The sequence below is a fragment of the Mus musculus genome, chromosome 19, assembly GCF_000001635.26.
Source record: "Mus musculus strain C57BL/6J chromosome 19, GRCm38.p6 C57BL/6J".
Taxonomy (NCBI): Eukaryota; Metazoa; Chordata; class Mammalia; order Rodentia; family Muridae; genus Mus; species Mus musculus.
The window spans coordinates 15,573,372-15,645,460 of record NC_000085.6 but is presented as its reverse complement, the minus strand read 5'-3'; the positions used below and the strand labels follow the sequence as shown (position 1 = coordinate 15,645,460).

Sequence of the window (72,089 nt, the reverse complement as noted above, 5' to 3'; positions counted from 1 at the left end):
AGCACAGTACTCAGCTACCTTCTACACATTTGGTATCACCCCCCCCCCAACCCCTGATGAAACTGCAGATGATTTGAAAAGATGATCAATCTTTAAAGTACCCGAGATGCTCTGGGGCAGCGTCTCATGACTCAGTACAGGACACTTGTCAAGAAATCCCAGCCTGGTCCCTGACAGTGTCACAACCGTAGGGAGCAGAAAGCTGGAAAGCACAGGCAGGTTCACTGCTGCCTGCTTTTCAGAATTTTCCCCATCAAACAAAGCGTGTGTGGGCCTAATGAGTCTTGAAAATAATTTGTAGCTCTGACAACCTCTTTTTATGGCAGGCATGTGTTGAACATGAAGTCATAGCCGTCAGGTCTTCAGTGGGAGGGAATGAGGAGGAGACAGCTCTCTCTTGGCAGAGGTGGGGCGGAGAGCTGTGTGCTCCTAAGACAGCTTGCCCAAGGTCATTCAGCAAGTTGGCAAATGGCACCTCCTCCTTCCCAGGCCAGCTTGTCAAAGTCCTGCACACCCATCTCCCGCTGCGGGAGGCAGAGTGTGCTGGAGTCTGTCTTCTTGCTGGGGCTGCAGGGAATGTGGGCTCAGCAGTCTGGTTTGCAGAGGCTCAGAATCCAGTGGCAGGCATTTGTTGCAGGTATGTGCTGAGTGGTCTTATATCACCCTCTGCATTTGGAGCATTCAGCATATAGCCACACAATTAATTCATTAAAAAAAATGAAAAAAAAAAACCACTTGCAGGTCACCTTTAAAACAAAGGAAGAAGCAATTTTGAATTTAGCAATTTTTCATTTTTGACATCTAGTACCACCTCAAGCTCTGCAGTTACAAATAGTGCTGTTGGGGAACGGGCTCTTTTATACACATCTGAAGAGAGAAGGGCTATACATTATGAATGGAACAAGAATAGAAGAATTGGCTGTGTGGTGCAAGATATTCTGAGTACATTAATCAGCCCATCTCTTTAAGAACGAGAATCATTTTTAAAAGGGAGTATGAAATAGAAGGCAAACAATCGGTGCAGTGCAACTCTGGTTGATGCACAGTGGACATATAAGGGCAAAGGGAAGACAAGAAGATACCCAGAACAAGGCGTTTAAGAGGTTGTTCCTTGGGATACAGTAAGGCAAGGAAAGGAGAGAGTTTGGAAGAAGCACCAAGATGGCATTGGATCCTATGTGTAGTCCCGCAGTGCTTGGCATATTGACAGGCTTATTTCACGTACAGAAAGTAGGTGCCCTGCCCTGTGTCATCCCAGCCATGACTCACATTCTAAGAGGAAGAGAGGCACCTATTCAATTAGCTCCATTTGGATTTGCTAAGCAGAAGCAAATATGAATGCTTACCATGTATGGCAAGCATTGCAAAAAGAAGGGGTGGTATCCTGAGAAGTTCTGTTATTGTGTGATATCATCGACTGAACTTTACACCTGAAGAGGACTATGACTTCCCTAACTGAGCTTAGAATGAATGGATTTTCAGTGTATGTGTGTCTTGTCTTTGATCAAAGTATTGCTATGTGGTTCTAGACTGTAATAAAAAACACTGTTAGTGATAGCTTAACTAAGTTGAGGTTTTCCTTGCATACAGCAAGTCTAGATAGTCTAGGAATCTACCATGAGTTTAATGCCTCAGTGACATGGATCTTGCAACTCTAATTCTTTTGGGACTCTCCCTCTGCATTTCAAGATGGCAGCTAGAGATCCAGGAATAACTTTCATTTTAAGGGTGAAGAGGAAATAACAAGGATTATTCATTAAGGAAGAAGCAAAACACCGGGCAGTGGTGGCGCACACCTTTAATCCCAGCACTTGGGAGGCAGAGGCAGGCAGATTTCTGAGTTCAAGGCCAGCCTGGTCTACAGAGTGAGTTCCAGGACAGCCAAAGTTACACAGAGAAACCCTGTCTCAAAAAGCAAACATACACCAAACAACAACAACAACAACAAAACAAAAAAAAAGGAACAAGCAAAACAATATAAAACAAAACAAAACAACAATAACAAAAAAGCAAACTCTTTCTCTAAGTTTAAAGAACCAATTCTATTGCTGTCCTATAGACCAAAGCAGTCAAATGCTACCTCTTGCCCAGCCACAAGAGAAGTAATGCAGTTGAGAAGGTAGCATTTCTGGTCTCTCTGCTCATTTGTCAGCCTTGATTCCTATACCAGGAGCCAGTAGCTAAGTCACCCATGGGCTCATTGGCTCTGCCAGCAGTGGATAAACCAAAAGAAGCAGGAGAGAAAGAGCAGGCGAGGCTGTCTGTCCCTGCTCTGTCCCTAAATGGAGGCAGGGGGTGGCTTTTTGAGTATTGTCTAGGTTGCTGGCTATTGGCTGTTAGCTGCTAGCCCCCATAGGTACTTCAGTGCTCTGTTGGCTTTCTCTATGTTCTTTGGGGATCCTGATTGATCTTGGCATAGGAGTTCTTTTAACCACCAGCATTCTCTGCTCCAGATACCCAATTCTCTGAAAATGAGAGATGCTAGGTGGGCTTAAAGTGGGTCAGATAGCTGCCTGCCTTTAAAGCATATCTAATACTTGTATAGTTGTGTCAACTAGGGCAAATTCTTGGGACTTTAAAGTAGAAGTCTTCAAGAATGTTGGATACTTGCTTAAAGTTGTGCTTTAATATCACTTGAATCTTATAAAACAGAGAAATACATTCTGATGTTTATCTTCCATCTGAGGATAGGAAATTCATGCAAGGTTGCACAGAAATTAATGGGACTGGAGTTTGGGCTGAGTTTCTGCCACTGCTCAATGAGCAGGAAGTTTGCTGACACTGAGAAGTATCTTTGGCCTGCATGTTGCCTGTTTCTTGTATTCATGCATTTGTCTTTCATCACTCCAGACCTTTGATTCCATGAGGGTTTAAGTCTCTAGGCCATAATTTTGCCCAGGACTTTACATCTTGATTCTTAGTCCTTATCTATAGAAGTTGTCTTGAGATCATTGGCTCTGGAGTTGATCTTTGGTAGAACACAGCTTTGTTTTCTTGTGGGCTTTTTAAAAATACTTAGACAGTTTTCCGTGGTATTTGTTTTAGGGAATAGGAACAACCCTCTGTCTAGTCTATAGTTTCCATCCCCTCTTTTTGCTTTTTTGCTCTCTAGTTGCCCTAGTCCTGCAGGGCAAGAATGACCCCACATGCAGATGGGAACAGCTAGCTCTTTAATGAGCATTGGGGGTGAACTTGGAGCTCATTGGTAATAACAGGCGAGTTGGGGGGGGGTGAGTTTCTTGGTCCATTTCTTGCTGATGTTAAAATAATATGGGTGTACTATGGCAGGGAGGCAGCCCCTACAGCCTGCAGTGGTGTGGTCTCCCTATGAAGCATAAAACACTTCAGCTGAGGGCACTATGACCTTCTTACTTTGTCCTGAAGTTCTTTCCCTTCTGTGCTGTGGCCTGCTCACAGGTTTGTTGTAGAGATCATTTCTCCTCTCCTATCCCCAACACCAACCAGCCTTTTGGCATAGACTTCTGTTCTGATGTAGCCCAGAATTGTTAGTTTGAGACTGGAACTCTAAGGTAGAATTGAGGTTGTCCCCAGTCTTAAACTAAAGGCTAGGAGAATGCCATCAGGGCATGAGCATATTCGGTGCACCATTGATTTCATTAGTTGCTTCATTCTTTAATACTTGACCTTGCTTGGCATATGGGGCTTGTGTGTTACTTAAATATTAGTATACCAGACAAGCATAGTTTCGTAATATGTAGACCTAGAAGGAGTTGATAAATGTATCCTCCTTTGCCTTCCTATTTTTAGGATGTAGTCAGGATCTTGGGAGTCATCACTGTACCCAACATGGGCACAATGCAGTGAAGACATACACACATGGTCAACAATGATGGCTCTTCCTAAGACCCAGAAAGCTGGTTTTCTTGTGCTAGCATTGATCCCTTGAATTCACACTAGATCATAAGTTTTTTTAAAAATTGGTAAGGGCTTGCTGCACATAGCTTTGTATCAATTAGACATCTGGGGCAAGTGATAGCTGGGAAATATGGCTCAGCAAAGGGCCATAGAGAGTTGCTGCTGGATGTGGAGAGGGTTGAGAATTGTGTAGGAGAGGAATGTAGAGCTGAAAAGAATTCTAAGTCTCCTTTCTATCCCCCGAATCTCAGAGGCTGTCAAGGGATAGCTGTTCATCCATATATAAGGATTGAAAGCAATATTGCTAAAGTCTGAAAGAATAAGGTGACATCTACAAGGTCAAGCAAATTCAGAAGCTGACATTTGGGTCATAACTAATATGGGTCAGAGAATAAAGCATTATGTTGACTCCAAAGGCATTTTCTTTTAGAAATGGGCAGAGAGGCTGAGCAACCAGGCATGGCCAGTGTGACTTGACACAAACTGCACAGAAAATCATCTAGTATTCTTGTCATGTCTGGTACAACCACTGTCTCTAGGCTCAGGCTCCACCTAGGGCAGAAGAGGGCCTCCTTCTGGTTGCCTTTGGATTAAGATGTAGAACTCTCAGCTCCTCACCCAACATCACGTTCTGTGCCCTCCCTCTTCTGTGTTATCATTGATTTTTTTTTTTCGAGTCTGATGGAGATTGTGGTGGTTTAAATATGCTTGGCCCTGGGAAGTGACACTGTTAGGAGGTGTGGCTTTATTGGAGGAGGTATAGCATTGTTGGAGGAAGTATGTCACTGTGGGAGTGGGCTTTGGAGGTCTCCTTCTATGTTCAGGTTCCACCCAGGGAAGAAAAGGGTCTCCTTCTGGCTGCCTTTGGATCAAAATGTAGAACTCTCAGCTCCTCCTCCAACATTATGTCTGCCTGAATGCTGCCATGCTTTCTGCCACAATGATAATGGACTGAACCTCTAAAACTGTAAGCCAGCCTCATCTAAATGTTTATCTTTGTAAGAGTTGCCTTGGTAATGGTGTCTCTTCACAAAAAATAAAACCCAAACTAAGACAGATATGGAGAAGAATTCAGATATGAGCTAAGCCAGTGTTCATTGGTGGGCAACTTCCAGAGTCATAAATAATAATAAACACCATGTGTAAATAGGTGGTGGTCCTCTGAACTGGCAAAATGGAAGCTAAATGTATAGAAGAATGGCCCATTACAAGCTCTGCCTTATCAAAATGGTTGCCTTGGGGTAGAAGGAATGAACTGGATCCCCTCTCTAATTATTCTAAGTCTTTATGAGTAAAACATGACTCACATCAGGGGGCCTGTTGCTGAATGAACCTTTATCCCTCTTTATTCTCCCTGATGTCTAATCCTGGATTAAATCCCAAATTGATAAAATGCCTTTTGCTAGCCACATTAGTGCAGTAAGCACAGACCGGCCTGCAGTCAGGACATGCTTTCATTCTTTTGGAAAAACAAACAGGAAATGGTGATGGAAACCTCTTGGAAACTGAAGGGGGAAACAGAAATAAATAAAAATAATAAAACTATTACTGCAGGCGATCTGTGAACTGGGGGAAAAAAACCAAAAGACCCATGATTTTGATTCATACCTTCGGAGAGGGCTTCCTTAATGACTGTTCTTTGGTGTCCCCAAAGCTGTGCTCATTTATCAGTCTGTGGGTTAATCCAAACCTATCAGGATGAAAATTCAAGGAGGATGAAGGTTAAGTGACAGGCATTCTATCCTGGAAACGATGGAGTTGATGGATATCTAGAAAACGTGCCTTAGGGGCAGAGAGGGTAAGATCTTTCTGGAGACACCTAAGAGGGTCAGATGTGGGAGGGGAAGTCTGGTCAGTGGTGTTCACACATCCAGCATGGATCCACAGAGCCACCATTAGTTCTAAGTCAGCCACAAATTCTGAACTGCATTTCTCCTATATGTTAATCCTGATGAATTTGAGGAGGTAAGCGTATCACAGCAGCATACATAGGCATTAATCACAGAAACGCCATTTTTAAGCGTATTAGTTACTAGGAAGCTGTCTGTAGCAGGAATGTCTGGGCAGTTCTTCCTCCTAGCCCAGGTGCTTCTTGGATAATCTGGTTAATCTTACTGTATAGTACAATGGCTGGCAAGTAGCAGGGGCTTGTTAGATACTTATTTAAGTAAAATTGAACTGTAAGTTGATTGGATGTTTTGGGCATATTCTACAATGATTGAGCCTCGTCTGATGGAATAGCCACCTCTGGCTACTAAACTTGTTACAGTGGCTAAGAGCTTGGTTTAGGATCAAAATTGGAATGACCTCAAGCTCTTCCTTTGACTCCATCTGCTTTAAGTATAAAGTGAAGGTACCAATGCCATGGAGTTGTTAGAAGATTAACTGGGCAGAGGGAAGCTGAAGAGAGATCTTAGTCAGTAAAGTGCTTGCTCTGCAAGCTTAAGGACCCGAGTTACATTTCTTTAATCCTGGTTAAAAAAAATGTTGTGCAAGGTTGTAGATATTTGTAATACCAGCACCAAGAAAGTGTAGAGATGGATCTCTGGATTCAATGGTCAGCCAGACTACCCTAATTGATGAGTTTCAAACCAAGTGGGAGACCTTGTCTCAAATAAACAAGGGTGGTGTATGTGAGGAATGGTGTGGAAAGCTGACTTCTGGCTCCCACATGCATGTACCCACATATACATCCCCCAACATGAAACACACACACACACACACACACACGCGCAGGGCTTTATATTTATTTTCTTAGAAGAGAGAAAATGTTATTCTGAGAGAAATGACTTGTTTTGATGATGTTTTCAGAATCAAATGTGTAAAATTATGAGTGTCTAGAGAAACATGATAAATGATTTGGCATGACACCACTACTACTGTGTCATCTCTTCCAAAACAGAATCTGCTCCAGAAAACATACTAAGACCCATATGAAAAAGTGATACAAATTTTTGATATTTACAATGTACATGAACATCAGTCATGTAGTGTGACTGATCCCTCAGTAGTGCAGGTAAAAATTACCATCCTCTTGTGCTTCAGTAAAGGGTAGTGATGGGACAGTATGCGAGGTTTACGTGGTGAGTTCTTTCTTCGCCTTTCTTTGAATTAAATCATAGATTGGCCTCTGGGTTGGTGCATGCCATTTTAGTGGATTATTTCCTGTTTCCCCTCTTATTAAAAAATGTTTCACCCAAGTTGAAGATTGGATCCTTAGCGAGGATGACACCTCTTTGGCATTAAAAACATGGACGCCAAGTCTTTCATTGGCAGACTTTTCCATGTTTTAGTGAGTGGAGTGCTATTTTGATCTTGCAATCTGTCTTGTCAGTGGAAGGTTGACAAAGAGTCCTTTGGAAGAGGACCACCTATGCTGTGGTTGAGCAAGATACTGTGGTGATGGGTTGGTGGAGTTGAAAGAGTTACTCCGTTATGCAACCCCACAGGTTCTGAGAGATGAAGCTCTTCTGTGGGTTTAGTTGTTTCTATAGCATGTCCTGTTACTTAAGAGAGGGAGTATGGCATCTCATTGGTCTTGTAATGGAATGCTGCCAGAGATACCAGGGCATGCCCCCTTCTTCCTTCCTCAGCCTACCCTGGTGATAGGAGGCCCCTGTAGACTTTGCTGGCAGAGTAACATGGGTTGATAAGGTACTCTATCTACTCTGTGACCTGGCACTCTCCCTTCGATGTCCTGCATGACACATGGCAGTAAAGTGTATTTTTGATGTGCTCTCTTTCCTTCTAAACTTGTCACGAGACTCCTTCCTGTATATATGATTTCCCTGTATTCTCACACCCCTAGAAGATCACTTCAGAATGTTCATGTTTAACTTACTTAGAGAGATAAACAAATACTGTGATAATGACAACAAACAAATGGTAAGAACTGCAGAGACTTAAAAACAAGATTCAATTAAGGGGAACCAGACATCAGGCCCAGCTGCCTTGAGTAATTTTGAAGCATAACTTGAAATGTTGAAGATGTTTTGAAGGGAGCCTTAAACGGAGAAGCAAACAACCCCTGTCATTACCATGACAGCTGTGAGCTTGGTCAGTGGCATCTTCTTAAGGTTACTTGGTGATACAGCCTCACTCAGTTATGCAAAGAGAAAGAGTCACGTGACCCAAGAGAGCTAACAAGAGAATTCCTAAAACATCAAGAATAAACAAATGTATTAGCCTTTGCTTACCATCTTGCAACTCACTGATAGGCTGTGTGGTTGTGAGACTCAACAACTTGTGCTTTTGTGTAATATCCAATTTCCCATATCCAGATACCTGTGGGACAGGGTGGGTGGGATTTCCTGAGGGCATGGTGGAGGTGGAGGAACTAGAATGTTAACCAAGTCCCCTACAAGGCGGTAGTTAGAGACACTGCCCCCCACCCATGCTCTCTAAAATTTGATCTGTACTTTTAATTCACCTCAAATAGCCTGCTGTAAGAAGTGATGTAATTAATGATTAGTACTCATTTTGTATGTTCTATATGTAAGAGTTGTGAGGGAGCCCTCTGCTCATACACTGTGTTCTAGAGACACAGCTGCTTACACAGGACAGTGTCACATGGAGTTTCATGTGGATACTTGCCATAGTTGAGCCCACTGCAGCAGCAATAGGAGGTAACTACATAACCATTGCAGTTTCTAGTTTGACTACCGTTAATTTGGTGCAGTTAGGATTTTAATGCAACTTTATATTTGTTTGTTTCTCTCAGCTGTTGATGGTGCCTTGTGTGATCTGTATTTGTGTGCATACATTTTATAAACATTAACTTTTCATAGAAGAGCATGCATACCTATGGTATTATTAAGATAAAAAGACTTTTATTCTTGAACTATATTTTCTTTACCTTTTTTGATATTTTGAAGCTATATGGTTTGCTTTTCAAATTGTTGAAAACCTCTCAAATAAAAAAATCTCCATACAAGTAGACCCTCCTTTCATTCGTGTTACATATATATATATCTTTTATACATTACATAAAGATAATTTTATATAATATTTTAGCACAGTTTCTTTTTGTATGGCATTATGGTGCACAATAAGGTTTGACTTTTGGAGTATTTTGGATTTCAGATTAGGAATGTTCAAACTACATTATTTTATATATTTTCTATTTGTAGAGAAATTTCATTTTCAAAATAGAAGTAACAGGCTATTTAAATTGAGGAAGCACCCCATCTAGGTAGTATGACTATGAACTCATTTAAATTGGGTCACTTTGGAGAATAGACTTGCTATTATTATGGTATCACAAGAGACAGAACATACTTTTGTCTCAGGGCAGTTAGGATATATGTTTTTATGAATACAGGGCCACAATATAGAGATTAGGTTGGCATTAGTCTTTGGGAAATAACTAAAGATCATCAGACTGTAACATTCCCACTTATTAAATTTAGGAAAATGAGAGTCAATTTTACCTCTTATTTGCCTAAACCAATAAATAACTCGGGGTGTATATTTTTTCTACTGTAAGATTTCCCTTTTTATTTTATTTAATTATTTATTTTTTAATTACGTATTTTCCTCAATTACATTTCCAATGCTATCCCAAAAGTCTCCCACACCGCCCCCCCCCCCCACTCCCCTACCCACCCATTCCCATTTTTTGGCCCTGGCGTTCCCCTGTACTGGGGCATATAAAGTTTGCCTGTCCAGTGGGCCTCTCTTTCCAGTGATGGCTGACTAGGCCATCTTTTGATACATATGCAGCTAGAGTCAAGAGCTCCGGGGTACTGGTTAGTTCATAATGTTGCACCTACAGGGTTGCAGAACTCTTTAGCTCCTTGTATACTTTCTCTAGCTCCTCCATTGGGGGCCCTGTGATCCATCCAATAGTTGGCTCTGAGCATCCACTTCTGTGTTTGCTAGGCCCTGGCCTAGTCTCACAAGAGACAGCTATGTCACGGTCCTTGCAACAAACGCTTGCTAGTGTATGCAATGGTGTCATCGTTTGGAGGCTAATTATGGGATGGATCCCTGGATATGGCAGTCTCTTGGTGGTCCATCCTTTTGTCTCAGCTCCAAACTTTGTCTCTGTAACTCCTTCCATGGGTGATTGTTTCCAATTCTAAGAAGGGGCAAAGTGTCCACACTTTGGTCTTCGTTTTTCTTCAATTTCATGTGTTTTGCAAATTGTACCTTATATCTCACTATACTAAGTTTCTGGACTAATATCCACTTATCAGTGAGTACATATTATTTGAGTTCTTTTGTGATTGTGTTACCTCACTCAGGATGATGCCCTCCAGGTCCAACCATTTGCATAGGAATTTCATAAATTCATTCTTTTTAATAGCTGAGTAGTACTCCATTGTGTAAATGTACCACATTTTTTGTATCCATTCCTCTGTTGAGGGACATCTGGGTTCTTTCCAGCTTCTGGCTATTATAAATAAGGCTGCTATGAACATAGTGGAGCATGTGTCTTTCTTACCGGTTGGGACAACTTCTGGATATATGCCCAGGAGAGGTATTGCAGGATCCTCCGGTAGTACTATGTCCAATTTTCAGAGGAACCGCCAGACTGATTTCCAGAGTGGTTGTACAAGCTTGCAATCCCACCAACAATGGAGGAGTGTTTCTCTTTCTCCACATCCTCGCCAGCATCTGCTGTCACCTGAATTTTTGATCTTAGCCATTCCGACTGGTGTGAGATGGAATCAGGTCCTCACATCTGCAGGATTTATTGGTTATTTTCTCCATTGTTGTGATGAATGACTGATAAAAGTAACTGAATGGAAGAAGCTTTATTTTGGCTCACAGTTTGAGAGAATACAGTCTATTATGACAAAGAAGTGACCACCGGAGCAGGAAGCTGTGCTTACAGTAGAAAAAGACACATGTTTGTATTCAGTTCCCTTCTTCTCTTTTATATGTACTGGGATCCTAGGCCATTGGATGGTGCTGCCTACATTTAGGATTGGTATTTCCACCGTCAATAACCTGATCTAGAAAATTCCTTTCAGAAATGTGCTCGGTGACTAGTCTCCAAGATGATTCTAGTTCCTGCTAAGTTGACAATCAATTTTAGCCATCACATATGGCAAGAGCTAACTCCCCAGTTATGAAAAGTAACTTTACTTCTTAATTGACAGAGAGTAAATATCTTTTCCCCCTATCCTCTGGACTTCTTCAGTTGATTTTACTTTTACTAAGAAATTTACTCTCCCAATGAAGAAGATTGGAAATTGAGGTAACTCCTTCAATGGTATGCAGACCTCGTGGAGTCTGGGGTCTGACTTCCATAGGCATAGGGCTTGTACTCAGATTTTCTAGAGTAATATTGTTTACTTTCTAAAAACGACAGTAGCTGATTTCTGTAGAGGTGGGAACCTATGGTATTCTTTCTCTGTCTGGCCATCCATCCAGTTGTTCACTGATGAATGCAGTTATGAACTCTCTCCCTTTAGCCTTTGAGAACAATGCAGTATGGTCACGAAGGGCCAACCCTGCCCCACTTTCTGGAGAATGCTGATCCAAAGTCATCAGCACATGATGACCTTCCACAGTTCAGGAAAATGTCCCTTGGTTAGGCTGATACCCAATCTGTGCAATTCACTTAATAAAGAAGTAGCAATCTTCCCTGGATGCTGAATGGGTTCAGTTTGACCCCTGTATCTTGAACCTTGGTTGCTTTCATTATTTCGAATGAAGACAGTGTGGTTGACTGCACACAATTGCTGAGCGCCTTACAAATTGGGAGACATATGGCCTCTGAAAATCATGGAAGGGCCGTTCAGGATGACAGATAATCTTCTGTTGGCTACTCTTGTCCCAGAGCAATTTGATAGTGCTGACTTTTTGCACACCTGGAAATACTTCTCATCTAAACTTCTACCTCAAGTAACCCTGAGCTCTGTGCTGAACCTCAAAGACCGGTAGGGCTTCATCTCCAAGGGTCCCCAATTTCAAAGAAGCTGTCCTCTTGGAAAGAGGGAAGGAATTCTATTACTTTCTTTTTAGACTTCCTAACAGCTCACAGCAGCAGGGAACATTCAAACTTAGACATAAATAATTCAGCAGCACTTTCTTTGAGTTTCGTAAGCAATATTGGTTTCTTTTCCTTTCTTGCCACCGCTCCCTTGTCCTTTACTGGGAGGAATAACCTTCCTCTTGCACTGCCATCAACCTGGGCAGTAGCATATTTGGGGCAACAGCAAAGAGAAATTGGTGATAACCTCAGTGGCTACAACCTTACGTGGCCCTCAAAGGCGCTTATAAGATTCCCTTTCCATTTTTATGCCATATGTCACGGGGTTTGATTTTTTTTTCCTATTTTAAAAAATTTTAATGCTTTATTACATTGTGTTACCGGGGCCATTTCTTCCCCAAAGAGAAGTGTGATTGCAATAAAGGTCTGACATGTTTTTTATGAAGGCTCTTCGCTGCAAGGGCCAGGCCTTACTGTGAGAGCGCTGCCAATTTTCCCTTGTGGCATTTGTAACATAGTTCCCAAATATATTCCCTCTCACCCCTTGAATTGCCTTTTATAGTTAATGGATTAATGAAATAGAAATAATTATGAAAATGTGGGCTTAAGCACCAAGAGGAAGAGAAGAACCTGCCTCAATTTCATCAATCTGCAACGAACTCTTTCCTTTTATAGATTGCCTGTCAACTAAAAATTCATTTAGAATGCTGCATGACTCAGAAAGATTTTGCACTTCTTTAAAAGGAAGACACGTTTTTCTCAGAAGATAAAGCTTTATTTCTGGGTATTTTTTGGTTTTATAGGTACCAGAACTGTTTCCTCTTGCCCCGCTCTCCCCTCCTCTTTCTTGGTCTCCAGTCCTCTCCTCTTCTCTCCCTCCCCTCTCTGGATGCTTTTCTTTTTCTTTTCCTCTTTTTCTTTCCTTTCTGTGTTGAAGATTGAACCTAGGGCCTCACACATTACAAGACAAATTTCCTATCACTGAAGTGTATCTCTATACCTGTTTTTTTCTCTTCCTTTCTTCCATCTTCCTATGATTTCTGTGATTATTAATGGGTGACTCTGTGGTAGAAATTCCAGTAGAGAAAACTGGGTTGAGACAAAGATAAGAAGACCATCCATGACCATTACAATGTTTTTTCAGAAGACAAATCAAACAGCAGTGTGGTTGTAACAAGTGTGACAATAGAAACCATGCAGAGTACTGAGGGAACTCAGAGGAGGGATGGCAGAGGCGGGGGTGGATTTTCTCTTGGGTAGGGGAGTTAGTTTTCACTGAGAAGGGGCCATGCGGGCTGGGTTTTGATGTAAGAGTAGGAGTTATTGGCATTAGAGCTTAGAGGGAGGGAGGAATGACCAAGAGATTTACAGGAATGTTGCTGAGGAAGAAATACTTAAATTTAAAGATGAACGGATGTCGGTATTTCCTCAAAAAGGAAGAGCCAAGACAAAGGTACATTTTATTCGTCAATTTAGCTCACTACGGTGAAATACATGGCAGCATTTATTTATTTAAAAAAAAGTTTCATATTGGTGGGCAGTTTGGGATTTTCTTGTCCATGACCAATTGGGTGGGAAGGCAGTTCATTTGTGGTGCAAGTTTGTGATCGAGTAAATCACCTGCCTCACGGCCAGGAAGCTGCAGAGAAGAAAAGGACGCAGCCAGGCTTCCTTTGAGGATATCTTTCCAAGGGGGCTTCTTTTGAAGATTCTATCGTCATTCAACATCCAGGCCTTCAGCACATGAGCTTTAGGGAGATATTCAACACCTAACTATAAGCCACGTGTTTCTGAGCTGAAGTGGTCACCAACGGCTATTATTAGTCATTGCTGGTGTTATAACATCATTGCTGATGCTAATTATGCTACAATTATACACACTTCAAGTAAGAGGAAACCGAGGCTGAAAGAAGCCAACTCAGAGCCTCGCAGCTACTGAATGGCAGAGTCAGGATTCCACACTTTGATGGACCTGTCTCAAAAGCACTTCAGTGGGAAGCCAGGCCCTAGAAGAAAAAGAAGTGTCCTTTAAAAGCCAGCTACTGTATTAGGAGACAAACCAACCCCAAACCCCACTGGCACAGAACTCTAAAGGCCCACTGGTTCTCAGGAAACTCAAAGGTAGCATTGCTGACTCTCAGCCTTGTGTGGGCTCCAGTCATGGTCCTCCTACTCATTCGTGCATACAAGGAAAGGATGGCAGAAAAGTATGCTGAGCCACGCTGTCTCAGAGCAGCCTTTTTGTCTTGAGTAGGTTACAGCCTTCAGACCTCAGTTCCTTAAGTCAAACCCCATTGGCTTGGCTTCATGCACATGTTTCATGGGCTGTAGCTCTGCCTTATGGCCCAGGCAGTTCTAGGCTGGAGAGCTCTCACAGCATCATCTTACAGCGCTGGCTTTTGAGCACAGGGGCTGGTGCTGCAGAGTTGGGCAGAGCTGTGCAATTGCTTTGGCCTTTAGGGTTGCACATCAGTCCTGCTGCCATCTGAGCATACAACACAGGTGGTGTGACCAATTCCTAGGGATGAGGGATGGCGTGTGTGAGGAACGCCTTCTCAGGGGCATGGGAATGCAGATACTTCAGTATATCATCTCCAAGTCCAAATTCTAGACAGCAGCACAGCTGCCACTCTGCCACTATTTGCTTTTCTAGCATTGTTACAGTTGTAACTAAGCAGATGTATCTTTTAAAATGGAAAGATGCAATCTTTAGTTTTTCAGCTATACTGGTTACATTTCAAGACCCTGGTAGCTACTTGTGTCTAGTGGCTACCGTTGTGGAAAGGGCTGAGATGAAGCATTTTCATCACTGTACAAAACCATATTGAACAATAATGTCTAGAGCAGGGGCAAGCAAACTTTTCTATAAAGGCCAAATAGCCAGTATGTTAGAGTTAGCAGCACATATGGACTTAACTGTGCTGTTACAGAGTAAAGGCAATCGCAGATAATATGAAAGCTAATCAGCATGGTGGTTTTCCAATAAAAGTTTATTAAAATCTAAGTAGGCAGCAGAGAGATATAGTTCACAGCTATCTCTATCTCTATCTCTATCTCTATCTCTATCTCTATCTCTATCTCTATATCTATACCTATACCTATACCATCTATATCATCTATATCATCTATATCATCTATATCATCTATATCTATATCTAAATTTCCCGACCCCAAAGACATATTTTTCATTTCCTGTTGTTCTGGTTATTACCTCTGGTTTATAATATGTCTCAAGATTTCAGTTAATGATGGTAAGAACACAGAGTAACAGCACAAAAGCAAAGTGCCCCCACACAAGGAAGAGCCTATGGAATTCTAAGACAGATTTGGAACCATGATGTATCAGATATTTTTTCAAATGGACTGAACTTCATTCATGTTAAATGGTTAGAGGAAATTTTTGAGTATCAAAAATAGCTTTCTGACCTCGGCACCATATTTCAGTTAGTTTCAATGATATATTGAGAACTTAAGGCAGTTTTTAGCCTACAAAGATAATCCATGTATTCACTAGATGAATCAGTGTATTAACAATCATCGTCATCATTGTCATCACCATCACCATCACCATCACCCTCATCATCATCTCATCTGTATCAAATTCTCAGACGGAGCAGGACATTTTTGTGTTGCCAGATAACTGTGGGGCAGGGCCTAGAAGGAATGCTAACAAATACTGTGTTGATTTTATATCCACACAAAATAACTTGCCTCCTATTAAATACGAAAATCACCCACATCAATAGCAGATGAAAACAATGTAAATTTCTAGAACATAATGTAGGATAATAATTTCTGGCTTTGGAGAGCTAACAGGGAAAGATTGCTGAACCTGGCCTTATTGAGTATAAAAGTTTCTCTCTATAAAATAATCTTACCTAGTGAGTGAGAAACGGGTGTTCAGGAAAACTATTTGGACTTCCGGTAATAGACCAGCTCACAAAATAAATTCCACAAATCAATATAGAAAAGTGAGGTTAATATAGCAATTCTTCCCAAAAGACATTTAAAGGGCAAGAAAGACTCCAGAAGTTTCTTAATCTCATCAATACTTAAGGAAATGTAAGTCTGAATATTTTGTATTTATTATTTTTATTATTATTTTTATTCAATAAGTATAAATTATAGTACACACATGAAACATTTGACTTTAAAGTTGAGAGTTCCTCCGTGTTACTTTTTAAAATTAATCTGTTTAAATGTATTCACTTTATATCATGTTTTCAGTCCCCCTCCCTCCTTCCCTCCCTCTCTCCTTTCCTCCAAGTTCCACCCTTACAGAATCAAGGTCAATGTATGTGCAAAACAAGTGTAGGAGAATCTGGCCTTAAAAGGAACTAGGCAGTGATAGTTTGCCTCTTTTGAACCCCGTTTGTGATGCTGGTCCCACGTAATAAATAGCACAGCCTAGTGACAACACTATAGTTGTGTCAGTGTGTGATACACTCATGGTGACAGAACCTGTTGACATCTTTCTCAGACTAAGCCCCTATCGTTAAGCCAAACATGACTCTATTTGAAGCCAAGTCACAAACCACGAGGAAGGTTATATTTAGATATTAACAGTAAGGAAAGTTGCTAAGGATGTGGAATGACTGGGATTAAAAAAAATTCTTAGTATAAAATGAAATAAGTTTTATTTTTGTATATATATATATAATTATAGTTGGTTATTATTTGTGCCCCCCCCATCTCTATTGTACCACCCTTGTTTATAACAGTTCATCCACCTGCTTTCCTGAGGATGGCAGGGAGGCAAACTGTCAGTCACTCTGAAGATGTTGGTAACGTCTACTGCACATACCCACTTTCTGAACCTGTCCATTTGCCTCTAGAAATACATGTGACAAGAATGTATACATATGACTATAAGTTTGTACAAGAAAGTATACGTATGATTGTTCTCAGCAACAGTTATTTTTGGCAGTGAAAAACTGAGAGAACCAAACTGTTCTCCAAAGGTGGAATAAATATGCTTTAATTATTCTCATTTAGTGCACATGGGTTGAATAAGTCAAAGGCCATACTGTTCTCCATGGAGTCAGAGGACAACTTGGGAAAGTTGGTTCTCTCTTTCCACCGTGTGGGTCCTGGCGGTTGAACTCAGATTGCTAGGCTTGGAATCAAGTGTCTTTACCTGCTGTGGTATCATGCTGGCCCCTGCAACCCTGTTTTTTTTTTTTTTTTTTTTTTTTTTTTTTACTTGAATGGTAACTCAATAAATGTGTCCAATTTCTTAAAATTAGTCAACTATGCATTTTCGATTTAAGTACTCTAAGAAAATATATACATGTTAATTCCCCAAGAAGAGACAAGTAGACAGCTGAGCGAGTGTGTGGAGTCCTCTGTATCAGTGCTGTCCTCACTGAACGACTGCTACCTTACTCAGTTTATATGATTGTTAGACGTGGATCTGAGTTCTTGAGAACATGCTCTGATTTGATGACTGTAGTAGTGGGTCTTACTTGTGTGCTGATAAGGCCTGGACAGAGCAGGCCAGGGGTATCAGAATGGCAGAATGGCAGAAGGGCAGAATGCTTCATTTAGGGCTAGTCTTTGAGAAGTCCAAGCCTTTGGTAGGGGCTACGGTTTGAAAGGTGTCCCCTCTATGACTATGTTTAAGTGTCACGTGTTACATCATTTCAACAAGTTGGCCTTGCTTGAGTAAACAGTCCCACTCAACATCATGCAAACAATCATAATTAAATGCAGTGGCATAACACCCCCCCCATACACACAGACACTCACAGACACACACACACAAACACACAGACACACACACACACAGAGACACACACACAGACACACACACACTGCAAGTAGGAAGGAGATTTTTTTTGGAAGAGGCGATCTAGTAGGAGGAGAAGGGACATAAGGATAATGAGGAGTTGTGATTAAAGCACAGTATACATGGATGGAATCATGAAAGAATAAATTTGAAAAGTAGTGGAGATGTTTAAGAGTGGTTATATCATGAGGGCCCCACCCACATGGAGGGGATTGCTGTTCTAATTAAATATGGAGTTTTGTTCTCTTTCTCTCTTGACCTTCATCCTCCTCCCCTTCTTCTTCCTCCCCTTCCTTTTCCTTCTCCCCTCTTCTCCTATCTCTTCTTATCCTTCCTTCTTCTCCCCTTCCTTCCTTCCTTCCTTCCTTCCTTCCTTCCTTCCTTCCTTCCTTCCTTCCTCCCTCCCTCCCTTCGTTCCTCCCTCCCTCCCTCCCTCCCTCCCTCCCTCCCTCCCTCCCTCCCTCCCTTCCTCCCTTCCTTCCTTCTTTCTTCCTCTCCTTCCATTTCCCTCCCTGCCTTCTGTATTTTCTTGCCTTCTGCCAGGTGATAACTCAAGAAGTATTTCTCCTAATACAGGCACTGTGATATTGCTCCCCCCATTTTTGAATTATAAAGCAATAAATTTATGCTCACTATACATTGCCTGCTCCAAGCTTCTGGGCTGATACACTTGTGATCTCCCAGGTAGTGAGAGGGGCAGAATCATTATGCTCTATTGTTCTCATTTAAAAGCTGTTTATCAGTTAAACAGTGGGTGCTATTTAACAAGGGAAAGAGAGCTTGCTGGAAAACTTGCTGTGAAATGGAAGAAAGATGTAAGAGTCTTAACAAGCTTAGCCTTATTAAAAAAAAGTGTAAGGAGGGCTAGATATTGCTAACTGGTGCCAGCCTTTAAAGAATCATAAGAAACTCTGGGTCTACAGGACGATCTGAAAAATTCTACATAATCAACTGTACTTAAGTATGAGCAAACTTCCTTTGGAAAACGACTGCAGAGAGAAGAGATCTAAGTGCTCAGAATAGATGTGTTGATGATGGAGAATGGCTGAGTTTGAGAAGGACATAAAAGCTGTTGTTCCATCAGTGGCTTTCCAAAATGAGCCCTTCAAAGCCAGTGTTGGGCTGATGGTCTCTCCTGGGGGCTGATACTCTCTTCTGCATGACACCTTGCCTCACCTCCATTTAGTCCTTCACCTTTGTTTCCAGAATGGAGTCACTAACGACCCACTCTGGTATAGGTCTAGAGTGTCAATTGGTCCAAGGAAGCTGTGTCCAGAGAGAGGTTTATCTTGGATCTCCTTCCCTATCCTACCACATTGTCTTCTACCAACGAGCTGATTTGCCTAGTTGCACTAAGGACAGATGACTAGTCAGGCAAGTTTTTTTCTTGAAATTATTCTTTATTAGCCTGCTTTTGCCTTCCTTCATTATCTAAGTTTAGAAATGAATTGCCAGCAGGCTTGATATAATCTTCAAATGAAGCAATTATTGAACACCAGAACTCCCAGCAAGAAACTCAAGGCGATTTTTGCCTCATTACAGAGAACGTTGAATGACTTCCTCTCTCTGTCAGCTGAAGCCACTGCTGTTCCTTGAATGATTTCTATAGCAGTTCCTCTGGGACCAGCTTCCTTGGACCCAACTGGCCCTCTAGACCTTTGTTTAAGTCCAAGCTCCTAGAAATCCTCACAGTGCCTATGTTTGTAAATATGATTTGCATATGGGTCTAGTGAGCTGTTTTGCATGTTGGCTTTTTTGTAAACATTTCATTTGAAGGTATCTAGTCCTTCATAACATACATCATTTGAAGTGTAACGTGAGACCTGTAAAGGGGATTCTTGAGTTCTAGGTGAACACAAAAAGCATTCATTTAAAATTTGTGTATTTGTATCTTGGGGTTACAAGCATAGGTTTTTTTTTCCCCTCTTTTCTCTTCTCTTCTCTTCTCTTCTCTTCTCTTCTCTTCTCTTCTCTTCTCTTCTCTTCTCTTCTCTTCTCTTCTCTTCTCTTTCTGTCTCTCTCTCTTTCTTCCTTCCTTCCTTTCCTTTCCCTTTCTTTCTTTCTTTCTTTCTTTCTTTCTTTCTTTCTTTCTTTCTTTCTTTCTTTCTTTCTTTCTCTCTTTCTTTCTTTCTTTCTTTCTCCCCTCTTGAATGCTAGGTGTGAAAGCTATAGAGGCGTGGGGAGCATGGCTTAGGTGTTTCTTGAAGGCTTCCTTAGAGATGAAATTCTTTTCTGGTAGCATGGATGGTCAGTTGGTGTCAGCTTACTAGCAAGGGCTGCCTTGTAAATGCTCATGAATGTAAGGAATGTTTTGTTAAGCAGAGTTGTAGCTAAATATTAAATTATGTCAACCAAGTTAAAAACTGCTTTGTGGTGCTGGGATTGAACCCAGATCATATACTGTAATTACTTAGGCATTTAGCCTGTTTTGAATATTTGAGTTTTGAGTAGGGACCTACCAAGTGGTTTGTGCTGGCCTCATACTTATAGGCTAGGAAGGAGTTGAACTTTGACCCACCTGCCTCAGCCTCCCAAGTAAATGAGACCATAGCTGTGTGCTGCTGTGACTGTCTAAGATAGAATGAACTCTAGCAAAAACAAAGTCAACACATTTCCATAAACTCCCTGTAGTTATTTTATCACATTTTGTAATTGTTTTTGCCCTTGAGATACATTTATTGTATCTATGTAGTAAGCAATACAAAGTCCAGACCTCTTCTCAACTTTCCAAGAAGAATGCTGCCATCAGCAGTGGTGCGTGAGGGTGCTCAAGTTAGATAAATCACAGCATTATCAACTGGAGCCTGACTTTATTTTTTGCTGACTTTCTAGACTGACGGCAGTGATGGAGAAAATGTTAACCATGCAGATTAAATTTAAGAATGTGTTACATATGTAGGTATTACACTGGACAAAACACAAAAACTGGAGGCTTGGGAGATGGGTGGGATTAAGAGTGTGCTGTGCTCTGCTCTTGCATAGGACCTATTTTGATCTAAGCACCCATGCTGGGTGGCTTGAAACTGCTTGTAAATTGTATCTTCAGGAAAATTCAACACTCTGGTCTCCAATGACACCAGCACATACCTCCACACACACACACACACACACCCACACACACACCCACACACCCTTAAAAGTAAAATATATTCCCCCCCAAACCCACCCAAATTATGGACTCATATTGCATTCGACAGAAGATGTTCAAAACTGTTCCGGTATCCTGTCATTTCACTTTCAACTTATTTTTATCGGAAAGATATTAGCCAACATTCATGGTAGTGCAAATATAGGCTTGCTATAGTTATGAGTCAGGCCGAAATCAAGTATTCTCTGACAATTAATTGGTCATGTAGATATTTGTGATAAAAGAGTTTAATTTCTTGTATTACTTGTTAATTGAAACAAATGATAGAGGGCGGATCCATATCCAGCCGGGCCAGACTGCAACAATATGAGACCTCATGATGATAGTTAGATGGCATGCCATTAAAAACATGATTTTTTTCTCAAATTTCCTATTTCTTATTTTTGGGCTGTGGCTGAGACATTGGGGAATGAAACTGTAGATAAGGAAGGACCTCCATGTGAAATTTTATCCAAAGAGTTCACCTCGTCAGGGCACCACTGTCCTCAGGACTCCCTTCTTAGAGGAGAAGGGGAGGGGGAGGGGGAGAGGATCTATTTGAGAGTGTACTGGGAGGAGAGGTGGGGGCTGATATTGGGATGTAAAGTGAATAAATAAATATTTTAGAAAAGGAAACATCCCCAGGAAGAACCCAGCTTTAGCAATGCAAGACATGGTTGGTTTCCTCATTTGAAATACGGAAAGACTTCTCACTTTGTACAAGATGTACTGGAACCACAGGACTAGAGCTAAGAGGTATAGTTAAGATCTCTCTATGGTGGGTGCTGGTTGAGAAATAATCTTTGTAGCCTATTTGCTCTGGTTTTACTAATACCATATGGTCAGGTTTGATCCAGTAACTCTGCTAATTGCTTTACATTAAGAATTTGCTCCTTTAGTTCACTCTGGAATTTATCTTTTAAGTTTTATTTATAGCTTAATAGAGAACATTGTTCCACAGTGATCATATTGTTAAAACCAAAAAAAACTATGACATTTTTTTCTTATTAATTTAAAGCATAACAATATGGCCACTGTGTGGGGCTTCTATATCCAGTGTTTTGTTATATTTCTATGAAATTATATTAGACTTTCTATAATAATTTAAGTGGTCTGTATATTTGAGGACTCTTAGTCACCACTCACATCAAAGTGTTAAGCATCAGTAGGCATTATAATTTTAATATTGAGCCTCTACAGACTAAATGAAAATGAGTAGGTTCAATATTAATTAGCAAGGAACTTCAAACTATAATAGTTTGAAATTCAAAAATTTTGAACAGGAATACTGAATGAATTTTATAGCATCCTTATCAGGCTGTTAATCTTTTTTGTTGAAGTTTGAATTTGTGAACAATCTTGATGGCTCTTATGATAAGTGAGCTCATAATTCTTCAAGTTTATGAAATAGTTTAGGTGGAGAGGGCTTGGTGAGAGACCTAATGTTAATTGTACCATCTGGAAAGATGAGCAGTGAGGAGCCCAGGATGTGTCTGCCTTGCTCATTGCTTTTGCTTTCTTACGAAATTGAATCTGAAGTTTAGTAGATGAGGCTCGTCCAGACTGCTCGTGAATCCTTAGCACGCTTTGCTAGGGAAGCAGTGCTGGCAGGGTCATGTACTATGTGTTGTGAACTTAACTACCACTGGGTAACTTGAGCCGATGGAGATTGGTACCTTAGAACAGTATGCAGAAGCATGACACGCTGAATCTATGCCATACAAATAAGGAACCATTAGGACAAGCACAAGAATGTGTGAAGAAGCAAACAAAAAAGGGAAAAATTCTGGACTGGGTGGGGATGGGGGAGTGAGGCTGGGAATATAGTTCAGTTGGTAGAATTCTTGCCTATCTAGCACAAAGTCCTGGTATTGATCCTCAGAACCTCATAGACCAGGTATGGTGGCACACATATGAAATCCAGTGTGAAGGAGGTAGAGATAGGAGGACCAGGAACTCAAGGTCATGCTAGGCTATATGACAACCTGCCTCTAAGTAAATAAATACTTAAAAAATTAAGGGCTTAGTAGGAACAGAGATGAGGACTGCTCCCAGAATCCAAGACAATGCCTTTTTAAGGTTTCCCACTGGCAGACAATCTTATAGCATCTTACACAGTATTGGTTCAAATTGTATGTTCAGAGTTAGCCTCAAAAGACCAATGGGAAAGTTTTCCCTGGCTACAATGGGTCATTTTCTGCTAAGGAAAATAAGGAAGTAGTGCTTGTAAAGAGACAAAATATTACAGTAGCATTAAAGGGCCATGAAAGGAAAGCTTTTTATTTCTGGTCAAGAGAAATGGAATCTCTGGCCTGGATGGGAACCTAACTTTCCAGTTGGACTGGCCAATCACCTGGTTAAGGGACTCAGCAAGGTGGGTTCACCTAAGGCTATGTGAAAGATGGGAGGAGTAGTTTGCCTTTTTAATGAGAATACTTCTCCTTCCTGGAAATCCTGACCCCTCTTCAGAGGCTTACAGAGATGCAGCCACGCAGATCTTTCGGTTTTCTGAATTAGAAAAGGGTAACTTTTCCTTTCCCTCTTTTTTTTTTTTTTTTTTTTTTTTTGTTTAAAATTTTTAAAAATTTTTAAATTTTTTATTGGATTTTTCTTTATTTACATTTCAAATGTTTTCCCCTTTCTAGCTCTCCCTTCAGAGACCCCCTATCCCATTCTCCCCCACCCCACCTCTATGAGGGTGCTCCCCCACCCACCTTCTTCCTGCCCTGGCATTCCCCTACACAGGGGCATTGAACACCCTCAGGACCAAGGGCCTCTCCTCCCACTGATGTCTACCTTTACCTCTTTCTATCTCTTTCTAAGCACTCTTTCTCTGACACTCTGGGTTTCCTAACTCTTTCTCTCAAGTCCTCCTGCCCTTGACTTTTGCCATATGGCTGTCTGTTTGCTCGAACCTCCATGACTAACTCAAAAGGGCATGGGTTTCTCTCTTTGTCTTCTCTATCATCCTCCTCCAGGTAGCTATCAAAATTTATAGCTTGGCAGCTCTGGAGATTTCCATACACATCAATAAAATTGTCCTTGAACTTTCTTCTGAATTCTTCCTTAATTTCTCGTTGGGGGGTGGGAGGAGCCCAGTTTCCCCAATAACATATGGTAATGCTTCAAAATTCCCAGCAACAAAAGATTGCCTGAAAGGCTTGGCACAACACTGTCATGGCAATTCTGGATCTCTCAGTTGTGAACTGGGTGGTTTTTCCATTCACTTCTGTGATTGTCAACCCCACCCCTGTCTTCTCTATACTACTTAATGGGATCCTTTTTGCTTATAACCCTACCACATAGTCAGCTTTGTTAAAACCATGACTAGAACTAGGTTAGACAGTCCATAAACATCATTATAGGACTGAAAAATGAAGGAACAGAAACCTTGGCTCATGCTACATCATTTAAAGAAAATGAAACAGGGGGCTAGAAAGAGTTCAGTGTGTAAGACACTTTCTGTTCTTCTAGAAGACCCCAGCTTGGTATCTAGCATCCACATCAGGCCGCTAACAACAGACTTTACTTCCAGTGTCAGGGGATACACCTCCCTCTGCAGGCATCTGTGGGCACCTACATTCATATAGCATACATTCATGTACATACACACATTAATAAAAATTAATTGAAACGTAAAATGAAAATGAAATTAGAAGTTTTACAGGATTGTCAGTCCCGGGTCCAAATCCACATGAGTATAACATCATGTAAAAGCTGACCTTGTTGATGGAAGAAGCTGTTTGTCTATTTGTCTATCTCTTTATATACTAAGAAACCTGAAAGGACACTCAGGAACGGCTGTTCATGGATGTTCCTTTTGTAAGTCACCAACAATACGTTAAGCATGCCTTTAGGCTGGCTTTCTTTTTTTTCCTTTGCATGCATTATTGCAGTTTTTAATACTACTAATGACTTTGAAATGGGACATTGACTCAGAATTAGTGACAATCAAGCGTTAATGGTCCTTGGCTCTGTGGCCTGTCAGCAACTCATCCCATCTGACATTAGTCCTAGACAATAAGCCGGATCAGGCTTCCTCAGGATGTGACCATTCAGAAAAGATTCCCTATTGTCACAGGGAACCTCTCCATCATCTTTTTTTTTTTTTAATTGCTTTCCCTGTTTCTACGTCTTGGCTTGTGCTTTTGATTAGAGAGAGTGATCTACACTAGGTTTTATGGGGAGGTAAATGAGAGAAAGAAGAAGTGAAAGAGAAACAGAGGAAAATAATATTCAACCCTATACCATGGTACATAATAAAATATTCAACCCTATACCATGCCACATAATAAAATATTCAACCTTATACCATGCCCCAAAATAAAAATCAAAGAACATAACTGCCATAAATGACCCAAGAAATGATCCAATTAAACCTATTTCTATTTTTAAAATGAAGAAACAGGACGAAGGAGGCAAAGTAACTTTCACACAATTTATAAAGGAAAAGGATACTCATGTGACACTTGGGTTCTCTAAGCATCCCTGAATCGGTCCCGTCCCTGGGCTTCCCAGAGTAGCCTCATCTTGGTGAATCAATTTACAAATCCAAACCAGAAAAAACCAAAACCATGAGAATGATACCCATTCAAAATCTTATTAGACCAAAAATTAGGAGCCCACTTTGTACTTCTTGATCTATGATGCTCCAGGGACCTGGTTCTTCCAAAGACAAGAAGCAAACAGGCCAAACCCAAAATACAGAAATCCAGTCCTCTCAACTGGAAGTAGGATTGAGATGAATGGAGAGGTGTTGTTTCTGGGAAGTAGTTTGTGAACCCAGTTGTGTTCCTTTGAACCAGGGTGTTGGGAGAAGGCAGTGATGGGGTGTTTACTTCCTTCTTGGAGATGGCTGTGTGTGTCCTTTCATTGACTTGCATATGACAATTTATACTGTGTTGTTCCTGCGTAACTGTGTCCCCTGCTGCATTCCTGTCTCTTGCCTACTACTTTCCTCTGCGTCTCAGTGTCTGGATTACGTCTGGCCTGCTTTGCCCAGGTTTTCTTGTCTACTAAACAGCTTGCTGGACCTAGCTCCTGTTGGTGTGAAAGATCCATTCTTAAATGTTGAGAAACATTGTGAAGTGGTTGTGGATAGCACTTACCACCAACATTAATAATTTGTAAACCTTATAGTTAATGAAATCACATTAAAAAGCAAACAATATGTATCTAAAGCTCATTTTCTAAGTATTTACTTTTGGGGCTATTTGGTCTTTATTTACACTGCAGAAACAACTAGATCAGTGTCTCTCCACTTCCTAACGCTGAGACCCTTCAATACAGTTCCTTATAGTGTGGTGACCCCCAGCCATAAAATTATTTCATTGCTACTTCATGACTGTAATTTTGCTATGTTGTGAACTGTAATGTAAATATCTGTGTTTTCTGAGGACCTTAGGTTGTTTGACTCACCCCACCCCCCAAAGGGGTTATGACACTAGAGAACCTCTGTACTAGATAATTGTGGACATCTCTTTCTGTTTTCAGACTGATGTAAATTGTAGCAATTGACCACATGGAAATTGGCAAATGTTGAAAGCAATCCCCCCTCCCCCGCCCTCCTTCCCGCCCTCCTTCCCTCCCTCTCTTCCACATGCCAATGAGTTGCTTACTTCCAGTGAGCAATTCTCTCCATTAAAAAAGAAAATGCTGTCAGCACTGCAATGGGGGCCAGTGGGATTGCCCAGTCAGTAAGAGTAAGGGTGCCTGCTCCTAAGCTGATAAATGCAGTTCCATTTGCAGGACTCACATGGCTACCAGAAACTGTCCCGCCGTCAAAACACGCATGCGCGCATGCGCACGCACCCCTCCTGACACATTCGCACCTCATCCCTATATAAATACATAATCAGTTCAAAGAAGCACTTGGACAGATTCCTTTCTATTGTCTGAACCTTGTCTGACACATGTAGAAAATTATTTAAATAAATGTTTTCTTTTTTTGTTTTCAGTATCATTTTCCACATTCAACCTTACACACAACGATGAAGCAATAATAGAAATAGAAGTCCCTCTCTTTATTTCGGAAAATAACTAAAGAGCCCCGAAGATTAAGTGCTTGTGGAAGTTCTCGTAGTGTGTTGTTGAAAAGCAACACGTGCTTTTCCAGGTGATGCCAGGATCCGTGAGATTCATGTTAATATTTCTAACCCGACAGAGAATCCACCGGACTTACTGAGGTCGCCCAGGACATCTTTGAGGTCTGAGTTCCGAGTTGATGATTCATGTACTGCCTTTGATTCGATTTTCACTATGTTTTTTTTTTTTTTCTTTCCCCTCATGGTGCCATGGTGGCTAAATGATATCTATAATTGGAAATTTGCTAAGAAAAAAATTGCATAGTTTTAAAATAGTGAATTGATTTTCTGAAAGCCAAATTCACAGTCTAAAAAAAAAAACCAACAAAAAACAAAAAGAAAAAAACACCCCCCCCAAAAAAAACCCCAAAACCCCAGGGTCTAGGCTGCTATGACAGGGCTCCACTGATGAAGGCCCTTTAGCTTACCACTTTGTGTGTTAATCAAAGTCCACACGGCTGTGGGATACAGAAGGAAGCTGATGCTCGGAAAGACGACTTTCTTCCTTTCCTTATGTGCTTGTATAACACAGAGAAAATGGATTTCATTTGGAGAAACAGTGAATATTTCATATTTTCCCTCATGGGGAAGCATCAATTTCGAAAGTGTGCTGAGATGGCTTAGAATGTAAACATTGCTCGTATAGTTTCCTATCTTATAAGTTTCCTTTTGTACTCTGCTATTAAAACATTATGAGAGAATACTGATCCAATTTGCCTACATGGATACATTTACATTGATGTATGATAATTAATTATAAGTTAACGTATGCACTCACAAAATATTTTAAGGTAGTATAATGATGTCTGAATTGATATCCGTGCACAGCCCCTCATTAACATTACCAAAAGTCAGATGTGAGGAGACAGGAACATACTTTGCAATAGTATGCCAGCAATCCAAGCAGGCTAAGAGTGCAATACTCATCTGTGACCACAAGATGCCGCTCAAGCCGTTGTGAGTTAGGTCTTTTGTTACCAGCAGAGTGACATTTCCATTTATTTTTACATGCTCGCAATTATATATTAAAACTCATGGTGGGTGGGTTGAAGGAGAGGAGACCCTGACTCTTTTCAGCCTGTGTGAGGAAAATTGATGAATAATTTCCTTAGGTTTTCACAAACCAAGGCTGAGAATTCAGATACCATAAAATTGTTGTACCCTCAGTTTCTGGGTTGCTGTGTCTACATGTCCACACTGGCCCTGCCTGCCACACAGTCTTTTACATATAGTCAGTCAGCTGTACCATCTGCCCCAGAACCAAGTAATTTCCTGCCTACCCTCACTAGCAACATATGCAACACACTGTTTCTCTAATATACAAAATGTCAAAAGATTGCTCTAAGGTGCAAACAAGTCATCAGATGTCTATGTTTCCACGGCAATTAAATAGTCACAACATGGCAGTCCAGAGAGAAAGCTTCCAGAAGTCACCGTGTGCAAAGGCAGTCACTGGCTCTGGGTGACGTTATTTATCGCTCTAGTCCCTGTCTGTGGCAAGAAAACGAAGTCCATGAGGTAAAGACTGGAGATGCTGCAGTCTCTTGCTTTCCTATCAAATTTGCCCTACATTTAAATTTAGACCTTGTAGTTTTTGACATCAAATGGAGGGAAGATTTTTCTTACCTTCTCTCTGATGTCTAATCAACCCTATGGCTGACTGTAAGGCAGGGTGGCCTGTGATTCAAAATATTTACTGGGAAGTGGTAGGGCCAAAATCAGACAGGAAGCAGGTGTGTTAAATCCTCCAGGAAAATAACTTCTCCCTTTTCTCAAATTAATTTGGCAACAACAGAGCTGATTTGACCCTTAGGTGGCATGGTTTCTGGACCATCGAGGAATACTCTTTTGCATATTAAAAACAGTCTCCTTTTAGTGTAAGCTGCTTAGTGACCTTTGGTCTCAGTGGGCTAAGCAGAGGGTTTCAGGATGGGGAGCTTGGAGATCAGTGGAGGCAAACAGGAGAACCTGGGTGGTGGTGGACACAGAGAAAATCAGCAGTAGAAATGGGGAGGGGAGGAGGACGTATCTACAAGGGGCAGCGTGGAGCTTGTTCTAGGAGAAGCCCCGCAGAATGTACCGTTTTGCCTGTGAATACTCCTTCAGGCTGGATCGGATTGGTGGTGTGAGCGGTTAGCTAAGGCAATTCAAAAGTGAATGGAAGGATGTATTCTTTATTCTTGTTTTCATATTAGTCCCTGCTCCATACATCCTTGGCCAATATATCACCCTTTTTTCCTGAATTCTCATCCCCTCATTCGTCCTTGCAAATGTCCTGTTCAACTGCTCTCCATTTTTATACGTAGTAGATGCCAGGTACTCTGGATTTGAGGATGAAAAACATTTCAAAAGCTTTTCAGATAACCATGGAACTATTATTCAGAAAAAAACATCCTTTTCTTTAAAATGTTAGCCTGTATAGTGGAAATTTTAAATGTTTCTATGTTTAGTATAAATAATATTAGAAAGCATTAATGTTTTAAACCTGTGATTCTCATAGTTCCAGGAACTACCCAAGGATTTGGCCAGCATCTAGTTCAGTGGGTCCAAGGTGGGCCTAGACGCTATGCTTTTCTCACTTGAGGAATACTGACCTGCTGGGACCACTTTGACGGACAGGGCTTTATCCTATGCTATTGTATGGCATGGTTCTAACAGGAAAAGAGAAAGTGCTTACTGTGACAGGGGTCTCTAATAGTTTAGGAGAGGTGTTGAGACATGTCACTGTGAGACTCTGGGCAGGGACTCTGTTGCTGAGGCACCGTTTCCTGTTTCCCGCCGTCTGATTGGCAGTCTTCAGGAGCACACATGGTGTCCAGGGCACCAGGATGCAGGTTTCCTCCTAAGAGAGGAATCAATCCTGGCCTGCATCACTGTTTTGAAACATCACAACTGAAATGGCTTTTATGTTGCTAAAAGAAGAAGAGGAGGAAGAAGAAAAAAGGCACAGCTTTTGAAGGGGAAAAATAGTTTTCCGATAACCCCCATTAACTACAGGGGTCATTGTGGCAGAATGAATGGGGTTAGAAATCTGCTAAAAGCTGCAGTATATGGTACGCGGTGACTGACAAGCCTTTTGCTGAGTAGTTACAAATGGGACTAATGGTTTAAACTTGTTAGTCATTGTCAGAGCTCTGATCCTCGAGTCAGCCATGGAAGCTATGGCAGAAATCGATAAGGCGCCACTTTCCGCAGTGAACTGCTCGACCATATAGATTGCCTGAAGGGAAATGCTGAGTTCCCTCCCAGGCTGTCAGATGAAAGCGGGCAGCTAAATCTCCAGGAAGATTGACCACATTGCTCGGGGCAATTAGGCCTTTCACCACTTTGAGCAGCCGATTATAAAGGCATGGGGAAGGGGGCAGAGGCCAGAAGCCATCTTGGAGCCTTCTGAGCTGGTGGGGCATTTCTTCCCTCCTGGGTTAAGACTTACATGTTTGGGGTTGCCGCTGGCCTGGCCCCTCCTCTTTCCCTGTATTTCCTTCAGCAGCTGCAATGGGAGGCCAGGCAGCCGTAGCCCTTGGTTGCTGATGGACTGTACCGGCAGCTGAACTCCATCAGTCCTCCGTGCACAGCCCAGGCTTCCCATTGGGCTCAGTTCAAAAACAATCAGGTCCCATTGTTCAGAGCCTTTTTGGGCAGAGCCTTGCGAGGGTGCCAAAATCATCAGGCAAAAAAAGAAAAGTGCTTGTTCTCGAAACAATGACAGACAAGCTGCAGATTGGCAGCAGGCTGTGAGGGGCCAAGTGGCCCTGCAGGGCTGGGCTCTGACAGGAGCCCGTGTCTCACGTACAGAAGGCCTCCCAGTTCCCTGCAGTCCAGATGTACCAGAGGAGAGGAGCCTTGGGAGATGGCGAAGCTTGGCTTTTCTGTTTCAAGGCAGGGTGGAGTGGCTCAGGCCTTGCTTATAGAGTTTCTGGCTTCCTGCTTCATCTGCTCAAATCTCACCGGTGAATGCCGATGGTTTCTATTGTCCCCAAGGCTGAGCATCAACCTCTCCTACCTAAAATTAGCCACAGATTGACTTCTTTAATTTTTCTCTCCTTTTCTTGCCCCACCTGGCGCCTTTTCTGCTACCTTTAAGTTGCATCATGAACCCTGGCTTTCTAGGTATTGTTTAGCTGGCAAGGCAAGATGCTGTAGAATTGCCCCTAATTATTGCTTTTGGGGAGGGCTGTCCATCCTAGTTTCAGACCACTCACTGTCCTGATCAGTGCAGCTACTGATGCAGAGTGTTGAAAAGTTTGTCTTACAAAGTTTGCTTGGCAGCTGGTGACAGGAAGAAGGGTTTACATGTTAAAGATACGGATGTCAGAACAAAACACTGATTGGTGTTCCTTAGGAAACAAAGGGTGGTTGTGGGATGCCATAGCGGTGGTCTTTTCCATGGAAGGGATGACGGAGGGGATTGCTGCCATTTTCTGCGACAGGGGAAGAAGAGCTCTGGTCTCATGGGCAGTTCTAATGGGTTATTTCTTGGCTCATCTTCAGTTCACTATACAGCCATGGGATGTCATCCATTATTAAGGAAGCTTCATGTCACTCATTCCCAGGATGGATTGGCCACCTAATGACATCAAAGGGAGTTGTAAAATGTAGACCAGCAGAAGTAAGCCCTCATGTGCTTTGAGTTCAGGGGTGAAGGTACATCCACTGAGGTAACATATGCACTACTTGTGGGATGGCATGTCACCATGTTCAGGTAAAAGCATAAGGGACGACCCCTCTGCCACTTCACTCCATTTTGCTGTGAACCTAAAACTGCTCTAAAAAGTAAATTCTAGCTGGGCATTGTAGCACACATGACATTTGAACACCCGGGCACCCAGAAAGTAGAGGCAAGAAGATGAGGACATCAAGGCCAGCCTTGGCTACACAGTGATTTCAGAGTCATTCTCAAGCTACATAAAATCCTGTCTTGCCCCAACCCCAAACAAAAGGTGTCTCTGTGTGCGCGTGCGCGAGTAAAGCTCTACTTAAAAAGACAGGAAATACCCATCTGAACGACAACAAGAACATCAGCAACAAACCATCAAACCAAATAGAGCAAAATGCAAGGGGGGTGGATATAAAGCACACCCAGACCATAATTAGGCACACAAGCCGAGTGGAAGGAAGCAACTGATTTGACTGGAGTATCCTCCCATGATGTGAATGAACCTGACCTCCAACTTCTTTTACTGTGTTAAATGAGAATTATTTTGCAAACTAAGAACACTTTTTTAGGTGTCTGGTGAATTCCTTTAGACATATAACTGACCACAGGGAATTATCTAGAACTTACGGAATTTTGAGAAAAACTCAGGAAGACAATTGCTTTAATAATTAGCCTCTCAGCTGGCGTTTTAAAGACAGCTCTACTGATGACACAGCATAGGATTCTAGTACTGAGCCTTCACTCTACCCTACATGCTTTTGAGCTCTATATATTTGCCCCTTTTCCTTTCCTGCAATATGGAGATGGAATTTCTTTACTCCCAAGCCTCAAGTGTCTGTGGTCAGCAGAGCAAATGTCTGTCCTATGGTCTGCATCTTAATTCCTGCATCTGAGACTATGCTATGCTTCGTGACCGAAGGGACTTTGTAGCTAGAAGGATGATGGTAAAACACAGAGGTTCGTCTGGATTATCCAAGTGAGAGAAGAGGTATGGGAAATAGCTCTAAGTGTTTTTTTCTTTGAGTTTGCTTGCAAAAGTAGAGAATGTTACTAGATAAGCTTAGAAGAAAGGGTTTCCCAGAATTAAAAGGAACCATGGTGATTGATCTTAGCTTAATAAAAGAAGTTGATCTCAGTGTAATGAATGCCAAGATTCACATCACAGAGTCCTTGAAAACTTTTCCTTGTGACTCTGTAAAACATTACTACCTGTGAGGAACCTCCACTTCACAGAACGTTCCCTTCAAGAAACGCACAGCCCTATGATAGAGATGGCTCAGTGGTTAAGAGCACATGTTACTCTTCCAGACTACCCAGGTTGGGTTCCTAGACCTATAGTGGATGGCTAGAACTGCCTGTGACTCCTGGTTCAGAGGATCTGATGCTCTCCATTGGTATTCATGGGAACTGCCCAAATACCATGCACATCAAGACAAAACAGGCACACGTATGAACATACATGTACAATTTTTTTAAAATCCTAAAATAATTGTATACTCCTAGCTCTTAAATAACTTACATGAAATCATATCATGTTGTCTCATACTGCCCACTAGTTAACTCCTTTAATAATCAAGACATTGAGGCCCAGATGACTTCAAATGCATTTATTATTGAACAGAATAAGGATTCTTCCTATTTTGTTGAGGACAGGGGCCTGATTTTGGGGGCCACGTTCAGGACTCTATCTAGAGAGATGGGTCAAAATATTTTGGGGAATATGTCAGTATAAATTAAGATAGCTTCATGAGACTCAGTGGATAAAGTGTCTAGACTGATAATACTATTTTTTGGTTGTGAGCCTAGCCTTTAGTGCCGAGCCATATCTCTAGCTCTTGATAACCCTATTTTGATCCCTGGGACCCACAGAATGGAAGAAGAGAACCATTCCTGTAAGTTGTTCCTCTGACTTACTTACATACACTCACTGTAGTATACTCCCCAAATAAATTTCAAAATGCAATTAAAAACCAGCTTCATGGAGTATATTTTATTAGTATTTTTACTGCTTTGTCCCCTGATCAGTATATAACTTACAGTTGCTACTAAATATATGCTTGTTGGTTCAATTAAATCAGCTTATAATAACAGACACCAGAAATGAGTAAATTAGAAATCATAAAAAACAACTTGGATAATAAAATTTGGCTCATCACCTTGTGAAAAAGACATACTTTAAATATAGCGGGATTTCTTCTGCCCAGATATGTAAGTGCAACACATCTTAAGGGAACCTGTGCTTTCCAGAAGGGCTGCAGGTAAAGGATAGAGGAAACCTGTGATCTCCGTGAGAAACCAAGAGGTCACTGCCTGTTACTGAAGAGAATTTAGGACTTCTCTGCTTGAAGGCAGATCTAATGAGTCCATGTAGGGAGCTGTAACCTCCCTGTAACACAGGCTATGGACCTTGCACAATTAATCAGTGTTATGGCATAACAGCTCAAATATGGAAATTCTAAAGGACCTACATGTTGACAAATGGCCAATTTATGCTAAGATCCATCAAGTGTGCTGGAGCATTTGGAACTATCACTGCACAATCATGACATGGTCATTATCGGGTCGCAAATCGTCCAAGGAAATGACATGCCTCAGGAGGCAAGATTCGCCTGCGGAGCCTGCCTCTTTCTAAACTCAGTGTGTGGCTGGCTTGCTGTAAACGAAGCAATCCAGCATGTAGATGAGCTCCTGTGTGGCAGCTGCATGGCGGAAAGCAATTATAACACAGAGGCGACTCTGCAAGCAAGAACCAGGCCCCTGAAATATGACCACGTCCGCCTCACCACCAACGGAGATGCCAAACTGAAATACACACATAGTCGTAATGGAGAGAGAAGCCTGAATATATAATAGCGAGGAGAGGAACTAGGGATGCTCTCAGCATCCTCCACGGAAACTGTGCTTGGCAGAGGCTGTCTTGGAAAACTCATTAGCTCCTTTGAACTCGGAAGATAGGACTCTTCCAGGGACACTGCAGTCCACTGTTCCCTTTAATAATGTGCAGGGTAGTAGAGAGAAGGCATCACACATTTTCTTTTTGTTGACTACACGAGTCATTGCCATCACTCCCCTCTTCTTAGACATACACTTTGTCAGAAAAGCATGGGCTTTGGGCCAGGAGGACTGACCCAAAGGATGTGAAGATTGACAGATGGCAGGCCTTGACTGACCAACCAGGTTTTACAACACATAGCTCCAAGGCTTGGTTTGATATTTGAGTATAGATATCAAAGCTTGGGCATGAATGATTCCGTCTGCACATCTTATGTTCTGCAGAGGCAGGCATAGTTAGTTGTTCTGCAGAGTGAGAGATGTCACCTAGATATAGAGACAAGAGATTGCACTGCGGGGCTGGAGAGATGCCTCAGTGGTTAAAAGCACTGGCTGGTCTTTTAGAGGCCCTGAGTTCATTTCCAGAAACCATATGGTAGCTCACAACCATCTATAATGGGATCTGATGCCCTCTTTTGTCCTGCAGTCATACAGACAAATAGAGCACTAATCATGTGTGTGTGTGTGTGTGTATGTGTGTGTGTGTGTGTATCTCCCACAGAGATGTAGTTTAGCTTCTGATTTGGATCCTTAGTTTCAGCCTCTTATGAGGCCTGTGATAACTTCTATTCTTGGATTCTGTGAGCCAGCCACATGTGGGTTTACAAATACAACCTTTTTGACTCTGCTAAGGAACAGAATTTGTTTAGGTGATTCAGGTTTATCATCTTCCTCAAAACAACCACCATTCAAGACAGACATAGCTGCTTCAGCTCTTTATGCTGGGAATGGTCTCTTCAAAGTCACACGGTCAGTAAATGGGGGGAGTGGTGATTTCTATTGAAGTTGCATTTGCATCGAAATTGATTTTACATTTTCTATGCAATCATTAAACCACCTACTATATAGTAAATGATTTATGCTATAATTTGAGAACAGAATCTATGTTGCATTACTGAATCAACTTGAGAGTATGACTAGAAACCAAATCATCTTTATTTAAATAGCTAATACTGCTTGTGTTTACTTGTGAGTTGAAACTTGCACATGCCCTGAAGAAAATAATCATATATAAGTGTTTCTCTGAGGTAGAGAGGGGTAAGTGTATCACCTAGAGTTATCATCATCTGGAAAAGTTTGTAACTTAAAATTAAATCTTCATTATCATGAAGGCAAGATTGGGGTTGTATTTTATAAAAAGAAAGAGGAGGCCAGGTATATGTTTGTAGGAGGCGTGGTAAAGTGTGGGGGAAAGGGGTGCCTCTGTGGGCCCATGAGGAGGCATCCCTTCCCCCTAAGGTACCAGCCACAGGACAGTATAGTATAAAATAGAGTTTATTCAGGGCATAGAGAGGGAGTTGAGAGAAAGGCAGAGAGAGGGGGGAGGGGAGTGAGGAGAGGGAGGATCAGGAGCAAGAGGAGAAGAGCAAGAGGGCAAGAGAGAGAGAGAGGAGGGGGCAGGCAGTCCCTTTTATAGTGAGTCAGTCACACCTGGCTATTGCCAGGGAACTGTGGGGCAGAGCCTAGACTAAATGCCAACAATAGGTAATTCCATTTAGAGGGCAAAACTAGTATTTGCCATAAAGAGAATCAAAATATTCTGCTCATTGGTGATTGATTCTCTATTTGGGCAAGGGAGGTGGAAAATGATTTTTCCTTTCCATCAATTACTAAGCAACATTTGGCTCTGCCTGTAGTTATATTCAATAGCCACCACTGGAGAAGAAGAGAGGCTGCTACTGGCTTTTTGTGGGTAGAGCAAGAGATGTGTGCTGCAGTGAACAGGACAATACTCTCCCGGCAGAGAACTGTCTGGCTTCAGATGCTGGGAGTGCTGGACTTAAGAGTTACTCACATGTCCTCTGGGGCTAGTACCCTGTCTGAAAAGCTCATTTTCAGAACAATATTAATTTGAGACTTTTGGGTGGGCCACTGTTTATATATATATAATACTTTACTTTGGAGTGCCAGTATACCCGTGGATTATCATCTATTTAAATGTCAGCAATTTTTTTTTTCATCTAATTGAAAATTTTTTCAGTTAAAAAAATTGGCCAGCCTCTTAGACCCTGGAAAAGTGGATGTGGCTTATCACACAGGAATTTCCAACATTGAGACTAAAGTCGGAGGTAGAATGAGCCCAGGAGAAACCTGTGGCAGGCAAAACCACTATATCCTTTATGCACTAAAAATGACTTAGAAACTAATAAAAAGAGAGAAATACTACCCAAGTGCTCAAGAACTGTATAACACAGATTAAAATTTCTAGATATGAAACATAAGATTTACTAATGTTAAAAGAATTGTTAAAGAAAACATGTTCAAGACAGGAAATATTGCCCTTGAATCTTATAACAGAGTGATTTCTTCTGGTTTGTTTTCCATTTATGAATACATGAGGAAATATAGTTCACCCCATTTAGTTCAGTTTGGATCTGTCCAATTAAACAAACAACACTGTGCAACATCTCTATTTAATCATCAAAACTAGAATTTATTCTATAACTCAGACTCTTATACCATTAGAACATCATTTTCCTTCAGGTGAATGAACACAGAGATATATTACCTTAGTTATGGCATGTATAGGTTCTATCATCTGTGGCTGTACATTATAGATCATATACATTATATCCTATGAACACAATGAACATGTGTTAATACTGTTGTATGCCTAACTTCCAATTATCCTTTGCAAGGGGGCTGGGGGAAAAAAAAACCACCATTATGTTGAAAAGCAGAATTCCCCTTTTGTAATGGCTTGTTTATTCTTGGACCTATGCAAACCATCACACCTTTCCATCAAAAAAGTTGCTTCCCACCTGCCTCTTCCTGCCCCGAGGAAGGCACATGTGACTTAGTCATCAACGGGGATTGGATTTTGAAATTCTGGGATCTTGGGACCCAGAGATTCTATGGTATAGTAGAAGCTGTGGGGGGTCCTTTGGTCAATACTCAGAAAAGAGTATTCTTGGAAGAATTGCATGACCCAGATAGATTATAAATTGTGGTGCTGACAAGATTTAAGGTGCTGCTTGTTACTGCAACTTAGCCATGCCTACCGTGCCTCATACATTAATAGAAAACAAAACAGAACAAAACGACCTCACCCCTGCAAAAACAAACAAACAAACAAACAACAACAACAACAAAAACAAAGTGCTTAAAAAGAAAAATCTATCAGAACAGAAACTGCTTGGAGTGTCATGTCTGCCAGTTGTCGACTGTGACTTTAGAGGCTAGCTGAAGGAAAGGAGGAAGGACATTATGGCAATTTTTCATCATTTACACTAAAAAGAAGGGACAATGGGTTAGAAAGCCCAACTGACCCATAGCAATACACTCACAACTCATTTTGGCTCTCTAAACACCTCATCTCATTTCTGTTTTCTAAAGTGGCTACCTTAGCTCTCTCTGAACAGTGTTCAACTGTCTTTCTCACCCATACTGATCTCTAATGAATCTAGATGATAATGGTCTTTTTAAAAAAATATGCATGTCTCATTCTGCCTTAGGAAGCCCAAGTGCTATGCTTTAAGTCTGCAGATGGCAGCTAACACTCTATTCTACCGGCTAACCTTGAGCCCTCTCTTGCCCATCTTTGCCTTCCTCTTCCTTGATGGGGAATCTTTAGGTGTTTAGTTGGTCATTCAGATGTAAGCATTTTTGCCTGTTGCCCCTCATTTTCTATCTTCAAAGCACTGTGCTGGAAACTCAGTGGTATGTGACCTGAAGGAAGCATCCCACAAACACTATTCTTCTGTGCCAAAGAGCTCACTCTAATCTAGTGTCCAATCTTTCAATAATTATCACATTTTCCCTCCCTGCTGAGCACTCTGAAGCATTTTTGCTAAGTAGCTGAGGAAGCACAGTGGAAATAGTACTGGTCTCTGGTGGTCAGATTTGCAAATTTATCCCAAACCATCATAAAACGGATGCAAGTGCTTCACATATGCAAAAATGCCTTCTGCTATGCCAGACAGGTAAGTGGGTTATTCTGGGTGCCCCCTTTTGCCATTAGCTGTACTGCAATGGGATTGTGGGGCACTGAACTAGAACTCCCAACAGCTCCGATTGCTGCCTGCTGCCTCAATGAATTTTATATTAGCAGGCAAATGAAACACTCAACCAAGTGAAAGGAATTCATAACGCCGAGGCTTCTTCAGACTGGAATGTGCTGTACATTTTGCAAAAAGGATTGTGGCTATCAATGTGCGACGGCTAATCTAGATAAATCGCCACTTTACGACACATCTGGTCTCAAGTCCTTTAAATTAGTGGAGTTCAGCTGTAGAACACTGGCTGTACTGAAGAATACAAATTCATATGCTCCCTACACATGCATAAATGCTAACTGATGAGCTCAGTAATGACTGGGGGCCTCATTGCAGGGAGACTGATAAGCTAGTACAGGGTTTCTTTGCTGAACATTAATTAAGTCAGTGCAATAAAGCCTCAGAAGTGCTAGTTTCTAAGCAAGATAGTTTGAATTAATGTTTATGAAAGCTCTTTATTAACCAGAAGATGATCTTCAAAGGTAATATGGGAAAAGCTTTTTCCTTCTTAATTTAGAACCTTAGTAAATAGCACAAATCTTCCATTTTATACTTATGGCCATGGCAATAGCCTCAGAGTCATAACTTACCCAGTTTGCCTGCCATTATCTTCTTCCATGTCTCCCTTAAACAAAGACAAAGCTTTAGAATGTTTTTTTGTGATGCTTCACTTCCAGGCTTTTGGGTTTGTTGTTGTTGTTGTTGTTGTTGTTTTTGTTGTTGTCGTTGCTGGTAGATCTTACAGTTTAGAGTTGGCTAATGGGGTCTTAGCACCTGATCCTGCCAAGTGGGAAAACAAGATCCCACTTAATATTAATGAAGCCAGCTCAGTGAAGTTTGCCCCCAAAGGCTGTGGAACCTTAGGCTTCGATGATTCAGAGCAAGAGCAATGCAGGTGGTAATGGTGGCATCACAGTCTGAACATCCTGGCTTGGTCTTAGGGCCTTGTATTCAATTCTCAGCACAGTTTGTTAAGATCACTGGCAAAAGCAGGCTCATGAAAACAGGGCCACGACAGTGAATGATGTTAAGTCATACCAAGAAACACTCAATCCATCTCTGCACTCAGGAGGCATGGGAGATACTTTTTGGATAAAGGAAAGAAAGTCATGTAGAAGCTTGGCTAGCCAAGTAAACAGTGGACTGGGAAGTCCCTGAACTTATGTGTAGAGTTGGTGCATGCGAGAGGGATTGCTGTTTTAGATGGACAGGTTTGTAGAATTAACCAGAATTTCAAAGGTCAAAGTGCTATATACTGTGTGGCTAAAAGTGTCAAGCCAACCAGTCAATAGTTCTGAATTACAGGAAGAAAAATATCCAGTTTGTAAGTAATAATGTTTTAAGAATTGGAGTTGCCTCCACATGACTTGGTCTGCCTCCAGGTGAAGAGTTTCTTATCTCTTGACACTTCTAAGTCCCAAACTAATCAAGAGTGGTAGGGAAGAGATTGGTGCATCGGAGTACGGTTGGATTAAACTGCTCCTGTGGCTCATGCCAATTTTGAATTTCCAGGATCCTGGACACATGGATCATACACTGGCTACAAGTCATGGGCTTAGCTTGTTGGTTGGCTCCACTAGGTATTTCTTTCTTTCTTTCCCATTGTTTTACTCCTCTTGGATTAAAATGAGCACATTTAGATTCTCAACAAAGGTCCCTCAAATGATTCTCTAATCTTAGTAAGGCTTAGTTTTAATTTTAGTGTATCCTGTATGAAAACTAAAATGTATACGGATACTAAATTAGGAAACCTTATGCCTCACTGCTGCTTAAGAAATAGAACTTGGATGAGAAAATGTACTTCCAGTAAACTTAGTCATATAGCTTTATTTCATAATTATAAAGCGTCACCAAACATACTAGATACTCACATTCACATACACACATACACCATACACACACTTACATACACACATGCATATATACACACATACATACTCACATACTCATATTCACATACACATATACACACACCATACATACACTCACATACACACATTCATGCAGACATGCACACACATACATACACACATATACATACTTACATACATACACCCACACACATACAATAATACACATATACAAACATATACACATATACACACACATACATATATACACAAACATAAATACTCACATACAAAAACACTCACACACATATACATATACTCATACATGCAGCACACACACATACACACAAACTCATACAAACACACATACAAACACATTAAAAATACAAACACACATAGTCACACACATTAACATACATACACAAACACACACATATACATACACTCATGCAAACATAGACACATATATAGATTTATGCACTTACAAACATACACACACAATGCATACACACACATATACCATACACACTCCCATAATACAGACATACACACTCAGACATACATACACTTATACAAACACATATACTCACAAACACACATATTCACATATACATACATACAGACATAGACACACATACACATACACACACACACATGAACACACACTCAGACATACATACACACATACACACACTCACACATATACAGATGCATTCATAAACACATACAGAGTCTCAAGACACATAACCAATGGGGCTAGGATTTGAACACAGATATCTTTGACCCCATAGCATATGAACTCCTGCCTCCCATGTTTACCAAGGAGCATCTTTGCTTGAATCATTATTCATAGTACTGGGACTGCTGTATGGACTGGTATCAGTTAGGCTGTATGGTAGTTTTGTGATATATTGATCTGGCCAGACTGAACCACACATTCTGGACTCACCTCCCTATGTACATCAAAGTCATGAGAAACATGATTGTGGAGATTTGGGAATGTGGAAGTGGAGCATCAGTTACTGAAGCTCACAGATGGAATTATTTTCTGCCAATTCACTCTGTCCATAGCTGGATAGAACTGGTATACTCTCCCTTAGCTCTCCCTTCACCTTTGTGAACTTCTGGACACACACTCTCTCCTTTTCTTTCTGTCTCTCTTTGTCTGTCTCTGTCTTTGTTTCTGTCTCACTCTGTCTGTCTCTGTTTCTCTGTCTGTGTCTCTCTGTCTCTCTCTGTCTCTCTCTGTCTCTCTCTGTGTCTCTGTCTCTGTCTCTGTCTCTGTCTCTCTCTCTTTCTCTCTGTTTCACTTAGCAAGAAAGTATTCACCCCTCCCTAGCCATCAAGGTCAAGGTCAGAATGAAAAAGAACTCCCTGGTGCTTTTCGTGTCCTTGAGGAATTTCAACCTTTTCTGTTTACAGGAAATTCCAAAGTTTCTGACCCCTTACTAACTCTACTTTCAGACAGACATCTGTGCTATTTCAGAGGACAGTAGCTTTACAGTCAGTTTAACCGGTATGTAAAGTTGAATGAGTCAAATTTCTGTGACAGACTTGTCCCTATAGTCAGCATGGAGTGAGAGTATAATATGGGCAGAAACGAACATTTCAATCCATAGAGGCAGCCTTGGCATAGCAGGGTGGGACCACAGGGTTTGAACGGCTTTCAGGGTCTTTTGTAATATATGCTGGATGATACTGGGGAGCTATTTACCTTCTGTGGACGCAGAGACTGGCCTGCTAGAATGGATACTATCAGTATTTACTTTATGTGCTATGTGAGGATTAAATAGGTAAATGTGATATGGTTAGAACAGGGTAAACCTCGTATTGGTGTTTGCTATTCTAGTTATCCTTGTAAATCCACAGAGGATTTACCCAGGGCTGTCCACAGGCTTGAAAATCCATGGGCACTCAAATTTCTCATACAAAATGGCACAGTATCTGCATATAATCTCCACTTATCCTTCCATATCCTTGAAATCATCTCTAGATTACTTATATCACTTAATGCCACATAAATGCTATACAAATAATACTTGTATAAACTGTACTTTGAAGGGACTTATGGCAAGAAAAATAGACTTACATGTTTAATATAGATGGGAACCTTGTAGAACTAACTGTGCAATAGCAAAAGGGAGATGTAGTTTAACAACGTCCAAATAAAAATTGTTAGAGAGAAGAGCTCACAAAATGGTAGGAACAACAAGGGAGATGCTCACACAGTATTAATTATGTAGATTCAAGGCCACAATATTCAGTATGTGGAAATTCAAGTTTTGGGTTTTTTTTTCAACTTTCTAGAACTTGTTACCCAAATATTTTAAACTAAGATGGATTGATTCTAGAGTTATAGAATGCGAAGATGAGGAGGGCTGGACTGTGTGTTTTTGAGAACTTTCTGGAATTCACTCCCTCTATGCCCAAGTGAGCAGTGACTGATTGATCCTACCCACTTGGATGCTGCAAATATGGAGGGCTCACTATTTTGTTCTCATTGTTAGTTGTTATGGGGGAAGGGCACGTTCTATCTCGTGTTCCTAAAGTGTATCAATTCTGTCTCGTTTCTTTGGGATTGAAACATGTGCTTCAAACCCTTGAGAGACTCTTAGCTTTTCCCGTCCCATCTCTGCTCCTTGACTGTATCTCATCCCTCTTTAAATGATGTCCCCCACCCACCCTCCCCTCCCGGAGATAAGAAAGGGAAACAGATGGACGAGAAAGAGAGCAAAAACTAGGAAGAAAACCCAGGCAAATAGTTTCCATTAGCCTCTCTTTTTATATCAATCTCGAGAGAATATGGGAGATGGCAAATGAGGGAAAAATAATAGTTTGGATGAAGTAGGGCTTTTATGTGCACCAGCCCTTCATAGCAGCTGGGGTCTGGGCAGAGTCTATGTGTGCCTCGCACTCAGGTGCCCTAAAAGCAGATAGAATGGTGGCAGAGGGAAAGCGTCCTTCTTATCCCACAATTGAGCTCTTTTGATATTCCTTTAAAAAAAAAAAGTGCTTTGGCCCACAGGCATTGTGGTCCATTTTTCTCTGGAATGGCTCACCTATTCTGGCTCCCCAAGATAGGAGAAACCTTTTGAGCACAGCTGCTTGTTTGGGTTGATACAGGGACCCAGACAGACATTTATTCATTCCTTTCTGAAGACCGCTCTTGTCATCCCTTGGAGGCTACTTCTTGCCAAAGTGGCTGCTGTCTGGCAACCACATGGGCCAGGATGGTCAAGTTTCAAATGTCACCATGCAAATTGCCGTTTTAAACCAAAGTCAAGGATTGAAATGCCAGGCCTTAAATGTCCCTCAAATACATATTTTCCCCAGCTATCAACTTGCCACAGAAATAAACAACAATTATTCAGAAAAAAAACAGCTTCTCTATCCTTCTCATTCTCTACCCAGTCACAAAACTATTTCATGGAGTGTTTGTGATAAAAAGATGTCTCAGTGTGGCCCACTTAGTGTTTTGAAGCATAGAAATGAAAGACTCTGGGGCACATATACCCCAGGACCCCAAAATGACGGAGTCATCACTGTCCTAGTTTTCTGAGTCACAGTGACAGACTCAAGGAGATTGATTTTTAAAGCTGCTGATGACACACGAGGAAGTCAGCAGTGTATGCCCCTGCTTTAGAAAAGAGACTTAAAGAATCTTACCTTATGACTTACAAAGGAGCTTGGGAATCAGACCTTATTTTTGTGGTTTAAGAAAAGGAAAGCAAATGAAATGGTGCATACAGAAGACCAAGAGACATACTTCACATAGGAGCCTGTAGAAGATGCTCCAGTGGGCGGATGGGGGTATGCATTCTCTGTCCATAATTCACGGTATGGTGTCAATGACTACAAGGGAGATTTTATGGTACAGCAGTGAGACAAAAAACAATGAACTCAGGCTGCCATTAGTCATTCAGCTTCCTCACCACGAACAACAAATGAGTGAAGCTAACTAACGCAGAAGGCTGAGTTCATTGTCTTCTCAGGGGCCCCAGAAGAATTTTCATAGTGTCATTTGGTCACAGAACCCAGGCTTTTGTTTTCTGGCTCCTGCAGTTACTCACCCATCTCTGGATCCAGAAGGAATCGGGAAAACAGAAAATGAACTCGCCAAGAACAAGGCTGGCTTTTCAGGAGTCTTAGAGCAGAGTGAATGTGTCAGAGGCTGCCGACGACATTTTGATTATTTGTCCCCTGGAGGAAGCAAAGAGTTCGAGTTTGAGCTTACCAGGTGAGAGAGGGAGCAGAGGACCCACGATGACTCAGAGTCTTCCGATGACCCAGTCACATCAAGGAACAGACAATGAATCTATAATAGATGAGTCACTGCATTAGTGAGGTCCCTAGGATGAAGCCCTGGGATGATTTCTTCCTACCAAAGCCGACTTCCTGGAGCTGCCTAGACTGTGTACAAGGCTGAAGTCAGCAGACTGCAGCAGGCTCATTAGTGGCAACAGTTTGAATTTTGGCACAACATGGAGTGAATGGCTTTAAGGAGTAATAATATGGGTCTCTCCATAAAATCCAGATTTCCATTAAGCAGTGAATAATTTGTTTGGTACAAATATGCATTAAACATTACAAGGTCATGGTAATACTAAAATAATCACACTTGAAATTGAAATGCTAAGAGTATTGTTTTAACCAGGAGGCAGCCTAGTATTTTACCTAGCAATACTTGTGCCATACCACTCTAAAACTATAAGACTCCATGATCCCTGAGGTAAATATTTTTAAGAAATCAACTGGGGTTCTCTGGTTATGTTTAGTTTTCTTATACACCGTGGTACATGTGAATATTGGACTGTTCTCAATTAGATGGAGGCCAGGTTCTACTCAGCCAGCAGTCTATGGCCAATCCTCCAGGGAAGTTTGGGACTTGAGATATTGCTGCTTGCTCTAAAGGACTCTGCTGTTTTCCTAGGCTCTGTTTAGACATACAGAAATATAGTTGGCTTTGTACTAGTGTGCATAGCATGGTGCTGTCTGTCAGGAGTGTTGGTTGGGAATCTGGAGCATGTAGAAGATATTAGCTACTTTGTGATTTCTTTTTTCTTCTACACATTTCCCATCCTTCCAACCTCCTTACAGTAGATAGGAGAGACAAGAAAGGATAGAGGGGAGAGGGGCATGTTATTGTTAGACTATGCCCTGCTGATTAGAGGCATTGAGTTCCTTGAGGCAAGTTTGATATTTGCTGTGAGGATATCTAATTTCTTCTTTCTTCTTTGTGTATGACTACTTAACAAACTACCACCAACAGCAACCAACACCAACCAACAACGCCCTAACAGTCAACAACCCATCTATCAGGGCCCTAGCCCTTGCATACCTTCTGAAGAGTACCCAGAGTTCCAAACATCACACATCCACGGAAACTATCTGCAGCTGGCAAAATCATGCCTCTTCGAGAGCACAAGGCAAGTCCTAGTCAGCTGCTGTGTTCAGTTCAAACCAGCCCCATATTCCCACACCTGAGGTTAAAACAAAACCGCATTCATATATTTCTGTGTTTTTTAAGAAGCCAAAATTCCCACTACAGGAGTGCCTCACTGACTCCTTTCTTCCCCTATTTGCCTTAGGAATCTTTTTTTTTTTTTTTTTTTTTTTTTGCAATTATTCAATGTGCGTTTCCCCCCTCTATCAGCTGGCCTCGCACTATAACTTAAATCTTCATCTTTAAACACATACACTCAAACAGAATAGAAAGATGTAAGTTCTGAAGTGAGGTGTGCAGCTGAGTCACAAAAGTGTCCTTTGATAATGACTTCTGTTGGCTTCAGGGCGATTACCTTGTAGACTCCTGAACAAACGGGCTTGTTTTAGAATCTAAATCAGGACAAAATACATTGTTGATATATCACGGAATGAGTGGAATGTGCTGGAAGCTGGGGAGCTTCTGACTCCTCAGGATTCTCTTCCTTTATTGATTCATTGATTGATTTAAAGAGAGTTCCGTGAGTACTTACTGTGAACAAAGTATGTCCTGGGGATTTAATGGTGAATATGATGCAGCCCCTGCCTGAGGCTGGCTGTGGGAAGGTGGATGAAAGGCTAGTGAAGGCACATATAAACAGAAGACGATAATACAGGACAGGATAACAAGAAAGACGTTTGGCTTATTTTGGTGTAACAGAAATGACTAGTAACAGACCATGTGGCAGAGAAGAAAAAGACTTTTGTTATTGCCTTAGTCAGGGTTTCTATTCCTGGACAAAACATCATGACCAAGAAGAAAGTTGGGGAGGAAAGGGTTTATTCAGCTTACACTTCCACAGTGCTGTTCATCACCAAGGAAGTCAGGACTGGAACTCAAGCAGGTCAGGAAGCAGGAGCTGATGCAGAGGCCATGGAGGGATGTTCTTTACTGGCTTGCCTCCCCTGGCTTGCTCAGCCTGCTCTCTTATAGAACCCAAGACTACCAGCCCAGAGATGACACCACCCACAAGGGGACCTCCCACCTTGATCACTAATTGAGAAAATGCCTTACAGCTGGATCTCATGGAGGCATTTCCTCAACTGAAGCTCCTTTCTCTGTGATAACTCCAGCTGTGTCGAGTTGGCACAAAACTAGCCAGTATAGTTATTGTTGTGGTGGTGGTTGTGGTTGTGGTTGTGGTTGTGGTTGTGGTTGTTATTGAGGGAAATGATAGCAAAGTAGAGTCTGTAATGGGGGTAAAGAGTTTATATAAATGAAGAGTTGGAGGAAGAGTGTTCCATGACTGGAAAGATTGCTCAGTGGATAAATAAAAACACCTGCTGCCAAGTCTGAAGTTGAATTTAATCCCTGGGACCCACATGGTACAAAGGAAAGAACTGATTCCCAGAAGCTGCCTTTGACCTCCACATGCATGTCCCTCATATGCACAATAAATTAAAAACACTTTAAAAGGGTGTTTCATATATATAGCTTATTTGAATGTCTCAAGGAGAAACCGTTTTATGTTTGTCATCTAGCGTTCTTGTAAAGTAATATAAAGGGTACACTGTAGAAAACCAAGGATGGCAAAACTAGTCAGGGGCTAGATGTCTGAGGCCTGGATATAGGTAAGTATCTGACTTTCGACTGGAGAACATTTGGAAACCAACAAAGGGAGCATGAGAGCCTCATATTCACGTTTCCACGGCAGAGTCTTAGTACGGCTGAAGACTGAGTCAGGGAGAAGGGAGGCTAAACCTAAATCAAATACTCTGTTTTGAAGAATTTCCTTGAGTTGAAATGATTGTGACAATGACTGGGAAAAGATGTTAGACCTAGAAAAAGGATGTGTGTGTGTGTGTGTGTGTGTGTGTGTGTGTGTGTGTGCGCGCACACATGTATGCACCTACCTCTTGTAGATGAAGAATAGATTGGCCTATAGTATAAACCCAACTTTGGTGAGCTGGGGTTAAGGAACATGCCAGTATCTTGGAAAACATGGATGAAAGAGGAACAGAGTTGGACTCAACTGAAAAGTGATGATCATCTTATTTTTGAATTTCCACATGGCAAGTGGGATGGCCGTCTACTTCAATTTGCTTAAACCCAACAGTGAAATCTGGGTTGTGCAAATTATGGGAGGGTGTTTCATGTTGAAAAAGCTTCATTCTTCTTCTCCTTCTCTTAACAGCTCAAGAGGAGCAGGGGAACCCTCCCCACCCAAGTCTCCTTTCTTGTGCCTTTGTCTAGCTATGATTGTGACTGTGCCCTGATGTTTTCCCTCTCGAAGGAAGAAGCTGTTTTAGTGGAGCCTACAGTTAAGAGATTTTTAATTGTATAAAGACTTTGGATTTTAAAAGAGATGGATATTTTAAAGAGATTGAAATTTTAAGAATATGTAAAGACTGTGGGACTTTTAAAGTTATTTAGATACACTAAACACTTCTGTGGGAAGCCACATGTGCCGTTGCAGAATGGCACTGACTACTACTGGCCACCATGCATAAGTTTGGACAAACAACCAATGTGTACATATGCAGTAAAGTTTTTTTGCAAAGACACTGCCTGGCCCGGGCACGATAATGAGGCTTTGAGAGTATAACCAATCAGATGAGGAACATGCAAATGAGGCTTAGTGCATAACCAATCCGGGTGTGAGACACGCCTCTCCTAGGCCTATATAAGCAGCACCAGTTCTGGGCTGGGGGTCTCTTCGCCTCTGCAATCAAGCTCTCCCGATAAACGTGTGCAGAAGGATCCTGTTGCAGCGTCGTTACTGCTGGCCAGTCCAGCGCACACAATACACGTCTACATCTATATCCTTCTTCATAACCAGGGCTCATCAAGATTGGTTTAAGCCTGAGCTTCATAGTTTTGGATGAATCATGTGAGCTCTATTGCCCCCAGTAGAGTTTATATACTCAAAAAATTTTGGTCTGCCAAGAGATAGGGATGGAAGCTGAAATTTGACAGGAATTTGTACAAAGGGCTGATGTAGAACGGAGTAGGGAAGGGATGATTGCTCTTGGTAGAATACAGTGGAAACGTTTATAGAAATGGGGGACTTCAGTGCAACTTATTTCAGTCTCCTTGATAGCAAAATATCACAGACTGACTTAAACAACAGGAACTTACTTCTTACAGTTCTAAAGGGTGGGGGAAAAAAAAAGCTAAGATCAAAGTGTAAGCTGATCTAGATTGTGGTGAGGTGAGGGCTCTTTTCCTATTTTACAGAAAGCTGCTTTCTCCATGTGTCTTCAAAAGACTTTTCTGTGGTACACTGCTCCCTCAATGAAATATTCCCTCTTCCTTTAATTAAAAGGGTCTTAGAATCCAATCTTTATGTCCTCATGTAACTATAGGCCCTCCTAAATGCCCTGTCTCCAAGTACATCTGTTCATACTGAGGATTCGGGCTCTCCACAGCAGAGTCATGAAGGGATGTTTTCAGGAGGAGAATAAGGAGGCTGGGAAAGGAGAGCAGCTACATATGGGGAGTGCACACAGGGCAAGCCAGTGCAGAAATGGCGACTGAAGTACACACAGCTTGTTATGTGTTTAGAGAGGATGGGTCATGACACAAAACTGAATCCGTGTTAGGATGCGAAGGAATGCAAATGCTCACCTGGTCTGGAGTAAGGAAAGCACCACAGTTCAAAGCATCAAAAAAAAAGTTAGATATTCCACACAGGTGGGCTAGACATACTTGCAGAAATCAGAAGGTGAGTAATATTTTTTACATTATTTGCGATTATCCAGCTGTTTTATTACAATTAACTTGCACTGGCTGTATACTTCAAGACATCTAAATCCATCCCAAGGACAGGAAAAACCTGTTCCTAGAGAGGAACTGTGGGTTTCCTCAGCTGTATTTACATCTACCCTTTGAGCATTTCTGGATTGATTTCACAACCACACAGGGATATCTGTGGATTGAATTCAGTGTGTGTGTATGTGTGTGTGTGTGTGTGTGTGTGTGAGAGAGAGAGAGAGAGAGAGAGAGAGAGAGAGAGAGAAAGAGAGAGAGAGAGAGAGAGAGAGAGAGAGAGAGAGAGCTGGTGTCCAACTCTATAACCTTTATTTGTGCCCAAGACTTTAGCCAATGAGGGGAAAGCAGAAGACAGACTTTGAGGAATTTAGTTAATTTTAGTGAACTTGAATAGGGCTGAGGAAAAATATCTCAAGCCATTAGATGGAAAAATTTAGAAAACTTTAAGCTGAGGTGTGGTTAACTTTAAACCCATACCTTGGTTTTAGAAGATTTTCTAATAAAGAATTCTGAGAAATCTATGCTATGCCCCATGTGAAGGGCAATAATGCTTGTCAGTTTGACAGGGTCTAGAGTCATCTAGGAGACAAGCCTGGGCATCGCCATGCAAACTTATTTAGGTTATGTTGAAATTGAAAAACTCATTCTAAATTTGGGTGTCAAAATTTCATGGGGCAAGATCCCTTCAAGAAAGTGAGCTGAGTAACATTTGTCACTCCATGATACTTGACTACAGAATTAGGAGAACTAGATGCTGGGAAGGCCATTCTCCACTACATGTCAGCTAGAGATGTGGGTCCATCAGTGGCCATAAATAAGCACTCTGCTTTCTTCCATGATCTTAGAGTATTGGCCATCTTTAGAAATCCAGGATAGCATGTTTGTTTCAATTGTTATTGCCTTAACCATCGTCTTTTAAAACTTAGGGGACTTTGGTCAACATTATTCCTGAGACGTGCAAGTTTTGTCTGAGTGTCAACATGTCCAAGCTTTGTAGCCATTTTTGGGTCTCTCTTCTTCTATTCTCCATGCCTGGCAATAGATGATTTTTGAGATCTTTGCTTTGTATCTTGGACTCTGAAAATCACCAGGATTCATCTCTAGTCCTGCACTGCTCTCATCCTCTGTTCTCCTCACCACCTTACGCTCTCCACTTTTCACTAATATCACGTCTTATTGTTTCCTCTCAACCATTTCCTGATTTATCACTAGCTCCCTCTACAGTAAAGATTGTTCTAGAGAGTCACATGACATATATATATATGGTGTGTGTGTGTAAATTAAAGATAAATTCCTTTTCCTCCCTATGTGAACTTTAAAGCACAAAGAACCCATATTTTACTATTCAGTACATTTCGCTTCCCTGAGGAGTATGTTTTATTTTTAAGCTGGGGGTGGGGGTATGTGAGTAGTCTCCACATTTCCTTTGTCTCTCATCAGGACAGTAGAGAAAATTTCCCTTGTTTCTTTAATGTCTTTAACACTTTAACCTACTTTCCCACACTGCCTATGGCTAGGACTTAGTGTCTCCAGACTGCATTTCCAAGGCTACTTGGGATCTGTCTTCCTGTTGATGTTTGGCATTAGGGGACACTGTTAAGGCATCAACAGATGGAAAAAAGTATGCTTGTGTGTTTAAGACCACTGAGTTTGGTGATTTTTGACTTTACACAGAACTAGACTAGTTCAATGTTCTGATGTTTAGCTAATGAGATACTTTTTGTTTATACTTGGACAATTACAGTGTCTTTCCAACTTGTGTGGCAGCAGTTTGTCCTCACAGAAACCCTTTAGCTAAATGCCATTAGCCTCTTGATATCACTACTCTTCCCCTCCCCCTAACCCCCAGCTTTTTATCATCTTGCAATGTCAACATCCTAAATTAAATCTCCTCTACTGCAATGCTTATTATAGCTTCTATTGCCCCACCCGATTACATTAAAACAGAACATGGTGATCACAGTAGAAATAGTGTATTTGGTTCTTTCTTTGTTCATGACAAGGTTTATTATTAATCAAAGGACACCTTTTTGATCAGTTTTCCATGTATACCAACAAACAAACTGCTTTAGATAAATCTGCTTTAGTGTCTTCCTCACTTCTGTGATGAAACAGTCTGACCGAAGAAACTTAGGAGATGAAAGATTTTTTTTTGCCTTACAACTACTGAGGGGTACCATCTTAGTTTGGATCTCTATTGCTGTTACAACATGACTATAACAACTCTTATGGAGGAAAACATTTTATTGGAGCTGACTTATAGTTCAGAGGTTTAGTTCATTATTGTCATGGTGGAAAGCTTAGTATCACACAGGCAGATATGGTGCTGGAGAAGAAGTTCTATATCTTGATCTGACTTATCTTGAGTGACTGTGAGCCACTGAGTCTGGACTTGAGCATCTGAGAACTCAAAGCCCAATCCGTAATGATGCACTTCATCCAACAAAGCCACACCCACTCCAACAAGGCCACATATCTTATAATGCTACTTTTTATCAGCCTATGGTGCCCTTTTTATTCAAACCACCACCAATACAGTCCATCATGATGGGGTATACATGACAGCTTGAAGAATAGGCATGTAGGAAGAACAGAAATCTTGCTGATCACAGGACATACATACTCAGGGAGCAAGCAGTACACAGGAAATAGAAGACTGTAAACCCTCAAGGCTCACGCCATTGACCTACTCCTACAGTGAGGCTTTTCAACCAGCACTAACCTGACTACCAAGTATTCACACAAATGAGTCTATGGGGGACATTTCACATCCAAACCACCTCTGCCCTCCACAGGCTCATGGTCATCTCTTGTTGCATAACACATTCAGTTTAACTTAAAGTATCCATTGCTTTCAACATTTCTGATAGTGTTCAAAAGTCTAAAGTCTAATGTCACGTCTGAGACCCAAGGCAATTGCTTAACTGTGAGCTCTTCCAAAGTAAAAGCCAAGTTACATACTTCCAAAAGAGTAAACATATTCCAAAAAGAAAGCAAAAACCCAAGCAAGACTGATAGGCAGCAAGGCAAACACGAGATCCTGCAGTTCCATGTCTGATATTTGGGACTTGTGACAGAATTATTTCAGAAACAAACGGGTTAGAAAGTCCTACTCCTTCATCTCTGCAGTTTGTAAGTCACATAAAGCTTTCTCTCAAGCTGTCTCTACTCTATACAGCTTTCTTTATTGAAATCCCATGGCTCTGTCCTCTTAAACATCCCAAGATCTCTATGGGAAAAGAGGCTTCACCTTCACAACTTTATGCAGTGCCCTCTCAGGGCCTCTTTGGAGGGATTCCAACCCTGCCACCTATTGCTTAGCATCAGCACCTCTCGAAATGATGATGGAAAGCCCCATGACTCCTTCAAGCTTGCATCGTTCATGCCTCCAAATCCAGTACCATGTGGACAGCACTGCTACGTTCTGCTGGTCAGTTCAAGATTTATCCTGGCTCCCTTGTACCAGTTGTATCATCTTCTGTGTGTTGACTCTGGAGTAACTAATACTTCTCAAGTTGCTTTCCAGGAGTAAGAAGATAGTTTTGCATTTTGAGCCTAGACTCCCTCCTTTGAAATGAATTTGCATCTTCATAATTTAGAAGCTTTGATAGGTGGTGGTCTAATTCTTAGAGCACCTTTCTTATTGTCCCAGTACAGAGCATGAGATTTTTCTTTAATAGACCAAATCTCTTTAAGATTTACAAGTGCTTTGAGATCTTTACAATTTCAATCTTTTGTAGCCACATAACGTTCCTCACTAAACTTCACGTTTTTACTATGTGTTTGCTATATATGTTGCTCTTTCTTGCTGTAGATCAGAATGAGAGCCACAAGCAATAGTTGGATCCTCAGTGTTGTCCTGACTGGATATTTTCTCTTCTAGGGTGAAGAGGCTCATGAGCCCCTCACTTTTACTTGGGGAGCCATTGATGAGTCTCTTTCTCTTTCTTTCTGTGTCTTGTTCCCTCCCTCCCTCCCTCCCTCCCTCCCTCCCTCCCTCCCTCCCTCCCTCCTTCCTTCCCTCCCTCCCTTCCTTTCTTTTAAGGCTGTGGCGGTTACTAGGTTGATCATGCTCCAGAATGTAGCCACACATCTGTGAGTATATAGGCAGCATATAGGCAGCACAAAATGGACTGGTGGGGGGCATTAAAAATACATAATAAAAATAGGGAGGAGTTAGAACTAGATCCTGGAAGAGCTGGAGGAGAGTGGGAATGAATAGGAACGAAATGTATTGTATAAGTATGAAATTATAAAAAGTTAATTAAAATGCCCCATTTTTGGAAGACACTTCCTTTAATAAACAAACTAATCCATTGCTTTTGACTTTAGCTTCACTCAGCTTATTGGGATACAGGTTGAATGCAGCCACATTCTTAGCCTGGATGGCTTCTACCTCAACTCCAAATAGAGTCCCCTCTAAAACCTTATGAGCATCCCCATTTTTCTTTGCCTTCTGTTCTTTCAAATTCCTACATGATTAGAGCATAGTGTTCTGCTTACAGGATCTGAGGGATTTACTAGCCCAAAGTTCAAAACTTTTCCATATTCTTCCTGCAAAACTGTTGTAAAGGGGAAAGAGATCCATATCTGGTCCTGGGCCAAGTTCTCAGCACAAAGAGATTTATTTGCACCAGAGGTACAGAACGGGCAGGGAATAAGACACAAAGACAGAAGACTCGGGGTGAAGGAGAAGGGGAAGGGAACAAGAGAGGAGGGATATTTGTCCCAGAGGGACAAAGGACTGCATCTGCATAGAGAAGAGACAGATATGGCACATAGAAAAATGGCAATTTATAAAGATACAAGGGGAAACCATATGTTAGGATGACGTATTTAATTTTTAATTGGGGATGTTAAATAGGTGAGCCAAAGGGGCCTTTTGATTGCTAGACTTCAATACATTGATAGCTGGACCTTGATCGTTAGCCTCAGGAGGAGGAAGTGGTCAAATAAGGGACTATACCTTGGTGGCTAGCTTCAGGAATATAATCAAATGGTTTTTCAGCAAGGCAGAAAAGGACAAGGCCTGCTCGAGCCATTGTTGTAATGCTTGGGCTGGCCAGAGTCCCTTCAACAGGCAAAAGGACTACATATATGGTCAGATTTAGCACAAGCCCTGCTCCACAGTACATAGTTTCTCTCACAGTTACTTTCTCATTACTGTGATATAATACTCAGACAATATCAACTCAAGAGAGGAATGAAATGGAACATCAAAGAGTCAAGGCTGGTCCATTATGCTAGTTAAGAAGGTAGACTTGAAGTTAGATGGGAAGGCAGAGGTAGATCTGAGTCCAAGGCTAGCCTGTTACACAAAGCAAGTTCCTGGCCAGTCAGGGGTCCTACAACAGGACCTTGTCTCAAAGTGAAGGAGAGAAAGGGGGAAGGGGAGGGGGAGCTAGATGGAGAGGGAGGAGTTTATTTTGATTTACAACTTCAGAGTGATACAGTCTATCATGCTAGGGAAAACACAGCAGCAGGAAGGGAAGACACTATATGGCAAGAACAGAAGGCTGGATGTTCACATTGTGATCATACTCAGGAAACAAGACAGCAAACAGAACGTGGGCTCTGAGTATAAATCCTCAGCCTTGTGTCCTGTCCTGTGTCTTCTCCCCACTCCTGTCCCCCATTTTCCATACCTCCTACAGACTCTATAACTTTCCCAAGTGGTATCACCACCTACGGATCAGTTCAAAGACTCTAATTAATGGAGGGCTTTTCACATTCAAATCCTAACAGGACAAGGGTAATCCATCTCATTTAAAAAAAAAAAGATTCTAGAAGTTGGACAAGAACCACCACACAGAGGACAAGAACATTGTTCTTAAAAGTCAAAACATCTAACTTCAAGTCTACCTTCTTAGCTAGCATGATGGACCAGCCTTGACTCTTTGATGTTCCATCTCATCTATCATATGAAACTCAGATGCTATTGCTATGTCTCTGTAGCCTAGTGCTTCCCTAGCACGTGCAGAGTTCTGAGTCTGATGCCTAGCACCACAAATAGGAAAGAGACTGTCAAAGATATTCTTCTATTGAAGGTAGATATGGGGGGATGGGAAGACATGGGAAAGGAAGGAAGGAGAATCAATTTGTCACTTGATGAAGCCAACTTTCATCCTAGTAAAATAGAAACAATATGCAGAAATAAGCCAAGTACACATTTCTCTAAGGGTGCTGCGCTTCCATTCTTAGTTTGATGCCAGTCTAGTTAATGATTTTTCTAAGTAGTTATGCAGCTATAGACATTTAAACATTCAAGAGGGCATTATGTGGAAAATGACTCAAAGTTAAGGCAGGAAGTAATTTTTTGATAGTACGACCCTTTGGGTAAGTTGGCTGGAAACACCCTGGCCACTTTGCAACCTCAGTTTGTGAATCTGTAACTGGGGAGCAAAAGGCTGACCTGCCTCCGGAATGTGCTGTGTGCAGTAATTAACTGCGAATGATTGACGAGCATCCTCAAGCCGAGCACTGAAATGCCAAGTGTTCTCACTGATAATAAAGCAGATACTTTCTTGATGGAGTTGTCATGAGGATTAATGATTTAATTGCGACAAAGTGCTCTGATATTCTTAGATGAAAAGTGCCATATAACTTTGAAGAGGAGTATTATTAAATAGCTTCTGCTCTGTTTCCCCAAAGAGCAGCTTCAAGGCAGGCAATGCCAATCTGCCCATACCTATTCAGGCCCTTCCATCTCCCCTTAATACTTACTGTAGGAACTCTGGGCTTCAGAGGAGGCCTGTTACAGGGTGATTAGGCATTCCTCATTTTTCTTCTGTAGCTGGCTCATGGGGTCACTTCAAGATGCTGTCTTCACAATTGTCAACAATCAGATAACTGGGAATTAACCAGTGAGAACACTTTCTCTTGACGAGAACAAAGTCTAGTCCTGGCATTTATACAAATCTTCCTTTCTAAGTGGCTTTCGTTGCAATACTCCAGATAACACTGGCTTCCGTTCAGTTTCTTCTATTTTCTGAATGCTTTATTTTGCTTTTGACTTTTTTGTTGTCACTCTTTGATTTTCAAAGGACTGGCCCCAGCACCCCTTTCTTTCACTTTGCTTTCCCTTGCAGGCTGCTCTCTCATGACTTCCCCTTCCCCATAGTTGTTCCTTTCTGTCACACTAACCTTTCTGTTTGTCATTAATATTCAATAGGACCTCGGTTTATCTTGTAACTTACTAGCTACAAGATAGCTACATGTTGTAACTACATGTTGTTTGCTCCATGCTACTAAAGTGTAAATGTAAAGTGATGTGGACTTTATTTCTTTCATCCACTCCCTTTCAGCTGAGGCTGAAAAGAGCAGGTATTTGGAGAATGCATTGTTTATGCCTTTTTTTTTGTATGCCCACCAAAATTGTTTAGTGTAGCACTAGTAAATTAGGTTAACCTTAAAGCATCTGCAACAGAGGGTAAATTGGCTAGTTTTATGTCAATATGACACAAGCTAGAGGTACTGGAGAGAAGAGAGCCTGTAGGCAAGTGGTAGGGCATTTTTAAATTAGTGATCGATGGGGAGGACCCCGCCCACTATGGGTGGGGTCATCCCTGGGCTGGTGGTCCTGCCTGGGTTCTTTAAGAAAGTAGACTGAGCAAGCCAGGAAGCAACATTCCTCTGTGGTCTCAGTTCCTGGCTCCAGATTTCTACCCTGTTTGAGTTCCTGTCATGACTTTCTTCAATGATGTAATACAATTGGGAAGTGTAAGCCAAACCCTTTCCTCCCCAACTTGCCTTTTGTCATGGTGCTTACAGCAGTAGAAGAAATAGTAACTAAGACAGAGGGTGTAGATGGAAGTTGGAAACTTCTAGAATGTTTTCTAAAACTTTCTAATTATCAAATCAGTTAGCTGTAAAAATGGAAGTTAGAGAAGCTAACAATGTGAAACTTAATACTTCTTTTTGCCTGAAACATAAACCTGTATCATTAATATTTTCTTTTTTATACATTTGACTTTGATATCATATTCTCTGGACCTCTCAGTTTATATTTATCTTTTGCAAATGGAGAAAAAGATAAAATATCCTGCTGTGGCCACACCCCTTTTGTGAGTTAAGCTTGGTTAGAGACTAATACTGTTTATTCACTCCAGGTTTTCCATAGTTGCTTTTAAACCTAGACTGCAAAGGTGAAAGCATTTACTATGTGGTCCTTAGGAAATAGCTTACAGTGTTCGGCTGAGAACACCATTTCCTTGGTTCTGAGAGAGAGAAGAAGCAGGAACTGTTGAACATAAGCTTAACCCCAAGAACCATTGGTGCCACCTCCCTTCTGGAGCTTTCAAGAATGAGATAAATTACCTTAAGCCTCGGCTTTGGGCATACACCGCAAGCGCACTTCTCAATTATGTTCATAGCAGCTTTATTCATACTAGCCAGAAACTGAAAACAATCTTGATGTCTCCCAAACAAAGACTGGATAAAGAAAATGTGGTGCATTTACACAATGGAATACTACTCAGCTATTAAAAACAATGACTTCATGAAATTTGAAGGCCAATGGATAGAACTAGAAAATATAATCCTGAGTGAGGTAACCAAGACACAAAAGAACACACTTGGTATGTACTTACTTAGAAGTGGATATTAGTCATAAAGTACAGGCTAACCATCTACAATCCTCAGACCCTAAGGCCGTAAGGAACACGTAGGGCCCAAGTAAGGGACACTTGAATCTCACTGAGAAGAAGTAATGGATTAGACATCTGGGGTGGACAGAAGGAGGGGATTGGATTGGGGAAGTGGGACATGGGAACAGGAGGGATGAAGTAGGCAGAAGATGGAGGGAGAGAATACTGGGAGAGACAACTGGATTGAGAGTGGGGTATCTCTGGGATGAGCTAAAACCTAGGACAATGGAAACTCCCAGCGATCTATGAAGCTGATACTAGCTAAGATTCCTGGCAATGGGGGATATGAATACTGAACCAGCTATCTCCTGTAACCAGGCAAGACTTCCAGTGGAGGGATAAAGATACCAACCAAGCCACAAAACCTTCAACCTACAATTTGTCTTGCCTACAAGATATGCAGGGACAGAAGCTTAGCATAATCGTCATCAGAGAGGCTTCATCCAGCAGCTGATGGAAACAGATGCAGAGGCTTACAGCCTAACATCAGACAGAACTTGGGGAGTCCTGTAGAAGTGGGGAGGAAGGATTGTAGGGGTCAAGGACACCACAAGAAGATGTATACAATCAACTAACCTGGGCACACAGGGGCTCTCATAGACTGAACTGCCAACCAGGGAGCCTGCATGCGACTGACCTAAGTCCTCTGTATATGTAACAGGCGTGTAGCTTGGTCTTCATGAGGGATTCCTAAGGGCAGGAGCAGGGGCTGTCTCTGACTCTGTTGCCTGCCTTAAGGGACCTTTTCTCCTACTGGGCTGCCAGAGTAGGAGAGGATGCACAAGGCTGGTTGATATCCAGGGGAGGCCTCCCCTTTTTTTCTAAAGAGAAATGGGAGAGGGGTGGATGGGGACATGGAGGTAAGGTGGGCAAGGGGGCTGCGAGTAAGGTAGGGAGGAAGAAACTGTGGTCGGGATGTAAAATAAATAAATAAATAGATAGATAAATAAATAAATAAATAAATAAATAAATTTTAAAAAATGAGGTAGATCATAAAAACTGAGCCAGTTAGCCGAAAAACTTAGGAAAATATGCCCAGACTAAATTGGAAGCATTTTTACCGTTAAATGAGCTTTGTTTGAGTAAATGGCATTTAGTGACCATGGCAACATTCCTGAAGAGAGGTATTTTCATCAGCATCTGTTCTCCAGTCTTCAGCTTTAGTTGGGGGGTATTTGGAGGAGGCAAAAGAGAACATCTAGGTTGAATAACACCGTGGACTTTGTTAATTGCAACAATACCAGTTGTGTATCCGTACTGTGAGTGTAGGTTGGGAGGGTTGGGTTGGGTAGGTTGGACTGGGGACCTACAGGAGAGATGATGTCTTATTCTTGCAGCAACCTGGGAAGCAAGAGCTATTATCTCAGTTTTACAGATAAATGCTCAGTGCTCCGAGGACCGTAGCAACTTGCTCAGGGGTCCCTTGGTGCTAAGAAGTGGCCTGGAATTAGAATTCATGTCTGTTTCCGCCTTCCCAGGAGGGCAGCAGTTAGAGATAAGGGCTGCGTGTTAAATATAGGAAACCCGAGCTTCAGCTCAGAGGCAAAGTCAGCTTGCACAAGCTTTCCTGCTGGGTGACCCCAGACCAGATGCTTCAGGCTGGGTGCTTCGCCAGGAGGCACGGAGCTGCTGTGCCTCGCAGTTGGAAGTGCGCTCCAGGCCTTTCCCTAGGAGTCAGGAGCACAGTGACAAAAAGAACCTGAACAGCGAAGTGCTTTCTCCGGAACTTCTCTGTTAATTTGAAATGCCTGCAAAAGTTGGCTACCAGCAAGTTTTTAAGGTGAATCACATTCTTTGCATTTCCTTTGCAATGACAGCTTTGGCGGAAAGTCTCCTTTTAAACATTCCGTGACTTTGGTCAAAGAGCAGGGGACCTGGTATTAAAGAGTTCAGCCCTGTTTGAAGCGTCAGCCAATCAGAGTGCCCTCGTCAAGAACACTGTGGCTTGCTCAGTATTTCTTGTGTTCCTTGCTTTCACTCTGACAGCTTCTAAGTCTCGGGGGACCAGAGAATTTTTCTTTTATCTTTTTATTTTCTCTCTAAGGTATATATACATATACACACATACATATTTATAAATTACACACACACACACACACACACACACACGAGGAAACTATTGAGTGGAAGCTACCTAGAAGAGGTGGGGAGGATAGATTAAAGAAACAGAAGGCTTAATAAATTTTGTGTTACTTTTGTTATTCTTTATGAACTCTTAAACAAAAACATTGTCAATTTGTTCAGTCTCTCCCCCTTTGCTAATATTTAAAAGTATTCAATTAAGATTTCTTAATGTGTCCGATGAGTTAAACTGTCCTATGGTGTTAGAAAAATATTACACGTATAAATAAAATACGCTAAAGCATTAAAAAGCTATTACACACACTGAACATAAAGTGGCAGAATAATGATGGATCCCACCATGCAGGAAACATATTCAAAAATATTATCTTCCTGGTAATGAAATGCCATCCGTTTCATTTTAAGCTAAATATGTTAGACATATCAGTGGAGTCTGTGCTGACACAGCAGTGAGTTGAAATTGAAAATCTGAAATTATATATATGATTGGACACAGTGTTAAAGTAATTTATAGGAAAAACCACGAATGTGCTGGGTCTGCACCTTCTGGTGAACTCATTTTATAGAATCAGATAGAGGAAAACCCTACCATTTCTAATGTGCAGTTAGAATGGCAGCCCGCCAGGGCCCCAATATATTCAGTTTGAAAAGAGGACAGACGGAGACAGGGGCTGGGGGAGGGAGAGGCTGGGAAGGCGAGGGCAGCAAGGGAAAGAGGTGGCAGGGTGGGCCATGGAGACAGAGCAAGTCTGGACCAGAGAGGCTTGCTTCAAATTACTGCAATTCTGCATAAGCCATCAAGAAAATGGCATTGGCTTTCATTGCACTGACCTAGTGGGAGATAGCATGGGAGCTGCATTAGTGATCAGGACAAATGGGAGATAACACGAAACCTGGGCAGGGGGATTGCTTCAGCCAGACTGTTGCTGGGTGCTCTGTGTCTCCACTCACTGTGGTGACAGTCAAGCTCCGGCGGAAGTCATCTGAACCCAGAAGTTCAGGTCAACCCCGAGAATGCTAAGGGACAAATACAAGATGATGACCAGCTCATCAGGTTGTCTGTCTGCCTGCCTGCCTGCCTGCTTGTCTGTCTCGCTGTCCTTCTTTATCTTTCTCAGTATTACACACATTCATCTACAAAGTGCAGTGGGAAGCAGGGTGAGCCAAAAGGAGGAGAGAGACAGGGCTGAGCTTTTGTGTGAAAATGTGTGACAAATTGGTACCCTGATGTGCTTTTCGTCTTTCATTTATATCCATAATCCTGCTTGAAACGTGGATTATTTGCATTCATATTGAGCCGGTCCTCTCTGGATCCCTGGCGAGCCACCGTTGTGATTTCCATTTTGGTGACTGCTTGGGCCGAGACAGAGAGAGTCTGGTATCTTCTTAAATGTCTTTTGTAACCACCAGTTTCTCAAGAGAAAAAGGAGGTGACTATGAAAGAGAGAAGGACACTTTGATCCTATCATGGGTTCGTACATAGCCCAGGACTTGTCGGAACTCCAAACAGGATGGAATAAACAAAAACATTCTCTGTCCCTGTCTGTCTGTCTGTCTGTCTGTCTGTCTGTCTGTCTGTCATCTGTCTGTCTGTCTGTCTCTTCAAACTGCCTGGGGTTTTAAATGAGTAGATATGACCTATAATGAACGTGAAGTCTTTCTTTCTAAATACTCGGGGTGTTTTCTACATGGTTGCCAGTTACAACATGGCCCCACAGCACAGTGGCAAAGATAGTAGTGTGCTTACCAGTCTGGGGGTGGGGGGGGAGTGAAGAAACTGACGGTTACAGAGGTCAGATGACCTTCTTCAAAGTTACAAAGACAGAAAGTAACCCTGCTACCAACTCTATATTCTTCAAAGTCATTGTGTGGCAAGAATTTTCTGCTCCATTTAACAGCGATCGCTGAGGATAGATAGAGGGGTTAAATAGCTTGCCCTGGGTCTTAGCCGTCTCTGAACCTCAGCTTTCTTCTGTGTTCTGTGATTTTTCTGCCTAGCACTTTCTAAGGAGGTAGTTTTATTTATATGTGTGCAGATCACTGCCTGTACTGGGCAGCAACTGCATCCCTTTTATGGACTATGTATCATCACTAGGTATTTGGGTAGTTTCAGGTGCTCAACACTGACTGGTTGGATAAATGTCTGCTTAGAAGGTGCATTTTCACTGATAATCTGTAGAAGAGCTGGCACTGGGAACTTTCTGGTTATTTGTTGTTGTTTTATTGTTTTTTTTTTTTTTCAAATCTATTGTCTCAGTGTTCCTCTCTGGAAAAGAAATTGATAACCATTCAGAGTTTAAGATCATAAAGAGTAGCGACAATGAGCTCATGTTGAAAAACTGTCATGCAGAAAGGGCAGTGAGGTCCCAAGTTAGAGTGCACTATGTTATTGGACAACCATCCCTACTGCTCTGTAGAGGGAATTCATGGAGGAACCCAGCTTAGAGAAGCAGCTTTAATTTTAGAGGCACCATCATCCTAGCCTTGACTAGAACTCTGCACAAATAGCCTCTCTCACCTCCACTGACAGTCCTTCATTCGTGTGAAGGCACGCATTAGGTTTCACATGGGCTTCTCTTTTGCAGGCTTTTCAAATCCAGTTTCTTTATTGATATGGGTCTAACATGATTTAGTCATCCTGAAAGGCCAATGCCCCTTTAAAATGCATAATGAAATTAAAATATTAAGTATTAAATTGTATTGAATTAGTGACCAGCTAAAACTTATCTGTGACATCTGTTGATCCACTCAATAGATATTTCTTAAGCCAACATTTCGTATCAGCCATCAGATAATCTTGGTCGTAAAGTGAAAGAAGGCTGGACTCCTACTGCCAGTTGGAAATCGGATAAGCTCCTAGAGAAGGCATATGAACTAATGCTAGAGAGGAGACCCAGGGTAAAGTAGATTACAAAGAAGGATAGAGTAGGAAAAAGGACTTCTGAAGGACCTGACCGTAGTAAAGAGTGGGGTTAGAAGTGGGGACCAGTGATAGCAAGGGAATGGAGGAATGAGACGGAAGGGAACCTACTGAATCATAGTTGGTTTGAAAATTGGGTAAGAATGCCCAATGCCTTGTGTGTTAATTTAAAAAGAGTTAACAGATACAGGATTCTTTTTTTTAAAATTAGGTATTTATTTCATTTACATTTCCAATGCTATCCCAAAAGTCCCCCACACGCTCCTCCACCCACTCCCCCACCAACCCACCCCCACTTCTTGGCCCCTGTACTGAGGCAGATAAAGTTTGCACGACCAATGGGCCTCTCTTTCCACTGATGGCCAACTAGGCCATCTTCTGGTACATATGCAGCTAGAGACACGAGCTCTGGGGAGTATTGGGTAGTTTATATTGTTGTTCCACCCATAGGGTTGCAGATCCCTTCAGCTCCTTGGGTATTTTCTCTAGCTCCTCCATTGGGGGCCCTGTGATCCATCCAATAGCTGACTGTGAGCATCCACTTCTGTGTTTGCTAGGCCCCGGCATATTCTCACAAGAGACAGCTACATCTGGGTCCTTTCAGCAAAATCTTGCTAGTGTATGCAACGGTGTCAGCTTTAGTTCTGTAACACATATTCAGTGTTGTAGCAAGTGAGTTGATATTTATTTTATACCCCATTAATAGATCATTAGTTTTTTAAAAAAACTTTTTAAATTTTTCTTTGTACTAGCATATGTTAATTGTATAGAGTAATGGGTTTCCATGATGACATTTTTCATACAGTGTGTATTTATACTTTGATCATAAATGCACTTTTTGTCCACATATCTGTGGCGGGTACTTGTGCATTTGCATGTTTGCTGCACATGTGTGTGTCTGTGCATGGATGAGTCTAAGGCTGACAGTGGGTGTCGTCCTCAGTTGCTCTCTACCTCATGTATTGAAGTGGAGGCTCTGGCTGAACACAGAGCTCACCATAGTTCAGCTAGTCTGGTAAGCTGGCTTACTCCAGGAACCTTTCCATCCCCCTCACCCCCACAGTGCTGGCATTGCAGAAGGGCTCCCATGTCCATCTGGCTGGGTCTATCTATCTATCTATCTATCTATCTATCTATCTATCTATCTATGGCACTGGAGATCTGAACTCCAGTCCTCAGGCATGCACACCAAGCACTTTGTCTATTAGCCATCTCCCTGGCCAACGGCCACAGTCTCTATTACCCTTTCTTGTCTTCTTTCTCTTCTTCTCTTTAACACACTTTGCATCCTTGTTTACTTTCTAGTCTTTCCCTCTTCAAGTCATAGAACCTGCCTTTCTGAATCTGGCTTAGTCTGCTTAACACAGATTCTATTCATCTTTCACAAAATATGACGTAGATGTTCTCAAAAAAGTTCTTGTTTTTTAATGGCTGAATTTTTCTAACTGAGAGACCACTGTGGTTGTCATATGACATGCCAGATGAAGGTACTGGACAAGGGAATGATTGTATTTCTGCTTGATGGACAGAAATGTTTTTGAGTCTGTTTCAATAACTCATGTGTTGATACCCTTATGGTCACAACATTTTATCAACTAGAAAGGAAGGGGACTTTCAGGCTAAGCTGAGAATCTGAGTGGTCACTTTCTGTGTGAGCATGTAGGAAAAACTCAACCTCACTGCTTAGAAAGCTTGCCAATGAGATGCTGGCTCCTCCAACATGATTCTTCTCAAGCTTTGGTTACAACAAATGCAAGTTGTTTTCTCTGGCTCATAAGGAAAGAAATCGGAAAGTTGCTGTGACTCTGTCCCTGTAAGCAGTATGGAAATGGAGCTGGAGAGAGTGGTGGAAGAAGGCACTGCAGACAAGGGGAAGTGGTGCGAGCAAAGGCCTGCAATTAGTGGGCAACAAATGCAGGATGCCTGGTTTGTGTGGAGCTTGGTGGTTGAGCAGAGAAGTAAGCAGGGTAGCTTTGAACATGTGAAAATGGGCAGACTGTCCAGAGTCCTGCTCATGTATCAGTGAGGAAGAGTCCAGAATGACTGGGTTTAGAAACACTGGTTTCATGGTAGAATGTAATGGCTACAGTGGGCCAGCTGGTCCTCTCTTTAATCTCAGTGTCAGATTGTTATAAATAAAAATAAATAAGATCACTGATATTCTCCTTTATTAAAAACTAAGATGCCATGGACAGGGAATGACCGAGCAAAGGAAATCACCCTGTGAGGAATGTTGATTCTGGCTCCCAGAGCACCTCCTCCTCACCATTCTTAGAGCAGGTTACATTTAAGGCTTTTGGGCTGTGCCCCTTTCCATGATTCTTGTTTTAAAAGAGGCTGTTCGGTTGCTTTCCCCAGCCTAGCCATTGTTAAATGTTTCTTGTCCTCCATGCCTTTGACTCCAGCTGTTTTTTCTTCCTTCAGTGCAGACATTCTCACTTACCCTGCTCAAGTTTAATGGTTAAGGGTGCTGGTTTGTCCAAAGTTGTCATCCTGTCAGTTTCTTTGGAACTTGAACCTTTGTTAATGCTTTTTTTCGTAATGTGCTTTGCTTGCTTGCTTGCTTGTTTATTAGAGGGAAGGAGAAGAGAGAGGAGAGGGAGGGGGAAGAAAGGGGAGGAGGGAGAAGGGAAGAGAGGGAAGAAGGGAGAGGATAAGATGGAGAGAGGGACAGAGTGGAAACATACACACACACACACATGAGAGAGAGAGAGAGAGAGAGAGAGAGAGAGAGAGAGAGAGAGAGAGAGAGAGAGAGAGAGAGAGAGGGTTGAGATGAGGTTTCAGTAGTAACCTTGGTTGGCTTTGAACTCACGGTCCTCATTATTTAGTCTTCTGAGTTCTGGGATTACAGTGTGAGACACTGCCCAGCTTTCCCTAATGCTTTGATATTGAAAATCACATGTATGATTTTTTGTCTTTATTCACATAATTCATTGCAGGTTTCACAAAAGACATCATCGAGGGAAGAATCGTGATGCCCTCAGCGAGACATGAGCACACAGCTTGGAGCAGCCTCCTCTACCACAAAGCTACTACCAGAGTCATCTAAAAAGTTTCTCTGATATAAAAATAAAATGTATGAAGAACAAGCTTCTAAATATCTTTGTGACTATATAAAGTAGGAAACAAGGTCAATGTAACTTAAAATAATACATGAATTTTAAAGACATTTGGCTGAAAATGATATATGTGATAAATATTTTGCTTCCATAAAATTTCTCTTTTCTTTGGTATGGCCCATAGTCCTGACACCCATATCAATTTCCTTCTGTGCAAACTGCATAGCCTATTACTCTTTCTCACCATGACTGAGCTTTGATGAAAGGTTCTCACTGGCCCTTGGTTGTCTAGGAAGTCATTCAGCATTCCAGGAGACCAGAGGGATGATCTGTCATGTAAAACAGAATTCATTCCATCTCAGCTCTGCTTTTCCTCCCTGAGGTAACCAGCATCTGACATCGCTTGGCTCCTGACCGTAGCGTGTCCCACCAAGTCTGTCTATTGAAGGGTTAGCTTTAGTATGACTGAAGTAGAGAGGTAAAGACAGTTAAATTAAGCTGTAAGTGTGGGCCACTAACCTATATGACTGAAGCCCTTAGAAGAAGTGAGACAGACAGGGATGTGTGTACAGAGAAAAATGGATCTGGAGCCTAACGAGAAGATGTCTAGATGTCTACCCAGAGGCCAAGTGGAGCAGTCCCAGGAGAAACCAAAATTGTCAACATCTATATCTTAGACTTTGAGACTCCAGATATGTGAGGAAACACATTTCTGTTGCTCAAGGCACCCAGTCAGTAATAGGTTGTCATGGTAGCAGAGTACAATAGGACCTCATACTACCTTCTAAAGACTACATTATGTACTACCCTCCTCCATCTTGGAAACTATCTTACTTTAAATATAGTCTTTTGAGAAGTCACCATTTTTAGAGGCTACACTATATTTTTGTTTTTATTTATGTGTATGTCAATATATGGGGGACTTGAGGAGACACTAAGAGGATATCAGATTTTCTGAAACGGAAGTTGCAAGTGGTTTTGAACCACATATCATGCTGGAAACTAAACTCAGGTCCTTTGGAAGAGAAGCAAGTGTTCTTAACTGTTGATTTATCTCTCCAGTTCCTGGGTTGCATCAAGTTAAAGATGTATATTTTACAAGGAAATATATTACTATTTGTAAAAGATGTCTTCAAAAGTGTGTGTGTGTGTGTGTGTGTGTGTGCATTGTCACATTATTTAGAGTAGTTTTTTTCTAATTAACAATCACCAACTCAGCATAAAGATTTTTGTTGTGTGTCTTTATACACTTGTGCTTTGCAAATTACTTCAAGATGATCACCTTATTCTGTTCTCCATGACAACATTTATGAGGACAGAAGGGAACAGTCTTCATTCCTGATTTCCAGAAACACACGTGCTGCTGGGTTTAAGACTTCATCAAGCATTCTAGACTCCTACATCGGGTCCCTTAGGTTTTATTGTTATTCTTAAGCAAAGGAGTCTAGTGTCTAGTTCTTCCCCTTATCTCCTGGGCATAGGTTATCTGGTTTTTTTTTTTTTTCTTTTCTTTTCTGCCAGATAGTACAATATCCTACTATTGCCATGATACAATTTCACAAACTTAGCAAGTCAAAACACCACCTTTGACTATCTATCTCAGTTATCCTGACCCATAAGGTGTCATCAGGATTGCTAACTTTTCTGGACACTTCTGGAATGGAACTTATCCTGAGCTTATTTATGTTATTGTCCAAAGTTAGTTCCCTATGGTTGGTAGGACAAGGTCTGTATATATGTATATATATATATTCTTTGTGGTTGCTTGCTTTCTATGGCCTCTTTCCATCAGTGATGGGTATGAGATAGGGCAGAAAGGTAGAAAATATTATGGGATGTGGGAAAGGAAAGGAGTCCCTCACTCCAAAATCTGGTTGAAGTCTCTTTGCAGCTGATGGTTAAGAATTCCTGTACAATTAACAGCATTTGCTGTGGAGACTTCTGACATAGAGATCGTATTTTTATATAGAGAAACTTGCAAACAGCACTAAAATTGGGCCAAGGAGCTGTTTTGCTTGATGATGTGCTTGCCATACATGCATGAAGAACTTAGTTCAGATTATTAGAATCTGTGTACAAGCAAGTGTAGTGACAGTACATATCCAAAATCACAAGCCTGTGGAGTGGGGACAGGAGAATTCTTGAAGCTTGAGAGTTAGCCAGGCTAGCTGATAAGAAGGCTAAGGAGCATTTCTTCTCTGAGTGTGCTCTGACTCTGATGCTTCTAAAAAATTCCTTTGAGGTGACAAACATAGAACAGGAAAGAACTGACTGCTTGTGGAAGGAAAGGGAAAGAGGCAACGAGGAAAATCCATTGCCAATCAGATACAAGGAATAACAAGAAAACAAAATGGTTAATTTCTGAGTAGCAGTTTGCTTTACTGAGGACCACGAGTTGAATAATGTAAACCAGTAATTGGGAATTTTAAAGTATGTGTGTCCTTATTGCAGTGGTGAATGGTTCATGCTATAGGCAAGATTGTTAACTGCATCACCATGTGGAATTCAAATGGATGGGGTCCTTGCTCCTATGAGGGAGCTGCTTGCTGCTCTCTGAAGAGTCATGTGCTGCTCATCCCTTAGTTCCTCTTTGACAGGTGGGACCTTGACTAAGTTTTATCTCTTAGCTAAGTGAAAGAGACATGTTTATTTCTGGATTGAGCCACAAATTGTGGCATGGGACTTTTCAGTTGCCTGTTTCTGTGCATCGTGCTGGGATAGTGAGCCATCCCTTTGTCTATACCTCAAGTGACCATGTTCAGCAAAGTCAGCCTTTCCCTTACAGCCCACGTGGACAGAGACTGAATGAGAAATAGATATGTATTCAGCCACTGAGGTTTAGTTTAGTAGCGATCACTTAACTTCCTCTGAAGAACTCAGTTCTTATTTGGTATAAGAGAAAATAGAAATCACAGAGAGAGGACAATGATATTGAATTTTACAGCTTTTCTAAATAAGTTCTTGGCAAGAATCAAATAATTTTAGAGCAGGAACACAGTTGTTAAGAGGAATTATGATAAAGGAGATTGAACACTTAGCTGTGCCTCTTTAACAACCATTTCCGTCTCCCTACAAAGAGGAAGGAGACATTAAAGTCTACTGTGGAGTAATTCACATGTGTGCTGCCAACTCAAGCATCTGTAGGGCCCTTGAGCCAATCACTAAGTATATTCGTTAAGTGCCTACTGTGTGCAGATGGATGAAGTAGGTATTATGGGAAGATGTAAAAACATCATGAGACATAATATCCCTAATCTCAAGGGTTTTTCAGGTCAGAAGGCAGAACTACCTTGGTATCAAATATAACTAGGGATATGTTAAAGGATGTTAATTCTAGAAGTCAGATTTTTAAATGCATAGGGGGATATAGATAAGAAAAACAAAATGGTAAAACATAAAGAAAGCCTGAAATAAGAACAACCAACATTGGGAACTTTCAAAAAGCTTTACATTTTAACTTTTCTTATAGACACATTAACTATAAGATTTCATAAGCATGTGCTTAATGTGATCACAGTTTTGCAGCACAATTTGTTTCCAGATTTTCAGAATGGGTAAAAACCTTTTTTTTTTTGCATAGGGACATAAGCTAAGGTGCTGTGCATAATAGGTGAGCATTCTACAAATGAACTCTATCTTCTACCCTAGATTCTTATAGACAGAGTATTATAGTTTCTTCTCCGTGGATGTTAGAAAACACACCAAAAAACATTGTTTTAATTGTCTCCCCCAAATGTGATTAGGAAATGAGAAGAAGTTAATCCAAAACTTGCAAATGATTTCTTCTTATCTTCTTGATGGCTGAAAATAAAGCATCCCCCAATTACTTATGAGACTTATTTTGCAAGATTTGCTTAAGACACGGACTAGGCAATTAAAGTGTATTTTCTTTGTACTGTTAATGCATTATTACATTGAATTTAAATAAGAACTTACTGTTGAAGATTCTGCTATTATGTTTTGGGGACTTTAAGTGTATTGCTTGTCAAGAGGGTATTCTATACAACTTAAGGTTGAGGATTTGAAAAACATGGTAGGCATGGACTCCCCAGGCTGTTCATTTATCCATGGAAGATTATTTCTCTATGAAAGAAAGTAATACACAGGCAAGAATCTTTCTACATAGCAGCTGGGAAAGCTTCCATGTTTGGTTAGTAGGAAAAACTGAATCAAACAGATAAAAAACAAAAAACAAAAAAAAACAAACAAAAAAAACAACTTGGTGATCTTGAAGCCGGGCCACTATAAATCATAAAATCTGAAGCATGAAAAGAAAAGAAAGCCCAGGGTTGTTTGTGAGCCTTATATACTAGCAAATATAATAGTGTGCCAATGAAGCTGCAGAAATAAAAGTGTATTGGGAGGTGGAGAAAGAATATATTGGAAGAAATAATGGCAGAAAAATTTCCTAAGCTTGAGGGAGGAGTAAATAGAATTCCAGACTCAAGAATTTCAAATGGCATCAAGTAAGAGGAAGTTACAATCATACACACCTAGCTTCATCATCGACTAAGAGTTAATCGTTAGAGAGATTTGTAAACAAGGGGAAATTTATTCCTCACACTAAAGAGACCTCCTAAAATTATCAGTAGATTGTTCAGCGGAAGCCTTACATGCAACTAAGGACTCACATGATATCTTCAACATCCTGAAATGGAAAAAAAAAATGTCAAACAAGAAAATAATACCCAGGAGCTCTGTTTAAAAAATGAAGTGTGATAAAGACTTTCTCAGGCAACCAAAATCTGAGAGCTATAACACAACTAGACTTGCTTTACAAGATCTTCTAGATGGTGTTTTCAAGTCAAGGAAAGACCATGTAAGTTGTTAACCTGCAAACACATGAAAGTATAATATTCACCAGTAAAATTAAGTACATTGTCAAATCCACAATGTTCCAGTATTGGCAATAAGTAATAAATGACATCTCCAAGATAAGAGTTAAAAGGCAGGGCTGGAGAAGACTCAGTTGGCAAAGCACTTGCTTAGCAAGCTTGATGGCTGGAGCTCAAACCCAGAGCCCACATAGAACAGCTGGACCTAACAGTAGACATTTGTAATTCTCGCTCTGGGAAGGCAAAAATAAGGATATAAGCAGATGCTGGGGCCCAGGCAAAAGCTGGTCCCAATATGGATATCTACCTGTGTTCTGATCCATTTGTCTAAAAGCAGTAAGCACATACATGTACCAAATAATGACCAAGAATGTTTGTAGGAGCATTATTAGTAACTGCCCAAGTGAAGATGATCCATCTACAGCGAGGCGGGATTATTTTTAGATATAGCATCCACACAGTGATGTATAGATGGTCTGCAATTTACAGTGCTGTGACTTATAATTTTTTGACTCTATAATCACAGAAAAGCAATTCGTAACCAGTAGGAAGTGCTTTGAATTTTGGTTGTTTCTTGGCTAATGACAGGTTGTGATGTTGGCTCATGGTGTCCGGCAGTGCTGGTCAATCATAATCCGCAGTCAGCCTCACCATTAAGCTCAAACAAACAGTGTGTCAGCATCCATGTTCTTAAGTGGGGACAGTCAATAGCTTAGGTAAATTAATGCATTTCAACTTAGGTTGCTTTTTACTTACAGTGAGTTTATGTGTATATAACCCAAATATAAGATTGAGGATATTTGTGTTACATGGAAATGAAAAAAAATACAGGTAGAGGTACCAGCCCCATGACCCAAAGAAAATAATTTTGATAAAATAAGACATATTTTAAATGTATACACTATTCAGGTGTATAAACTAAACTAAAACAAAACAAAGCAAAGCAAAGCAAAACAGTCAAAAGCAGTTTATGATAATTAAGA

General features: G+C 41.4%; 2 long non-coding RNA genes across 5 annotated transcripts in view; both read right to left on the bottom strand.

Annotated features, from left to right (window-relative positions):
* Positions 1-5,561, bottom strand: part of Gm46665 — a 23,024-nt gene extending 17,463 nt beyond the window's left edge. For both annotated transcript variants that reach the window (XR_001782718.2, XR_001782717.2), the window contains exon 1: positions 5,485-5,561. This is a non-coding gene — a long non-coding RNA (predicted gene, 46665). The remainder of the gene's footprint in view (positions 1-5,484) is intronic.
* Positions 5,562-13,359: 7,798 nt separating this feature from the next.
* Gm31594 lies at positions 13,360-46,317 on the bottom strand. Of its 3 annotated transcripts, XR_386567.4 has the most exons (6): positions 46,168-46,310; positions 44,604-44,684; positions 39,110-39,299; positions 27,245-27,334; positions 26,915-27,061; positions 13,360-13,824 (listed from the first exon to the last, which is right to left on the bottom strand). It is a non-coding gene; the product is annotated as a predicted gene, 31594 (long non-coding RNA). The 3 variants fall into 3 exon arrangements; XR_386569.3 differs by lacking the exon at positions 39,110-39,299 and having other exon boundaries at positions 46,168-46,317; XR_001782715.2 differs by lacking the exon at positions 13,360-13,824 and having other exon boundaries at positions 26,742-27,061; positions 46,168-46,305.
* Between the last annotated feature and the right edge of the window lie 25,772 nt (positions 46,318-72,089).